General features: G+C 40.4%; 2 protein-coding genes across 2 annotated transcripts; one reads left to right on the top strand and one right to left on the bottom strand.

The window, feature by feature from the left end:
- Positions 1–15,354: 15,354 nt before the first annotated feature.
- Positions 15,355–16,149, top strand: LOC148037396 (uncharacterized). The gene has a single exon (XM_087677102.1). The coding sequence runs from the start codon at positions 15,355–15,357 to the stop codon at positions 16,147–16,149; it is 795 nt and encodes a 264-aa protein (XP_087533228.1).
- A 7,077-nt stretch (positions 16,150–23,226) lies between these two features.
- LOC148037395 (plastid division protein PDV2-like) lies at positions 23,227–53,988 on the bottom strand. The gene is made up of 2 exons (XM_087676304.1): positions 53,588–53,988; positions 23,227–24,817 (listed from the first exon to the last, which is right to left on the bottom strand). Exons 1-2 carry the CDS (start codon positions 53,825–53,827, stop codon positions 24,083–24,085), a joined length of 975 nt encoding a protein of 324 aa, XP_087532430.1. The 5' UTR covers positions 53,828–53,988; the 3' UTR covers positions 23,227–24,082.
- Between the last annotated feature and the right edge of the window lie 18,101 nt (positions 53,989–72,089).

Genomic DNA, 72,089 nt, shown 5'->3' with positions numbered 1-72,089 from the left:
CTCTAATAAAGTGGCAATGCACCTCAATATGCTTTTTCTTCACATGGAAGACCTAATTCTTGGCCAACTGAATAGCACTCATAGAATTTGAATGTAATGTATGGACCACATCAGTAATGCCAAGGTCTACCACTAGATGGTCTAACCAAAGAGTGTCCTTGCAAACCTCAGTGGCTGCAACATACTCTACCTCTATAGTAGATAGGGCCATGCATTTTTGCACCCTGGACATCCAAGAAACAACACCTCCAACAAAGGTGAAGACATAGCCAAAGGTGGACTTCCTACTATCTACATGTCTTGCATAATTAGAGTCAATGTACCCCACAACTCCTGTATCCTAGCCACCATAATAGATGCACATAACTGTTGTGCCCTTCAGGTGCCTCATGATACCCTTGACGGCATCCCAATGCCATCTGCCAAGTGTAGTCATATAGCATGCCATAACTCCCACTGTAAATGCTATGTCAGGGGGAGTGGCTATCATATCATACATCAAAACGCCCACTGTGGATGCATAGGGGGGCTTGGCCATCTAGGCCTTCTACTCATTGGACTATAGACAATCGGCCTAACTAACCTTCACATGAGAAGGTAAAGGACAACCAATAGGCTTAACGTCCCCTAGATGAAGCCGCTCAAGGACCTTCTAGATGTACTCCTTTTGTGATAAGTAAAGGAGCCCCTTAGAGCGATCGTGCATAATGTGCATCCCAAGAATATGTGAGACCCATTCCATGTCCTTCATCTCAAAGCTCTTCTTGAGCTGACCTTTCAAGTCATCGAGCTCATCACGAGCACTCCCAACAACAACATATCATCTATATAGAGTATTAAAATCATAAGGTTGCCATCATGAGCCTTCTTCGTGTATAAAAACGGATCCATATCACTATGTGAATATCCTTATGAATGCATAAAAGTATCAAACTTGTGGTACCACTCCCTAAGTGCCTACTTAAGGCCATAAAGGCTCTTTCTCAATATACACACTAGGTGGTCCCTGCTAGGTTTTCTACAAAGCCCTTAGGCTACTCCATGCAAATCTCATCATGCAATTTTCCATGAAGAAAATATGTCTTAACATCCATTTAATAAAGGTCCAAGTCAAGCTTAGCAACTAAAGCCAGCATCGAGCAAAGGTAGTCATCTTCACAACAAGAGGAAAGACTTCATCAAAGTCCATGCCATGCTCTTACTTGAAACCCTTAGCAATCAATTTGGCCTTGTATGCCAGCTTGAGGTGTCCATGGGTACTTTTCAACTTGTATACCCACTTGCATGGCAAAGCATGCCTTCCACTATGCAAAGGAACTAAATCCCACATATGTTTTTTTTGTAGTGAGTTATACTCTAATTACATGGCCCTCTCCCAAGAGTGACTATCAACTCTATGCATGGCCTCATCATAAGTAAGAGACTCACCAGCATCTGTCACCATAACATAATCCATAGTGGATGCAAAACACTCAGGCTCTCATCTATCTCTAGCAAACCACCTCAAAACAAGCTATGGAGCCTACACATCCTTCGGAGCATCAAGGACCTAGGGTACTAGAGCATCAGTTACTACTCCAGGCTATCGAGCTGGCTATATAGTAACATGAGACTCCTCCTGAAATATCACCCTTTGTACCTCAATGACATGCTCAGGCTACTTATGCATTTTCTCCTCGTGGAAAACAACTTCATGGTTGTTGATAACCTTCCAAGCCTATGGATCCCATAGGTGATATCTTATCGTGCTTGTCCTTGGGAATATGGCAGAAAGCATCACAACCAAAGATACGCAAATGAGCATATGAGGGAGGTTTTCCAAATCATACCTCCTTTGCAACCTGATAGTCAAGAGCAGTACATGGAGACCGATTTATCAAGTATATGATAGTAGTAACTACCTCAGCCCAAAAATGCTATAATAAGCTTGCATGGCTAAGTATACTACAAACTCACTCCTAAATTGTCCTATTCATGCAAATTGCTCAAAGGCTCTAGAGACATACTTACCCCCATTATCTGACCTTAGGCATTTCAGCCTATACCCAGACTGGATCTCAACTAAAGCAAGTGAACGCTGAAATGTAGCCAAGACTTCTGATTTCTGCTTATATAGATTATGCCTAGACCTTATGTGTATAGTCCTCAATGAAGGTAACAAAATACTTCACACCACCTAATGACTTGCATAGCATGGGACCACATAATCCGAATGAACAAGAGCCAAAGGCTTGCCTATGTATGTCATACAAGAACTTTTATGTGTATTATGTGTTTGCCTGCCATATGAACAATGATCACAAGACTCAAAACGCTTATAGTCAAGTGACGAAAGATATTGCAAATGGATAAGCATTTTCATTCCTTTCAAGAACATATGCCCAAGGAAACGATGCCAAAGAGATACATATGGAACTGCATCCATTGCCAAAATATGGTCAACTGACCCAGATACAAGCAAGGGGTAGACAATATTGGATATAACACCATGTGCAATGACAAGATTCCAAAGGGTAATCTTCTATGAGAAATCACCAAAAACAACTACATAACCTGCATCATCCAAAGTACCAGCAGAGATAAGGCTCTTTATGAGAGTTGATACATGACGTATATCATGAAAAGTGAACATGCTACCAAAACCGAACTGTAGGTGGACATCACCAATACCAACTATCTCTAATGCTAGGTCATTACCTGAATGGATAGATCTAGACATATTGCGATAGGAGTGAAACCACTCACTATGAGAGGTCACATGAAAGGAAGCCCTTCAACCTATCAACCAACATTGAGTATATCTTGACTAAGCATTAGTCAGCTGAAATCATCATCAAAATCAGTCTATGGACAATATTAATTCGTTTGCGAGATGAGCAAACAAAGCTCAAAATGTCAGGTGGAAGGCACCCATACATCCAAGATCCAAGTAGCATATATATGGGAGCATCCAATGATAATAGGCACACAAGATCCTTGATTCAACTCTATGTATTTTAGCAAGTAAAACCTCTATAAAACTGAGCAAATGGAGGCTCAAACCAGGCCAAAATCATCTCACATCAATAGTATAGCATCCTCAAACATGATAATATCATATAGGCATGAATAGGCATCATATGACCATCAACAATGATCATGAAGCATGAAGACAAAGGGTTGCTCTATTTCTCACAACCTATGGACTATTATTCATAATCAGTGAAGCTGAAGTATGAGCTCAACCTCAATGCCAAGTGCTAAAGCAATGCCAAGTATCAATGTTGTCTCCAATGTAGAGCCCCAAGCTGCCAATGAAGGAGGCAAAATTGAGCATGACCTGTGTGCTACCTAAATAGATGGTGCAGCCTATGTGGACTGATTCCAGGCTTGTGAGACTCCATGACTAGTGAAGAAGAGTGTAGGGAGGGTAGGGAGCACTAAGAAGGTGCCAATGAAACCTTCAGGTAAACTCAATCAAGCTTGGAGCAAGCCAAGACTTCAAGGTGAAGCATAGGTGATGGTTGCTCTTGTAAATGACCTATTAAGCTAAAAATGAGCTTTGAGATGAGCTCAACCTAGGCCTACTAATCCCCTTAAGCTCCAACAAGCCCTGATGAGTGCCAAAGCAATGGATGACTAATACGAACCTCAAATGTGAGGCAATGGCTACCAATGTTAAAACCCTATTGTAGGTAGCTCGAATGGAAGTTGAAGTAATGTTAAGTTGGGCTTGAGCTCTCGAGAAAGATTGCTTTGATGATAGTTGAAGGGAGTGAGCCTTGAAGTGGAAGCATGGAGCAGAAGCAAGAGCTATGGTGGAAGGAGCAAGAGCAAAAGAAAGAGAGAGAGACACACACACACACAAGATGTGGAAACTCTAATTACAATCACAATGTGTGACAACCCTTCTGGAGCCCCAAGAGGAACACCAAGGAAAAGGGAATTCTCTTGCAAGAAAATCTATCTTGTAACATCAACAAGCTTGTTTATTAGGTTTTATATGATCACAATGAAGAAAAGAACACCAGGTACAACAAATCTTCATGCAGCATCATGTAGATCTCCCACGAATTTGATAGAATCAACCATATTCTTCAACATCTTCACAAAATCCATCAATAGAACAAAGAAAGCAAAGGAATACACCATCTTTGAATGGAAATACATCACATAGTATTCATCTTCAATATCTTCATAGTCTTCTCTCTCAATCTCTCACATATAATCACTCTATTTTAATAGAATTGGCTATCTCTGACTCTCTCTCTTTCTCTCTATCAATAATACATCATATTCTCACTACAATCTCTCATAATCACTCACAATAATCCTTCTTAGGTCGTGGATACCCCTCCCAAGAGGTATGTCTGATATGAAGAGACACCAGACCCACTACAGTGTCTTTTCATAGCTCACTACTGTCACTTCACTCCAGTCTTCACTTGAGTCTTGAACAGCTACTTCTTTCACTTCTTTTAGCTCTTTTGCACTTGTATTCACCTCTTTCCAAGGCTAGAAAACTTTCCAAAGCTACACATACATTCTACAGAACACATACAGAAGCATACAGAATAGTCACAATACAGTACCAGAACAGCTACAGTACAGAGACAGTACAGAGACAGAAGCTCTACAGAAGACCTACAGAAGGTCATCAAAACCTCATAACTCATACCAAAACCATTCCAAACCATCAAAAACTATTCAATAAGCTTTCACAAGATCTCAATCTTCATCAATCATCAATCCATCCCTCCTTACAGAAGACAATCAGAACAAAACAGAACAAAACAGAAGCTATACAGAAGGTATACATAACCAATCATAACATCTCAGAACCTCATATCTCCACTGAAAATCATCATGAACTTCAAAACATAATCAATATCATCCCCAAAACACTCTCAAACCACTTCCAAACCAATCAATCATCTCATAAAATCAACCATTCAGCTCTCAAAAACAACTAAAATCAACCAAAAAACAAGTCATTTCAACACTCAACATATCCCCACACTTAATAAGGAAACGTCCTCGCGACCCAGGAAAAAGGAAATACAAGTTCAATCAAAAGCTCAACTTTGATCTTCAATATATCTTCAAAAACAATCCATCCAACCACGACCCCAACTTATAACTTGTATCTGATATAAAAATACAACGAAAGGAAAACCCTTTATACATTAACACTTCTTATCAAACTAGAAATCACAACAAACTTGTAAAGGATATAAAAGTTTTCTTCTTCTTCTTCTGCATCATCATCTTCAACTCTCCAACCACGACCCCATCACCACAATTCTTCAAAAATGTAGCTCGCACGAAAGCCAATCCAATAGGCAACCACCACGATCTTATTACATCAATTAACCCACAACACAAACACTACACACAACACAACCATTTGAATGACTCCTCCAAAAAGAGATTTTCATTAAAAAGCATCCACCATACATTGGAAAAGGTATCAATGAAGATGATCCCTCTTGAAAGATTGGTGGTTTCGGAAACGATCCATAGATAAGGATTCATCTACAAATGTTTTGGGAGGATTCTGAAAAAACTGAAGACAGCACATCCTCTCCAACAGGACAAGGTATCTGCTAGGCAAACAAAGGGCATGAAAATACAATATATCCAGCTTCTGCTGGGAATCAATGCTCACATTGACATTCATGCACAAATTTGGAATAGGATTTGAATCATTATGAGAATGCCTATGCATATACGCCAGATACCAAGCAAAATGAGCAGTTAATCTCACTGAAGGATCTGCAGACTGTGAATACTGCTGAGCAAAATGAATATAGTTCTGATATGCTTGACTGGCAGCTATCCATCCTCCTGGAATTACTGGCCAGTTTATCTGAGGTCCTGTAAGGGAATCATTCGAGCTCCATCCCCTTCTTCGGGAAATCTGATGATCAAACCCGTCATAGTCACTAACCAATTGAGGTGGTTGAGATATAGAAGTGGTAGGAAAGGGAAGTGGAATAAGGAAAAGTGGATGAAGAGAGGGGTATGCAAAATCATAAAAGGAAGAATGATTTAAAGAAGGAGTGGCTGAAAATTGTAGGGAATCACTAAGGAAGGGTGTTAACTGATAAATAGGAAAGGTAGAAGGTACATGAATGGATGGAGAAGGACATGGTGGAGAAGGGGAAAATACTCTATCCTCGATAAAGGAGCAATATGTAAAGATGGGAATTTGAGGGAAAGATTGAGGTTGGAAAAGAAGGGGTAAGATAGTTGTGGAATTAGTTTGACAAAGGGAAATATATATATCATATCGGTGAGCCATTTGTTGGTAATACAGGAGGGTAGGAACAGAAGGTCCTAAGATAGATCTTCTATGATAGACAACTCCGAAGACTTCGCGTACCCATCCCACGAAACGAGTTCATTAAAAAGGGGAAATAAGTGCAGTGAGGGGGAAATTAATTTAATGAAAGGTTCATTTTAGTAAATTATTTAAAAATGGGTGAATTTTTATTAAGTGATAAACCTTAACAAGAAAACAACGGTTCCTTCTTAAAATTTTAATTACCAATTATTAGGTTAGAGCGGTGCTTTAATCCGAATCCCGGACTTCGATACCCAGACTGGGTCTCTAAATGCAAGTTCATTTTTAAAAATTAAGGTGATGTGGAGCGCTTTTTTGCCAACGCCTGCTCTTGTGACGGCTGGTTTATTTTAATTAAAAATATTAAATTGCCTCTTTAGCGCACTTAGCGCGTGCTAAGTGAACGGCGGGTTAATTTTTATTAAAAAATGGTGTGTTTAGCGTGAATGCGCGTGCCATGGTGGTGTTTAGGGTTCTTCTTTTTTTTTGTTTGTCTGTTTGTTTGTTTTGTTGTGTTTTTTATTTTTGAATTAACCGTGGGTTTTGGGGGTAGCTGAAAAAAAATAAAAAATAAAAGGAAAAATACCTGGTAGTGGGTATATGTGAATGCAAAGAATGCGCTCGCCTCAATCCAAAAAATATCTGGATTTTTTTTTTCCCCTAGATGGTTAGTTGGTGTTTGGATAAAAAATGATTTTGTTTTTTATGTTATTTTATTTTTGAGTTTTGTATTTTTTTTTTGTTTGATGAATTTAGGTGTATAATGAAGTATTTTTTCAGGTTAGAAAATATGCCAAAAATAAGAAAATATGTTAATGGAATTTTTAGGAAGTTTTCGGAAATTAAGTTGGAATTGTTAAGCATTTTGAATGAAGTTTTTTCATTGTATGGGGTATTTTTAAAAGATTTTGGAATTTTAAAATGGTCGAAAATGTTTTTTCTGAAATTTACAAGTTGAGAAAAATATGGCCATGGGTTGCAAAAATAGTAGGAATTTTGCTAGAGTTTTCTGTATGTTTTTCAGAATTTTTAAATGAGTTTGTTTAATTTCAATGTTTTGTTTTGTCTTTTTTTTTTTTGTAAAAGGGTTTGCAGGTTTTTGAATTTAAAAAAATCTGGGAAAATACCCAGAAATAAGCTACATGGCAGCTGCGTGTCCGCAACCAACGAACAAGCTCCCGCACCCGCGCACGATCAATCGCGAACAATCTCAAGCCCCCACACGCGCATACACACCTACGCGTGTGTCTGCGCCTCGAGGGTGTCTGCGGGTGGAACGGGGGTGGATGGAGGGGGTGTGGTGAGCTGCTGCGGGGGAACAGGGGGCTTACAGGGGGTAGGAGGGTTTTGTGTGTGAGCTGCGGGTGTGGGTGAGGGTAGGGTGTGAGTTTGTGACGGGGGGCTTGCAGGGGATAGGGTAGGGTGGCTTTGAGTGTAGGGGGAGGATGGGACTGGGGCTTGCAGGGAGGTAGGTTTGTGCAAAGGTGGGGGGAAAGGGGGCTGAGGTGGGGGTTCAGTGTAGGGGGTAATGGTGGGGGGAAGGGGGGTTTAGATAGGGTAACTGTGATTGGTTGCAGAGGGGAAATGGGTGTTTAGGTGGGGGTGTAGGTGTGTGTTTGTGGGAAATGGGGGGCTTGGGTGGGGGGGTGTGGGATTGTGTGTGTGTGAGGGGGGGAAGGGGGGTTTAGATGGGGGGTGTTAGGTGTGCAGGGGGCACGTGGCATGCAGGAAGGCGTGGAGGTGGTGCAGGAGGTCAACGGCGTCAGCGAGCGGGCCGGGAGGCAGCCCCATCAGCGGGGCAGGGCGGGCTCCACGTGGCAGGCACGGCGGCACGTCAGCACGAGGGGGACGGCGCTGTTGGGCGGGCTCCACAGGGCTGAAGGCGGCACGACGGTGGCACAGGGACGGGGCATAGAGGACGGCGGCGCGAGCGGCTTCACGGCGAGGAGGGGGCACACGTGGCGGGCGGCGGCAAGGGCGCCACAGGAGGCATGTCAGGCATCGTCACGGGCAAAGGCGGCACAAGCGGCCTCACGCTGGAGGCACGGCGGGGAGGAGGAGGGCGGCTGGCAACCCGGCGGCATGAGAGGTAGGGCACGGGCGGCCACGGTGGCCAGCATGCGACATGGAGGAAGAGGGAGGGGAAGGAGGGGAGAAGAACAGGGATGGAGGGTAGGCGGGAGAAGAGGGAAGGGGAGGGGAAGAAGAGGGGAAGAAGAAGGAGGAAATGGAGGAGGAGGGGAGAGAAGGAGATGGAGGGGAGAAAGGAGCAGAGGAGGAGGAGGGGAGGGAGGAAACACGCAGAGGAGGGGAGAGGTAGTTAGGGTGGGGAGGGGTCGGGATAGGGGAGGGATAGGGAAGGGTGTGGGGGGAAAGGGCATCCCGGGGGGGGGTGTTGGGGGGTTGGGGTGGGGGTGGGGGTGTGGAAAAGGGTGGGAGGGGATGGGCAGGGGCCCATGCGGGGGTGTCGAGTGTCCAAAGGGGTGCCCAAGGGAGGCGGTAGGGGGAAGGGACATGGGGTGGGTAGGGGTCCAAGGGAAGGGGTAGGGGTAGGGGTAGGGTTAGGGTGGGTAGGGGTAATGGGCGGGAGGTGCCCAAGGGGAAAGGGTAGGGGTAGGAGGTCATGGGGTGGGTAGGGGTACCTAGAGGCGCCCGGGGTGAATCCATGGATGAGGATGCCCAAGGGGGGGGCGCCCAAGGGGAAAGAATGGGCGGGGGGGCCAAGGGGAAAGAATGGGTGGGGGGCCCAAGGGGAGAAGGCATACCCCCGTCCCGCGCCCGTCCCGTGTTGTGCGCGGGATGGGGTAAAAAAATTTGCCGTGACGGGATTGAAAGAGTGCCCCGATGATGGGACGAGGCATGCAGACGAGAGCGGGGCGCATTAAGACGCGTAAAATAAAAAACGGGCGCGTTCACGCGCAGGACGAGTCGCATGAAAACACATAAAAATAAAGAAAAATTAATATCTCCCAATCCGAGCATCAAAACGAAATGGCGTAAAAACAAAAAGTGGGCAGGACAACAGGGGGAAGACAGGGAAAATGTGCTTTTCTTCTGATATGAAATTCATGTTTTAAATATTTAATAATGACTCGTATTGGTTGTTTAAATTGTTACTTTGATTTAAGTTAAATTATCTAATGCTCTCAACTTATGATCCAAAATAATTAATATATTCGCTTTTCTAACATTAATTGTTACACTTTGATATACTCATCACTAACCTTCCAGATGATCACATTGACCCAAAGAAAGTGTATCATATAGTAGACAACAGTTTAACAACATTAGGACAAGTCGGTCCATTTCATCTTTTAGAAGCCCTTGATGATACTGCATGAGGATCTCCATGCTCTTTGAAGGAGGTTAGACACTTGTGCCAAAGCAACTTCTAAGAGAAATTTTTTTTTTGAAAATCAAGTAACTAGAAAGAAACATATCTACTAATGTTTTTGAATTGTAAATACAAGTTTGGTGAAATTCTTTCTCAAATGTTTTATCAAAGTTGAGAAGGAAATGGCAAACATAGCAAATATCTATGCATGATATATTCAAGAGAGGAAAGTGATTTGGGCAAACAAGCTCATTAATCTAGGCACTAGCATAGGAAGAGCTAATGCAAGGCTATTGCACAAAGAGAAAATCAAGTACTAGAGTGCAATGTGCCTATCACAATGACTAAAGTAACATGAGGCCTTGTAGAATGAAATGGACTTTGTGAAAAAGCTTTTAAAATACCTTACAAATCAAATTGATGTGCTTTGCAAAGAAAGAGACAAGGCACAACAAAATATTGTTGATTTGCTAGAAGAACTCAAGGCTACTCAAGGTGAATTAATTGAAATGTGGTAGAATGATGAGTGTGAGTCCCTTGACCAGTTCCTTTGTGAGCTCATCCAAGTGTTCCCTCAAGAGAATGCATGGAATGAGATAGGCTTTCAAACACTAACAAGGCTAGACCTTCAAATACTAATAGTATAGCCTTGTTATTGTTGGTACAATATGCTTTTTACAACAAATATTTTTATAATCTCTTGGTCGATTGCCTTGTAAACTCATGTAGGATTTATTTGCTTCAAATTTGTCCCAATTTCTTTGTATTTGTGCATCTAAAAGTATCATCTTGAATATGTCTCTAGAGTTTCAATTGTGTACTTTGTGTTCCAATTGTGTATGTGTTAAATTCGTGCTCTATGTTCCAATCATGCATGTGTCAATTTTTTCCTAATCATATACTTTGCATTTCAACTATGAATGAGTTGATTATGTACCTTGTGTTTCAATCTTGTACGAGTTATCTTGTGCTTTGCATTTTGATCATGTATGAGTTAATTACACAAACAAGCTCTATTCATATCAATTGTTTGCAAGTTAATTCCTCTATCATGTACATTTTATATCAATTGCAAATAAGTTTATTTTGCAATTGTGTGCTCTGCATCTCAATCACATGTGAGTTTATTGTGCGACCATATAGTTGTCTCAATCATGAACACATTTATTGTCTAATCTTGTACTTTAGGTCTCACATGTATATAAGTTAATTCTGTAACTATATATTTTGCCCATTTTTTTCCCATCCTACACATGTCTATTTGAAAAATGAATTCATCAAATAGAGTTGTTAAGCTCATGCTCCACATTATCTTTTTCACATTTACGCAAATAGAGCTTATTTAAAGAAATTAAAATGCATGCTTAATCAAAATTGTAACTTCTTACAATCAAAATAAAATTGCAACCAAAGTAATTATCTAACTATTAATTATTTATATGATCTAACAAAAAATTTATCTTGAACATTTTATCTCTAATAATTAAACACTTCAACTCATCTTTTGATTTAAATAGCACATAGTCACACAAACACTTACACTTCAATTTTCAAATATTTTTATATAAATAATTAATGTAATTAAATTTCCAACTTTCATTGAATGGCTTTGCAAAATCACTAAGATCATTAGAGCAATCAGACATAGTAACCTACAATACATGTACAAATCCTTATATACTAAGAAAACCTTGTAGTTCTTTAATTATCTTGGGAGTTTGCCAACTCATCACATCCATAACTTTGCAATGTCTACTATTATTCAATCTTTTGAAAGAATGAAGCCCAAGAACTAAGTTTCTAAGTTGGAGGAGGTGCATTTTTGCCGCTTAGCATAAAGCTTCTACTAGCGTAGCACTTGTGCAAGCATGACTTTCATGCTCTCTAATTCATGACTACCATCAAAAAAACAAACATAACCTCGTCCAATGAAGGCGAAATATATCCTCCATTAAGTCTTTTAAGTGAATTATCAATATAAGGAATAGGATACTTGTCTTGGAAATCATTTGATTCAATTCTTAATAAACAATGTTAAGGGACTCAAGGAACCCTCCTTATTTGCATGGAGATAGGTGCTACCCAATGAGAATTACATGGATGGATGAAGTTTTGCCCAATAATAGGAAAAAGTTTTTATTTTAGCTATATGGACTTCATGATAAACATTTTGTATGGCCTCTTCAAAACTAGCTCAACTCTAGTTATCAACTCGATTTGATGGTGTAGTGCACATATACTAATTGAATCTTGTGAATCCATTTAGTAACACATCAAAAAAGTCTTGGTAGCCAACAGCATATTATTAATGTGATGTTAACTATCTTCTCAAGTACAAAAAGGGACACCTTTTATTCCTATTGCATACGAATTAAAATAGAACAAGCTTTGATTGAGTTGGCCCTTTGTTGTTGCATGACCTTTCTCTAAGCTAGTGCAATATATATTTGGTGTGAATAAAGATGACAACTCCTTGGGCACATTTAGTTGGCATTGTTGCCTAACCTTTCTCTAAACTAGTACAATTTACATTTAGTGTTTATAAAGATGACAACTCCTTGGGCACAATCAGTTGGCATTGTTGGCAACCACCTAATCCATCCATATACCATCATAAATCTTTGTCCATCATAAATTCCTAAAGGTCGAACTTTGAAGTATCCATGAATCATTTCATTGCCCAAATTAGATTCAATATTAGAGCTATGGATTGCCCTCTTAATTCTACAACTACTTTCTTGTTGATTTCTAGTATAATAAAAATTGTATTTAACATTTAGGAGCAATAGAGCGTGCACTATCATAGGCACTTAGAAGTTGAAAGGTTTGCCTTAGTAACTAAGTTTAGATGGATAAATGATTGTTTACTATACCCTTGACTTTCCACTATCATGATAGTATCATGATTTATTTCTCAAACTTATATATTGAATTCACTAATTAATACATTTCTAAGCTCTTGGGCCCCTTGACCTCTTCCATGTCCTTCACCATGCTCTACTTGATGGATGGGGGCTCCAAATTGAACTTAATATGCTAAATGGAAGCATGGTGCTGGTGATGATAATAGTGCTTGCTAATTTTAGGAATCTAGTATACATCTCAATTTGAACAAGATCTATATTCTTTGGATTTTTATGCTTCAAATGGCTTTTTATATGCTTTTCCATACACTTCCCAAGATAGCCATGTAGTTTCTTGTTCTCCTCACGGAGTTTAAAATAATCTTTTGATCTTGCAAACCAATGGGAATAATGTTCTTAATTTATGCCAAGTCAAAAACCAAGTGGATGAATCTTTTGTCCCATATCTATACTTTTGTATTAATTCATCAAATATCCTTTTCAATTCATTTTATTTATTAATATCAACTATTTGGACTTCCTTTTTAGAAACCTTAAAATTTTGATTTAAGTGTCACCTTGAGCTCAAGGTTTAAACTTCTTTAAATGTGTGGTGCCATCCACCCATGTGTCACCAATAAGTAATCTTCATGTGCTCGATTAACCATTGCAATTGTGGTCTACATTTACTACTAGTAGAAAGAACTAACTATAGTACATATTAACAAGAAAATTAGCATGCATTTTTTAATGACATATCTTGTTGCATTGATAGCAATAAAAATGGACTCATGGTTCCTTAGCAGTGGTAGCATATGCACAAGGTACCATAGGATTGGTGGAATGTGCAAAAGTCACATTCAAGAATTGTGATGGAATGTTTTGCTAAAGTACCCTTTTGGTTGTACTCCTATTGTGATTCCCTAGTTTCAACCTATTGATGAGGGGTTTGGCTCAATCAAGAGTGTCTTGCAAAGAGAACATGATAGATTCTAGCACAAGTCCACTAAGTACATCTCAATAGTAATATTTTGAGCAATATTCTTCCAAGACAAGCCTAAGTTGCTTGAGTTCAAAGAACTCATTCATCTTTATAGATACTTAAATGAGGAACAAGTATTCTCTTTTTAGCAATTCCTTCATATAAATCCAAGACTAGTAAACGTCTTGCATCCCCACCAAGGCAAAACCAAGTATTTTGAGTTTAGCATACTTGAAAGCCAAGAAATAGTTATCTCAGTACACTTGGCCTTACGGATTCTAACACAAGTCCATTAAGTACATCTCAACAATGGAACTTAGGCCACATACAACTGCTTATTTGATATTGCGAGATATGCTAGAGAAAATGTCACCAGGTGGTGATACCTTTTACAGTTGCTTTTCTTATTTACTTATATAAATATTTTATTTTTCTTTTCTTTTGTTGTTGTTGATTTTTACCCCCAGAGTTCTCTTGGAATAAGCGAGATCTTTGCATGGCTAGAAGAGGCAGTCATTGGGACAAATTGGACTAATGGTTTATCTAAGCCTTAGGACCAGTTCCATATTGAATGGGCACTGAAGAATAGAATGCCAGTGGTTTGGGACTATGTGCTTAGCCACTAGAGATGGTGCAGGACAATGAGCCTGGCCAAGATAGAAGATGCACATGTGAGAATGCTCATGGAATAAAAGTCACTATAACTGAGCCATATTACATTTTTGATGTGGTCGCAATGATAAAAGTTGCACAGAACAACTTGAGGAATGCAGGGGTCACCATCCCTAAAATTTAGGGAGTTACTATTTTTGGACCCTAGAATTTGTTCTCGTCATTGTCTTCGTTTTTACACGATGATTAATTCTCTGGTCTGTGCTGAGGTCAAATTTTGCACCGATCATGGAGAATTTTAGACCAGAAGGTTTAAATGGGAAAATTGTTACATGTATGCCATGTGGCACAAATTCCCAAAAGAGAGAGAGAGAGAGAGAGAGACATTTTAAAAAAAACATAATAGGCATAAGGGGCAAATGGGAGAATGAAGTTTGGAGGAGCTGAGGGCAAATTGCTGCAAGAAAACGAGCCATAGAGAGTACTTCTACGTCTCTAACTCAAGCACGAAGATAGAGCTTGCTCCCTCTGATCACCTCTCTCTCTATTCTCAAAAGAAATGCTCTACATGATGGATTGATTCCATCGAATATACAATTCTGTGTTTTTTTCTCTGCACATGCTGAATAAGAACGGTGAACTCTGCACAAGCTAAATTGTAAGAACAGCGAACTCTGTTCACGCTGAATAAGAACAGTGAACTCTGCACACGCTGAATTGCAAGAACAGTGAACTCTGTTCGTGCTGAATAAGAACAGTGAACTCTATACACGCTAAATCGCAAGAACAGTGAACTCTGCTCATGCTGAATAAGAACAGTGAACTCTGCACACGCTGAATTGCAAGAACAATGAACTCTGCACATGTTGAATCATAAGAACAATGAACTTTGCTCATGCTAAATAAGAACAGTGAACTCTGCACATGATGAATCGTAAGAACAGTGAACTCTGCTCATGATGAATAAGAACAGTGAACTCTGCACATGCTGAACAGTAAGAACAGTGTGCTGGACAGTAAGAACAGTGAATTCTGCACATGTTGGACAGTAAGGGATCAGGTCTTTGTTTATGTGTGTGTATGTAAAGTCCAGGAGTTAATTGAAGGAACTGCCGCTTTATGTGAGTCATAGACCGATTGCATGGTTCCATCCCCGAGATTTGAATTCTTTTCTGTAAGAATTTAAGCTCGGATAGTTTTGGGTGAAAAGGCCATACACAGTTTTTACAGAGATTACAGGACTAGAGAGATTGCAAACATGGATAAAGGCAAAGGAAAACTCCCCCATGAAGAAGAGAGTTCTTCTTCTACTCATAGACACCAAAGAGAGAGTATTGGTGCACAGGTGTCAGCACCTTCTAGAACCGAGATTGAACCACATGATGAGGAGCAAGAACAGGACTTGTTTATGGCACAACTCCTCAGTATGGTTGGCTCTTTCCAACAGCTGGTAAAGAATCCTCGGATGCAAAAAATTTTGAAGTCACATAATGAGGATTCTCAGGCTGAGTCATCGCATCATACCATGGAGCACTCAAAAAGGCAAACCTCTAATGTGCGTGAGCATGTGGAAAAGACACCAAACATGGAGACAGGTCCAGTGCAACAAGAAGCACAAGCACAGGATCAGGGAGTGAATGGTCAAGGCAGTTATGCACAAGTAGCATATCACACTATTCCTCCTCAATTTGCTATTTATCCTGGTTACTTTGGTGGTGGGCCAGTTTTTCAAGCAATGGCTGGATTACCCACGGGTTATCAGGGATACTTGCCTAGAGGGCCACCAAGAATAATGCCTATTGAGGCAGTGAACCCACTTTATGCTAATATTGGTCTACAGCCCGGTTATCAGACTCTGCAGAGTCCTTATTTTATGCTTGGAGTACAAAATGCAGCCACTGGTTTTTCTCTGCCTAGTGGGCATATGGCAGCTAAGACAGGTGAAATGAATGCTGATAATGCACCTAAGGGACTCCCCTTTTTACAGCCACCTGTCTATGACAACCTGACACCAAAAAGTGCAAGGCCTAAAGACTATAAAGAGGGTGGTTAGGCAATAAAGTTTGAAACCTTCAGTGGTATGCAAGATAAGCTAAAAGCTTTGACATTTATGTAGCAATTTGATGCAACTTACACAAGAGAGAATTTTACTTAGACTTCTAAGGTGCAAAAGGCTACAAATTTTTTGAAAGGTAATGCTTTGCAGTGGTGGAACATATTGTTGATGCAAGGATATGCACCTGCCACTTGGGTTCATTTCAAACAGTTGTTTGCAGCCTCATGGTTAACTAACACGTTTGAAGTAGATGTCATGATTGCATGGCATAAAACGCAAAAAATTGTACGGATTTAGAAGAGTACAATAAGAAATTTTGGGAAGCACTTTTTCCTGTGAGTTCTTACAAGACAGTGCCCCTGTCAAAACAAATTGAAAAGTACTGTTGTGGTTTGCCCAAAGCCATCAGGGATTATTATACCAAGACTAGGGTTACAAATATGGTACAGTTAATTGAAAATGTTAGTGTGGAAAATGCATTGTTGAAAGGAAAAGCTGACAGCTTTAAAGGCACTGAAAAGAAGGATTCTCAATTTAAGCAAGATCCTGGCAAGAAGAAGAAGCAATTTCCAGAAAGGACCAGTTTTACAAAGAAGACTTTTTAGAAGAAAATATTTCAGCAGCAACCTCAGACTTCTTTTAAACAGGGTAAAGGACAAAAGAGGCCACTTTTTGGCAAATCATTTGAAGAAGCTACACCAAGTAAAAAGAAGCCCAACATTGGCTTAGTGCCTGATATGGTGGGAGATCAATCAGTTGATAATGCACAGAACCGTGCAGAGCTTGGGGAAAGATCAGAGATTCCACAGTGCTTATTTTCTTTGATCTTGGAGCTCGAGCAAACTTTATCTCACCAGCATTGGCAACTAAATTGGGTATACGTCCTGAGAAAATGGGACCAGTTGGACAGGCTGATTTGGCATGCCCATGACATACTGAACCTGTCACCCACATTCTTGGAAAAATTCGTATGCATATTCAGAGCTACGTGGACACAGAGGAGTTCCATATTATGCCTCTAGAGGGCTGTGATGTTCTGTTGGGTATCCCATGGTGCCACAGGAAGCATGCTATCTTGGATACTTACAATAGAACGATTACTCTTGTACATAAGAGCAAGACTCATGTGTTAGATGTGAAGCTTAAAGGAGAGTCTATCCCAGTTATTTCTGCTTCTGCAATTACTTCTGTAATGAAAAATTATATTTCTGCATACTTGGTTTTTGCAAAGCAAGTTAATGAAGTTGACAGTAATGTGTCTGTACTAGATGAAAGTAGAAGGGCTTTCTTGGATAAATTCAGTGACTGTTTCTCAGATTCGTTACCAAGAGAGTTACCCTCTGAGAGGCCTAAAGATCATACCATAGATCTTATTCCAGGGACTAGTCCACCCATATTGGCCACTGTACAGGGTCAATGCAGCGCAGTAGAAAGAGATTATGACACAGGTTAATGAGCTTTTAGAGAAGGGACTAATTCAGCCTAGTAGTTCTCCGTTTTGTTCACTTGTGTTGCTAGTTCAGAAAAAGGACGGCTCTTGGCGAATGTGTATTGACTACAGAGCCTTGAATAAGAACACGATCAAGAATAGGTTTCCGATTCCAAGAATATATGACATTCTTGATCGATTACAGGGAGCAGGAATGTTTAGCAGGATAGATTTAAAAAGTGGATACCATCAGTTTAGAATCAGGCCAGAGGATATCCATAAGACTGCTTTTAGAACGACATTTGGTCTCTATGAATTTTTAGTCATGCCATTTGGATTGACCAATGCTCCTGCTACGTTTAACAGGATGATGTATAGAATTTTCCGCCCTTATCGAAGTTTCTTTGGCACATTCTTTGATGATATGATTATCTTTTCAAAGAATGAAGAGGAGCATAGAAAACACCTAGTTGCAATCTTTAATGAGCTTAAGCATAACAAATTGCTCATTAATGGTAAGAAGAGTGAATTCTTTTTGAAAGAGATTCACTTCCTTGGGCACATAGTTTCTAAAGATGGTGTGAAGATGGATCTTGCAAAGATAGAAGCAATTGTCTCTTGGCCAGACTTGAAAACTGTTCATGATGCCCATAGTTTTCTTGGCCTATGCTCTTACTACAAAAGATTTGTAAGACACTTTGCAGAGATTGCTTCTCCTTTACACACGCTTGAAAAGAAGGATGTCAAGTGGCAATGGACTGACAAAGAGAAATCAATATTTAGATGTTTGAAGGGAAAAATGACTATAGATCCAGTACTTATTTTGCCAGATCTGTCTAAGCCATTTGTAGTACAGTGTGATGCATGTGGAAACAGCATTGGTACTGTATTAATGCAGAATGGCCGAGTTGTGGCATACGAGAGTAGAGTACTTTCTGTCGTTGAAAGGACTTACCAAATTTATGAGAAAGAATTATTGGCTGTGATCCATGCACTCTCTAGTTGGAAGCACTATTTGCTTGGTGTTGATTTTGTAGTGCAAACGGATCATCAAACACTTAGATACTTTCTCACACAGGCTAAATTATCAAAGAAACACATGCACTGGGCAAATTTCCTATCTATGTTTCATTTTCAAATAGTGCATGTGGAAGGCAAGAAGAATGTAGTTGCAGATGCTTTATCTCACAAACCACAGGTGTCAGTTGTTTCAATTCCTTATCACCATGAATTGGATGATATGAAAGAGCAGTATGTTGATGACGAAGATTTCTCTAAAATCTATGAACAGCTGATCAATGGCCTACATCATGATCATTATGTGTTCAAAGAAGGCTTTATCATGATGCATGGAAGACTATGCGTTACAAAACAACTAAGGCCAAAAGTTTTATTAGAAAGTCATGCTCCACCGTATGCAAGACATCGTGGTATTAATGCTACAGTCAAAGCGGTAGAGACTTTCTTCTATTGACCAGCCTTGAGATCTAATATTGATGCATATGTCAGATCTTGCCTTGTATATCAAAATGTCAAATTTGATAGACAAAAGGCACCAGGGTTATTGCAACCATTGCCTATTCCAAAAAGGCCATGGGAAAGTATTGCCATGGATTTCACTTTTGATCTTCCAAGAACTTCTTCAAGGAATGATGGAATCTGGACTATCATTTGCAGATTCAACAAACAGGCACATATCATTCCTATAAGGAAAAAGATTAAGTCTAAACACACGGTAAAGATATTTATGCAAAATATCTTCAAGTACCATGGAATGCCATGGTCAATTGTCAGTGATAGAGACCCAAGAATGACTAGCTTGTTTTGGAAAGCATTGTTTGGAAACATGGGCACTATGCTGAAATTTTCATCTTCTTTCCATCCACAAACTGATGGACAGTTTGAAGAAGCAAATTCGACTATTTTAGATTCACTGAAGTGTTATGTTTCAAATCATAAGACTTCTTAGAAACACTACTTGCTATTGGTTGAGTATGCATACAATAATACAGTGCATTCATCTACTGGCAAAGCGCCTTTTGAGATTGTGGAAGGTGGAAAGAAATTGCCTCCCATTTTGCAGACAAAAGATAACATCTTTGAAGCAAATCGTTATGTAAAAGATTGGGAAGAATCATATAAAAAGGTCAAGTATGCCCTAGAAAAGTCACAAGCTAAACAGAAAAGAGCTGATAATAGTCATCGTCAGGAGCTCTTGTTCAAAAAGGATGATTGGGTCTTATTGCGTTTTGAAAAGGCACGTTTGAGAAAACAGAAGGGCAAGGAACGTTTATTTCCAAAGTTAAGTATACGTTATTATGGCCCTTTTTCAAGTCTCAGAGAACATCAATGACGTAGCATATAGGCTAAAATTGCCAAAGAATTGGAAAATTTATAATGCATTCCATGTGAGCCTATTGAGGCCTTTTATTGGTGAACTGCCAGAAGATTTGGTTCAAGAGAAACAGCCTGAAGTAGAGGAATTAAATGAGATTCTAATTCCTAAGCAGATCCTGGCACATAAGGATAGGAAAGTGAAAGGTAGAGTTATAAGAAGATTTTTGGTGAAGTTCAAGAACTATTCATCAATGGATGCCAAATGGATGAAAGAGGCTACATTGGCAGATTCGCCTCAGTTATTGCAACTTTACCGAGAAGCTTTCTTATTGGAATCTACATTGACTTAGAATGCTTTTTGAAGCAATATACATTCTCTATTGTACATTTAAACATTGTATCTCATTGAATAATGCATAATGTATGGCTTACATTTAGCATTAATATGTGTATCATTGAATGAAATCTCACTACTTTGAAGTTGTATTTGTTTCACATCAGTTGAATAAATATGCATGTTGTAACACTAATAGTTCGCGCATACGTGTTATCGCCTTGTGTTGCATCCAGAAACATGTATATTAGAAAGGCTCCTAATAATCATAGTTTGATACAAGATGTACTTCTCCATCCATGTGAGAGACTTGAACTTGCGATGACACAAATGGTAGTGGAGAAACTCCTACCATTGCCCCCTCTCATCTATTAGCAAGTGATATATGCGATGGCACTAATAACATGGAGAATCTTATTATCGCCCTGTGCCATTTGTTAGCATGTGTGACATGCAATTGAGATTGCTTGCTTCTTTCAAGAGGGGAAGTATGTCACCAAATGGTGATACTTTTTATAGTTGCTTTTGTTATTTACTTATATAAATATTTTATTTTTATTTTCTTTTATTATTGCTACTTTTTACCCCCAGAGTTCTCTTGGAATAAGCGAGATCTTTGCATGGCCAGAAGAGGCAGTCATTGGGACAAATTGTACTAATGGTTTGTCTGAGCCTTAGGACCAGTTCCATATTGAATGGGCACTGAAGAATAAAATGCCGGTGGTTTGGGACTGTGTGCTTAGCCACTGGAGATGGTGCAGGACAATGAGCCTGGCCAAGACAGAAGATGCACATGTAAGAATTCTCACGGAATAAAAGTCACTATAACTGAGCCACATTACACTTTTGATCTGGTCGCAATGATAAAAGTTGCACAGAACAACTTGACGAATACATGGATCACCATCCCTAAAATTTAGGGAGTTACTATTTTTGGACCCCAGAATCTGTTCACGTCATAGTCTTCGTTTTTACACCATGATTAATTCTTTGGTCTGTGCCAAGGTCAAATTTTACACCAATCATGGAGAATTTTAGACCGGAAGGTTTAAACGAGAAAATTGTTACATGTATGCCATGTGACACAAATTCCCTATATATATATATATATATATATATATATATATATATATATATATATATATATATATATATATATATATATATATATATAGCATTTTTTAAAAAACCTAATAAGCATAAGGGACATATAGGAGAATGAAGTTTAGAGGAGCTGAGGACAGATTGCTGCAAGAAAACCAATCATGAAGAGTACTTTTACATCTCTAACTCAAGCACGGAGATAGAGCTTGCTTCCTCTGATCACCTCTCTCTATTCTCAAAAGAAATGCTCTGCATAATGAATTGATTCCATTGAAGGTACAATTCTATGTTTTTTTTCTTTGCACATGTTGAATCGTAAGAATATTGAACTCTGTTCATGCTTGTAAAAACAATGAACTCTGCACATGCTGAATTATAAGAATAGAGAACTTTGCTCATGTTGAATAAGAACAGTGATCTCTGCATACGCTGAATCGTAAGAACAGTGAACTCTACACACGTTGAATCGCAAAAACAATAAACTCTGCTCATGCTGAATAAGAACAATGAACTCTGCACAAGCTGAATCACAAAAACAATGAACTCTGCTCATACTGAATAAGAACTGTGAACTCTGCAAATGCTGAATCGTAAGAACAATCAACTCTGCTCATGCCGAGTAAGAACTGTGAACTCTACGTATACTGAACAGCTCTGAACATGTTGTACTGTCCCTATGGAGCTGGGATTTACTTAGAAGAGATGAAAACCATTTGTTCACAAGTTATGTATTTTAAAACATTACTATTTTTGTAATTTTATATCTTTTAATTGATTAAAAAATACCGAGAGGAGCACTGATCTTCGAGGCCAATCTGGTGTTGAGCAAGGAAGAGAGGTCTCTGTTTGTGTGTGTGTATGTAAAGTCCAAGAGTTAATTGAAGCAACTACCACTTTATATGAGTCATAGACCGATTGTAGAAAACAAAGTTCTAATACACAAGCTTAGTCTAGAAAAGCAATGCACAAGTGCATGTTTCAAGGTGCTTTTTCCTCCCAAAAAGCGAGGAAAAGTCAAATCTTCCCTTCATTTATGCTTTGATTAAGCTAAGATGAAAGCTTCTAAACATTCACACAATCCAACAAATTAATTAATGCATATTGTGTAGGATTCCATTTTAACTTTATAAATAGGATTTTCTATAGCATTACTCCTCATTCAATACCGTGACTGTTACTCGATCTTTCCTGTGAATAGCATTTTTATAATTCAGGTGGATCCTTCATGTAGCGCCTAGCAAGGCATCATCGCACATGATCGTGTACCAAAACCAAAACTCCATTCGTGCATGAATCTCGAGTCACATCCATGCTAGCATTAGATCGCAAACTGAATTTTAGACAACTCTTCGCTTACGTTTCAAAAGCAAATGCACACTCTTGGGAATATCTTAATAGCACAAGTATAGTCTCTCAACTCTGCCTGAGCATCTTAATATTTTAGTTAGGAGAAGGTTTGGGCAAAGGAGAAAGGGCTTGCTCTAGATTCTGATGTGTGCAGCAACATCTGCACAGCCAAGTACAGATCCCAACTTGTGTCCAAAGCTTTCTGTGGAGGGCCTGGTGTCTCAGCTTGTGTCCAAGGTTGCCGCAAACAAATTTTAAAGCATACAAAAACATAGAAAATTGTAGGCACGGAGAGAGAGAGAGTTAGAACATCCTGAGACTCACCTGAATTGATAATACACATGAATTTTTCCTTCCAAGATCACATGCTGTCATCTCTTCGCTGTTGCACAGTTTCACAAGATTGCTTGATTGATGTTAACAGGAGAGACACAGAGAGAGAGAGAGACAGAGAGACAGAAAGTAATTTCAAAACATTGCAGGGGCATCTTCTAATTATTGCCATGGCAATGCTAACAAAAGTCTTTCAAACAAATTGCAGCAATGAGATCCACTAAAATCATTTTCTATCTGTTGGACCTAGTAATGTGTTCCCCAGACCCTTGCTGTTAGATACTATTTGACAATAGTTTGGTATACGTGATCTTGAAAGCCTTGGGCAATGCTGCTAGGTCTCCAAGCAATTTTATTTCTTCAGCATTTATCCACTAGCTCGCATAAGAATAAAGAACAAATCTTTGATGTACACAGAACTGCATGTAGTTGAGGTGAAATTAAGGTTCCTACGCTCCGAAGAATGCAAGAAATAAGGAAAACATCAGAGACACAGGAAGACCACTCACTGAAAGCAGCATCCCTCTGTATGGCTTGAGCACAGCACAGCTAGCATTAGTTGCAGGTTGATGCTTACAATCACTCACCTAGGCTCAATCTCATTCCTGTGAAATTTGCTGAGGCATTAGACTTGTACCAGCAGATGCATTCTACACAGATCTGAAAGTGTAGAACAACTCTGCTATGCAGAGACAAAGGAGCAATAGTACTACAGGTTTGTAGTTCAATTGCATGACTAGGCTCCAAAAGAGCGAGGAAAAATTCTGAGTTAGTACCTAATTAATTCTTCCAAGTTCCAAATTTACAGCAATGGCTCAAGATCCATGCAAAAAGATGACCAGAACTCACAATCAATCAAAACGCAACCTATGTCATCCATGTACTTGATCATGCAGCTTGAAATAGCACATTTGATGCTTCACAGACCTTGGAGAAATTGCAAAATCCACAAGAGCTTTTAGGGAACGTAGTCGAACTTTCTATTTTACACCTCAAGCCTGCACTTCCTGAACTGCAAAAGAATCCCAACATGTTTTTCTCATGCATCAGCCATACCCATAGGATGCATCTGGTTGTCGGATGACCTCTTTGAAGGGAGCCTCAATGCGCTCCTTCACAAAACATTTCTGTACACCATCATGTACAAGTAGGACTTTACCAGGAGGACAAACTTCATCCTGTACGATATGGTGGTTTGAACTTGAGGAAGAAGACCACTCTCCTCCAGTTTTTGGGCCATCTTCAGTTGACTGAAGCTTAACAGTTAACTTCTTCCTCAGATGTGGTTGTAGTTGAGAAAATGATGTGAGGATGGCAATAACACTCACAACCAGCACAGCAGTTTTGGCTGTGAAACCAACAGCTTGGCCCGCTCGAGCTATAATACTAGATACCATACCACCAATCCCTGAAGCTGGTCCTCCAACATTTTCACTGTCCAATTCCGAGACTGCCTCCAGCTGCTTCTGTTTATCACTATCTTCTTCCTCCCTTTGTGTTAGTGGAGGGCTGTCATCAAATGCAGACAAAAATCGGTTTCGAAAGCTGGCTTGGTTCTCTCTCTCCCTAAGAGAAGACATTTCAGGTACTGGGGACTGATATGGAGGAAGCATGAGGTCATCTTTCCTCTGCACAGGTTCCCTGACAAAAGCATAAGCCTCTTGTATAATGTCCCATTCTGAACCATTATACTCTCTCAACTTCCTGATAAGTGTTTTGCGGCATTCTTCAAGCTCTATAAGAAGTTCATCCCTCTCATCTTTCTGTCGTTTCTGTAGATCCTGGAGGAGCACAAAAACTAATGACGGTTAAGAAAAGGAAAATGAACTGCTAGAATACAGACAATTTTTCAAGTTTTGAGAATGCTACTACATGTTGAGAAGGCAAACCAAGGCTTTTAAATGAAAGTGATACATACAATGACAACTGAAACACTCCTAGAATCCCACTATCAATACCCTTAACCACACACAGACATGAAAGCAAGATGGCGAGGACATGATAAATATTTGTACATGGCCTTGAAGCTCTGGTAATGAAAACATACCAAAGCCAACAATCCTTAATATGCAACATTACACTTAACCCAAGACTTGAGAACACTTGCATCTGGTGCAAACATGTTATAATACAAACAGATTCGCAAGCCTCAGAGTGGCAGCTACATTAACAGCCACCCTAAAGTGTGAGCTACACAAGCGAAAACTTGTTCATAAAATGTAGGCTGAGTGATACTTTTAGATAACATTAGGAAAAGACAGTGGAGTTTCCTTCCTCTCGGATAATGAACCAGTGACCACACATCATCATCCATGACATCCAGTGAGATTGTCCATAAGAGCCCTCAGGTTCTGAGCCCTGACTATAGTGACCATGGTATCTCAAATGTACAACATGAGGAACACCCATCCAGGTCCCTCAGAATGGGGAATGCCATTCCCATAACTTGTATTAAGAAGACACTACATGTACAAATTATAACTTTAAATTATACCGTCAACAGTTTTTGAGTCTTTGACTGCTGTTGATGCTTTGAAATGATGAAAAGGCTGAAAGTTTAAAATGTGTTAATCTTGTCATCAGTGCCAAAATGAGTTTTTAATATTGTTTCAAGGTTGTACTTTAAAATCCTTCCATATGACACCCATGATGAGGAGACTGTAAAATCATTGTCGCTGAGGAGGCTGCCTTGGCTAGGTAAATAAGAGACTGCTCAATCTCTTTGGATAAGTACAAAGAATGGTATAAAAACCTTTGCAAATTGTATAATCAAGTCTAATCCATGGAAGCTTTAATCCATTTGAAGGATATGTATGCTAGATTGGACAACCTTCAACATTACCAGCTGGAGGAGCAACTTGTCAACTTGAAGTTAGAAGGTCCTAATCTCACAGAGCACATACGACCTATTGATTCTATGGGTCAGCTAGAGAAGGCCGGTAAGGCCTTCCAAAATGATCCCTATCTTATACAAATTATGCAAAAGTTGCCAGATTCATTACATGCATTCTACAATCAATGTTCTATTGGGTCAAAATGTTCAGCTGCACACAGACACACACTCTCACAGTGAACAGCAAACAGCAAACAACAACAAGTGGAGATTGTTACCACACCCAAAGTTGGTGTTTACATGGGGAAAAAAACCTTCTCCAACTAGAAGGTAAAAAGTAGTTGTGGATAAGGGAGCATCTCAATATCAAACACCTGGTATATATGTTTCATTTCTGATTCTTCTACGGTGGGTTTTGTATTTCAGTTCATGATTAACATCGCAGGTATTTTACTAATCCTAACTAGGCTGAAGGTTTGTTTTCCAGATCTTACTTGGGTGAGTACTGCCTTCATCACATGGAATTGGAGATAGTACCTTCTTTTTGGAGATCGGGTCTTCTGCATCTTTTCCCTTATCTAGGCATTCATATTTCTTTCCTTTCAACTAAGGTATTTTTATCCCTTAATGTTGTTTCCTACACTAGTAGTTTGTTTATTTTTCATGTCAGGTGGACTGCTACCTTGGTGGTTGTGCCTTTGCATTTTTGACTAGCATAGGAACCATCTTCCAAGGTCAAGTTTCAAGTATACCGACGTCAGCACTAGAGTCATCTCCCAAGATCAAGTGCATCCATACCTTGGTGGCTAACCCTTTCCCAACTCTTCCAATTGGAGAGTATCAAATCTCTCTCTTCTATCCTAAAGATCCATTTTCATGGCGGACTGCTATTTTAGTAAGTCTCGACTAGCATTAGAGCCATCTCCCAAGGTTGAGATTCGGGCTTGCCTACACCACTTGGTCAGCGCAGCAGCCCTCTCCCAAGATCTAGTATGGGCATGTTCCATGTAACCAAATGGTTGATTCTCCTTTTGGCTATTCCAACTAAGTGTCAAGTCTACCTTTATCATCAAATTACATTTTCGTTCTCAGCACCATAGAAAGACCAACATCAAGTTCGTCTTCCTCCTCCACCATCAATATCCATGGTTGAGAGTGTTCCTACCCTTCACTTGGTATCTACACGCTTCAGCATTTATCTTCAACATGGGCCTCCCTTCCCTATTATACCTACCCTTTGCACTCCATGATCATCATCATCATCTTTGTAAAAGGGCACTTGGGCAATCCCCACAAAGGACATTGTCCAAGCAACACATTGTTGCATGCACATACTCATCATGTGGCATTTATCTACGCATCCCATTATGTAGGGCACTGCTAAGCAGATCTTGAACTATATCCATCAGCGGTTCTATTACCTCCACACTTTCATACTTCTTCACCCCTTTACTTTTGTGATGTTGAATCAAATCATCCTTTCATTTCTCCCCATCCCATGGGCACAATTACTCAGAAAGGAAAAAAAGGTTCAAAGTAGTTCCACCACCTTTGCAAGTTGTCACAAGGACATTAAATTTTTGAGATGCTTTAATCTTGCTAGTAACATTTGATTAAGTTAATAATCAAATGTGCAAGGTTGTTAAGCACACGTGTTGCACATGGCAATTACTTCACGGTAACAAGCTAAGGATCTCAAGAATGCAATCGGCATAATTGCACTCGTACGAAAAAACAAGCCCTTCCTAGACATTGTGTCTAGTGTGTCTCCTCATGTTCTTCCAACACATGTCAGCCTACATGGCACTTTAGGGGGGTGGGAAGCCTTGGATACTTCAGCCCATCCCCTTTTCCAACTATGCACTCCTCCCCCAACCCCCCCTTGGATTCCATCCAGCTGGCAACCTTGTTTGATTGTTGACCCCTCTTTGACTGTTTAACCCTTCTCTCATCTACAAAAGGTGCTCCTCTTCTCCATGCTTCCACACCAACTCAACAAGCATTTGCCATTCTCATCTCCCTCTCTTGGATCTTGAATTGATTTGAGATTTGTGAAGCTCTAGCCTCTCACTCTCTCCCCTTTCCCGCACCCGCTCAAGGCTCAAGCCTCTCCCATTCCCTCTCTCTCACTCTTGCTCTTTCAACTTTACCCCAACCCTCTCCCTAGGGAGCCATCATTTGATGATGATGGTAATCTCATCAATGAGGATGAGTATGAGAGTGTCTCATCATCCGATGCGAAGGAGTCATCTTCAAACTCTCTTGATGAGCACTCAGATGGTTTTGATGATGATGATGATGATAGTGATGCCTTATCATAGATTCATAGCTAACTTTTGCCTTTGATATCCACTGCCATAATTGTTAGGTATGAAAGATACAATATGGTACGGTATGATAATATACTGACGAAATGGTACCTTATGATTTATAAGGTATTGGATGATATTAATATGAAAAAAAAAACATGATTTTAAAAAAATAAGTCATTAAATGATAAAATACATGTTTATAGTGAAAATAGTTATTTCATTACAAAATAAGATGAATACATGAGGATGGTCATTGCAATCGCATGGGTTGCGTACAACATGTAATACAATTAGAGTCTAGTACATACATGGTCCATGGCTGATGTATTGTAGTTGCATGTGGATACAATGATAGTAGTTAACTCAGAATATTAATTAAATGGATGGATAATGCTGAAAAATGGGTTTAGAAGGTTGCCACTTGGCAAAAATGCCCATGCAAACTGGAAAAACGTTTTTGCAGGCTGGGTCTCAACAATTCAATTAGTTTACAACCTGGGAGAGAGAGAGAGAGAGAGAGAGAGAGAGAGAGAGAGAGGGGAGCTACTGGTTTATTTTTTAATCACAGAACACCGATTTGCTGCAGAAGACAGCCATCTAGGGGCCTCAACAAGTAAGGGACAGCACAAAGGCACCTTCCAAGGGTTGGCAACAACATTGTTGATCAAGTGATAACATTTTGGAGATGCCTAGTAGTAGGCAACTACAATAAATGCAAGCTAGCACACGCTCTCTCATCTTGGCTTTCTCTCACCTTCTCCAATAATTTCTCAAGAGATCTCAAGCACTTAGAGTAGATGCAGATCTCAACCATATTTGGTAGATAGCATGAGGATTTCTATTGTTAACGCTAAGCGTTTGATAGCCACCTCGAGACCTGTGCAAAAAAATAAGAGAAGGCATCGTATACTAAATTCAGCACCTAAAACTTGTGTAGTTGTCATGGAATTCAAGTGCCAGCCCATTCATTGTAAATTGGGACAATATTTGACCAATTTGTGATTCCAATTGTGCAAGCCTTCGGTGAAAGTCAAGGGGCAAATGGCTCAAATTGCTTGCTAATTGTTATTATAGCAAGGGGCTTTTGGAACAGCAAAGGAGATTGTGGAATCTCAACTTGTACTCATTCCATTAGCAATCAAAGTTAAAGAAATACTGAAAGGGATGTCAGTTTTGGGGCGAACAGGGTGTCCAATATCCAAGATTATTAAGGTAAATTGTACATCTCAAGTTATGTTTATTTGCTAATTGATATGATTAAGTGCTTCATCAAGGAATTACCGCTCTCTTAAATAAAAAAGATTGGTTTCAAGAAGATCTTGCCATTGTACAAGATACAAGGCTGTCAAGGTAAAATAAAATTGATAACCAACAACAAGAAGAGGAATTTGATTATCAATTCAAGAATCGGGTGAGGACAGCGACAAATGTCTTTGCGGAATTGGCAAAGGATCCTCAGTTTGTTCAATGTTTAAATGCTCCTAAGAAAGACAACAAGGGCAAGAAGAAGAAGTCATCTTCTACACCTTCAAGATAGAAAGGTGCACTGAAGGTAGTGTCAAAGCCTTCACTTAAAGCTCCTAAAGAACCTAATGAAGCAATTGGTTCCTACAAGGCAAGATATGCAAATGCAAGGCCATCATGAAAGTGCCAATCCAATGGAATTTGATAGCCAGGCATGTATGCAATGATGGGGTAGCCAAGAAACTTTGGTGGTAGCACAATTTTAATGCATCTACACCGGAATACTAATGGGGTTCAAGGAATGAGTGTTGGTCATGCAAATGCTTTGTTTGGGCTTGTCATTATCTAAATACAACAAATGCACTCTTTTGCAACAGCTGATGTATGACAACTTGACTCCAAAGGGGAAGCAAAAGACTATTATAAGGATGGAAAAGCAATGAAGTTTAACTCTTTCAGTGGTACATAAAATAAGCTGAAAACTTTGACTTTCATTCAGCAGTTTGATGCAGCTTATTCAAGGGGAAACTTCACCCAATCCTCTAAGATTCGAAAGGTAACCACTTTCTTAAAGGGAAATGCATTACAAAGGTGGTCCACACTCTTGCTGCAAGGTAGAGCATTGTCAACATGGATAAAATTCAAGCAAATGTTTGCATCAAATTGGTTGACAAGTACCTTTGAGGTAGACATCATGACAACTTGGAACAACCTAGATGCCAAGGAATGTAATAATTTCGATCAATATAATAAGAAGTTTTGAAATGCATTGCTGCACGTCAATTCTTATCGTTCGGTACCCCTTCATGAGCAAGTAGAAAAGTATGTATGTGGACTACCAAAAGAGATTAGAGATTTCTACATAAAATCCACCGTATCTAGCATGTCTCAACTCATAGAGACTGCTGATGCTTTGGTGCATGGAATGGATTCAAGCTTCCAAGAGAGTGGGGAGAAGCCAAATAAAAAGTCATTTAAGACAGAGAAAAGGAGCAACTCTAAAATTCAGCCTCATTTTCAGCCTGAAAAGAGGCCAAAACAACAAACAGGATTATTGCAAAGAATTGTTCCAATAGGCAGCAAGTTGAAAAATCAAAAAATCAAGGAGCCCAAAACATCAGTGAGATTGGTACCCAATGTTGTTAGTGATCAACCTAATGATGATGCTACTGAGATGTGCAGAGAATGGGACAAAATCAAGAATCAACATGCATTGATATTCTTTGACAATGGTGCAAGAGCCAACTTCATCTTTGTAGACATGGTAGCTCGTCTAGGCATCAAAAAGGATGAAATGGACCCATGGGGGAAGTTGTAATGGCATGTAAAGGCCATACATAGCCTCTTACACCACTCATTGAAAATTCAAGAATATGTGGACAGCGAAGAGTTTTTCATTACTCCACTTGAGAGTTGTGATGTGCTACTTGGTATGCCATGGTATCATCATATGCCTATAATGATTTATCCACGTGCAAAAGAAATCACTATTCAACATAAGAGAAAAACTTTCACACATCATGTAAGGTTAAAAGGAAAATCTATCCCTATTGTATCTACAACTACCATTTCTAATGAAAAATCATCTTTCAACATACTTGGTTTTACCAAGGATAAGGATGATAGTAAGAATATTGAAAATATGTCTAGATTGGAGAAGAATAGCATGTCATTTCTAGAAATGTATGTTGATTACTTTTCTCAATCACTTCCAAGGTATCTATCACGTGAAGGCCTGAAGATCATGGCATAGATCTTATCCCTAGAAATAGCCCACCTAATAAGCCGCCTTATAGAGTTGGTGCAACCCACCAAGAGGAGATAATCAGTAAAGTGAATAAGCTATTAGAAAAATATTCGATTCATCCCGCCTCATCTCCTTTTTGTTATTCACTGCTTTTGCTGTAAAAAAGAAATGGTTCATGGTATTATGTACATTGATTATTGTGCTTTGAATAAAATCACAATAAAGAATTGATTTTTGATCCCTCATATTTATTATGTTAAGGGTAGATTGTAGGGAGCAACCATTTTTAACCGTATAGATTTGAAAAGTGGATATCATCAAATACACATTAGACCAAAGGGTGTGCGTAAGATAGCTTTCAAGTCATCTTTTGGATTGTATGAGTTTCTTGTCATGTCTTTTGGACTTATAAATGCTCCTACCACTTTTCATTGAATGATGGATCACATCTTCAAGCCACATAGAGCATTTATGGATACTTTCTTTGATAACATGAGTGTCTACTCAAAGAATAACACAGAGCATAAAAGGCGCTTGGACATTGTGTTCAGTGAATTACATTAGCATAGACTAGTCATTAATGACAAGAAAAGTGAATTCTTTTTGCATAAAATCCACTTTTTGAAGCATATTGTATCAATTGACAATATTCATATGGACCTTACAAAGGTCTTAGACAATACACTCATGGCCTATCTTTGAAGAACATACATGAGATCTGCAGCTTCTTGGGTTTATGTTCTTACTATAGAAAGTATGCCATTTAGATGGACAACAATGCAAATTTCAGCATTTGAGAAGTTAAAGGAAAAAATGACTTCAAATCCTATGCTTGAGTTGCCCAATCTAAAAAAGTCATTTGTGGTTCAATGTGATGCATGTGAAAACAACATTGAGACTACTTTAATGCAAGATGGCCAAGTTGTGGCTTATGAGAGCCATCTTCTCCACGTAGTAGAGAGAAATTTGTAGATCTATGAAAAAGAGCTCTTGGTTGTAATTCATACACTTCTACGTGGAAACATTACTTGTTAGGGACTAATTTTACAATGCAAACAAACCTTCAAACTTTGAGGTACTTTTTGACACAGACAAAGTTGTCAAAGAAGCATACGAGATGAGCAAATTTATTCTCTATGTTTTATTTTCAAATTGTACATACTAATGATAAAAAGAATATTGTGACTGATGCATTGTCACGTAAGGCACAAATTTTAACCGTCGACATGGTTTATCACACTAAGTTGGATGCCATGAAGAAATAGTATGTTGTTGATTCGGATTTAGTAATTGGCCAGCTTTGAGACATGATATAAAGCAATTTATTAGGACATGCATCATATGTCAGAAGGTAAAGCATGATAGGTAAAAGATGTTGGGTTTGTTGTAGCCCTTATCTATTCCACAAAGACCTTGGTAGAGCATTGGAATGTATTTCATTTTTTAGCAACCTAGGACACCTACATGGAATGATGAAATATAAACTATGATTTGCAAGTTTAGCAAATAGGCCCACTTCATTCCGATGAGGAAGAAAATAAAGATTGATCATATGGCACGATTGTTTTTGTAGCACATCTAGTATCATGGTATGCTGAAGTCGATCATTAGTGATCAAGATCCTCAAATGACCAATTTATTTTGAAAGGGATTGTATAAGAATACAGACACCACATTGAAATCCTCATCATCCTTCCATCCATAAACTAATGGTCAGTCCGAAGAGACTAATTCCACAATGTTTAATCTTTTGAGGTGTTATGTATCAAACCATAAGACACAATGGGAGTAATATTTGCCATTGGTTGAATTCGCATAGAACAACATGATGCATAGTTCCACTGGCAAAGCTCCATTTGAGGCGATTGAGAGTAGCAAGAAGGTACCACCTATCTTACATACTAAGGATAAGATCTTTGAGGCTAATCGTTATGTAGTAAAACTTGGATACAACCTATGCAAAGATAAAATATGCACTTTAGAGATCATAGAAAAAGCAAATGAAAGTAGTTGATCGCCATAGACTTACTTTGCAGTTTGCAATGCACGATTATGTGTTGCATTGTTTTGAAAAGGCAAGGCTAAAAAAAATGAAAGGAAGAGAGAGATTGTATCTGAACTTAAGTATGAGATACTATAAGCCCTTCAAGTGTTGAAAAAGATCAGCGATGTGGCATATTGGTTGAAATTATCTCCGCATTGGCCAATACACAATGCCTTTCGTATCAATTTGTTGAGGCATTTTCGTGGTGATATGCCAGAGGATATATCAACTGAAATTCAACTTGAGATTGAGGAGCTAGATGAGATCTTGGTACTTAAGCAGATTTTGGCACATAAGGAAAGAAGGATCAGAGGTTAAGAAAGGTCAAAGGTAAAGTTTCTAAGAGCTATTTGGTGAAGTTTCAAAACTATTCACTAGTGGATGCAAAGTGGATAGAATAAAATGACTTGGCAAATCATCCTCAATTGTAGCAGCTTAACCTAGATGTCTTTCAATTAGAGCCAACTTCAATTCGAGCTCAATCAAGTTTAACAAAGTAGAGATCCAAAGCAATGCCTAATATTCAAGGGAAAGGTAGCACTTCCACTGCTCCAGTTACAAACAACTCTTGTATGTAGTGAATCTCAAATGTATTCAACATGCATCCAAGGTACTGTGCTGACAATATGTTTGCCATGAGGTCACTATTTGGTGTGCTAGCCACTATGAGATGTATGCACATAGGTATGGGCTTCACCCCAACACTGTAACTATACATTTACATCAATTTGGCATGAGTTTTTGATTAAGTTTGGCAGCTCAATTCTTGATCAATTTGAGATCAGTTTATGGTCACTTTTGGGATCAGTTTTTGCATCAGTTATTACTGATCAAATTTTGCACTTAGTTTGTGATCAGTCTAAGATCACATTTGCAGCTGTTTGCGACCAGTTTTCAAATCAGCAAAAGATCAATTTATGCTCAGTTTTCAATGGTTTACAGTTGGTTCTATGGACAGCGGAGTGTTAATGAATACCATTGACAATTTTAGCCATGGTTTATGCTGAGTTTACGTTTTACTATGGTCGTGAAGTCAAAATGTTGAGAAGCACGAGTTATCAATGCATCCGATGGGTTTCTAGCAACAATTGTGGAATGTTTTTCAATTTTATATCATACTTATGCTGGCTAGAAATTTTCAGCCAGTTTTGGGCATATGGCATGGTTAGACAACAGTGGCCAATGTTGTGACTGTGATGCTTTATGGAAATTCCAATATGATGTGCTCTTGCTTTAGTACAATGCAATGCAATCGAGGATAATTGCTAGGATTTCAAGGAAAAGATCTGTCACAAGGACGTGAATTTTTTAGATGCTTTATAAAATGTGCAAGGTTGTTAAGCACATATTGTACATAACAATTATTTCATGGTAACTAGCCAAGGACCCCGAGGATGAAATGGATGTCAAAGGCAAAAGTTGTGACAAGTTATGCAAACTAGACTTTGGTGATCGATTTGTGCCAATTTTGACCCTGGGACAATTATTTGGCCAATAATTGTCAATGGTGACACTAGGGACTAGCATTAATTAATTAATTAATTAATATCAATATAAGGGTCAACGAAGATTGGGGACCATGCTAAGTTGCAAATGGCCTAGCCAATTGAACTATAGATGGCCACATTTAATTTTGGGCAAGGTCAAAAGGACTAAATTTTTAAAATTAAATAATTCTTGAAATATAAAAGTTAATTTAATGGTTGGATAATGTTGAAAATGGGTTTAGAAGGCTGCCACTTGGCACAAATGCCCATGCAACTGAGAAAAAACGTTTTTTGGCATGTTAGAGGCTCTTTCCATTCATTCAACTTGTGTGTGTGTGTGTGTGTGTGTGTGTGTGTGTGTGTGTGTGAGAGAGAGAGAGAGAGAGGAGAGACTGCTAATCAAAATTTGCTATTGTGGAGACATTTAGTAGATTGCCAACTGCAGTAGACCCTAGTGATGTATGTGATAGCATTTATGATGCCAATAGATGCAATCAACACCATTTAATGCAAGAAACAGCAACTAGACACTCCCTACTAGCAAGCGGCGGCGATATGAGCTGATCAGAGCAGGCAGTAGCCAATTTCAGCCATTTTCTACGTGGAAAATCAAGAATTTCTCTCTTTTCTGCATTCTCTCACCTTCTCCAACACATTCTTAAGTTATCTCAATATTTCTCATCCATTTGGAGAATATCATAGCCAAATTTGGTGGACAATAATAGAAATTATGTTGTAACCCTAAATTACAGCAATAATTAAGGTTTAGCAACCACCTCAAGACCCGTGCCATCATTCAAGGGCATCGTACACTAAAATAAGCACCTGAAATTTGAGAAATTGTCAAGGATTTCAAACGCTAGCTCATTCATTGTGAAATTGGGGCAGGATTTGGTCAATTGAGGTTCCATTAAAGCAAGTCCTACATGAAAATCAAGGGGCAACTTGCCCAATTTGTTTGCTAATTATTGGTACAACAAGGGGCTTTTGGATCAGCCAAGGAGATTGTGAAATCTTAGCCCGTATTCAATCCATTAGCAATTGAAGTAAAAAAAATACCGAAAGGGGCACCAGTTTTGGGGCCAACAGGGTGTCCACTGACCAAGATTATTAAGGTAAAATGAGCAATTCAGTTTATGCTTGTTTATTAATTGTTGTAATTAAGTGCTAAATCAAGTATTACCACACTATCCGAGAAGAAAGGCTGGTTTCACAAGTCCTAGTAGGCCATTGGGCAGCCGACACGCACATTTTGTCCAATGCCTTGGCCTCTCTCTGATGAACCTTTGAGCTCTCACTTACCATCGCCTCTATAGTCTTGGTAGATCCTTCGATAGCCCACATGCACCCTTGGTTGAATGCCCTAGCTACTTTGGGGTGGGACATCTCGCGGTATTATGGGTTAAGCTACACTCATAATCCCTTTCTAGTTCCAATTTTGAACATAAGAGAGGATATGAAGCTAAAAAGATACACTAAACATTAGATGTTCGTTAGCTTATTAAAACAGTCCCAAAACTCAAAGATTACCAGAGTCTTTGTTTCCTCTAAGCAACTACCCAAACTTTGGGAGGATCCATATCTTTGAGCTCCCACTTACCATCGCCTCTGTAGTCTTGGTAGGTCCTTCGATAGCCCACATGCACCCTTGGTCGAATGCCCTAGCTACTTTGAGGTGGGACATCTCGGGGTATTATGGGTTGAGCTACACTCGTAGTCCCTTTCTAGTTCCAATTTTGAGCCTAAGAGAGGATATGAAGCCAAAAAGATACACTAAACAGGCTGCCCAACCACTTCTCTCCATCCCTTGTTTTGCAAGCTACCCCAATTCTTTCCAATCTCCATCCATGCCCATTCAATCTACTCCCATGGTCAACTCCAACTATCGCCCTTTGGCTTGGTGCCTCCTGTAGGTCGCATTTTGTCCTAGCTTTTTGTCACATTTTTGCATTTTCAGTACTTTTCTTCATCAACCTCTTCTCCAATTGGTGGTTAGTGTTATAAGTTTTCCTAACGGATAATGTACAACAATATAATTCTTGATACAAGACAATACCTCAATACAAGACTGGATTAAAGACAAAACAAGACAGGACAAGACAAGAATTGGAAATGCATGGCTTGAACTAAAACTAGAGAGGACTTACCTTGCAAGAGCCTCTTAAGCGGTATTGACAAGACTAAAGGACCTGTAGCCCAATACCCCTATTTATACTAGAGTTGAGGAGGTTAAGGGAAAGCTTCTAGATGATGACATCATTGATGATATAAGCATTACTAATATATGCAATCACATAAGCACTACTTATGTATGCGCTAACGTAAACATCTTCAAAAACCATCCAAAGAATTATCTAGAACCATCTTAGAATATTTTAGAACTTTCTTGAATCTTTTAGAAGTTTCTAGAACATGCTGGGTTCTTGGTACCCATAACATTACCTCCTCCTTCAATGACAAGTTTCACAAGGAGAGGTGGTGTTTCTTGGTAAGGCAATGGATGTCAATGAGACTCCTTTACTTTAGCAAGTGCTCGATAAAGATATGAAGCCGGTGCCATGTTCACTCATTAGCATCATAGCCTTCCAATGAACACGGTATTCAAGCCTTCCACAGACTAAAGGGCTTGTAGCCTAAGGCCCTATTTATACTAAAGTTGAGAAGGTTAAGCGGAAGCTTCTAGATGATGACATAAGCATCACTCACATAAGTGATATTGATGTAAGTGCTGATGCAAGTGCTCTTTTAGAACCTTTCAAATTCATGTCCAAAAAAAAAATTAGAGTACTCACGATCCATCTCCGTGGACGACACACTTCGACACCTCCTTCATCCCACTCCCACAAGAGCCACCAACTATTCGACAATTCTGCCTTTGAGTATCTTGTACACTCTTTTCTTCATTTATAGCATTCATAGCAACCAAAAGCGCCAGAAACATTTAAAAATGAAAATGTCAAAAAAATATTTCAAATGTTTCTTTCAAGAGGTTGTAAAATAAGAAACATGAGTTTCTTTATAAAGGGATGTTTTATTGTTTTAAACTAGGAAAAGAGGTTTTAATCCTCTGTGTAACTTTCTCTTAAACAAAGAAAGGCTAATTAAGCACAAAGTGATAACACATGAGACTCAATTGAGGATAACATCTTACGCATCCATTATTGAATCATGCCAAAGTTATTGTCTTTAGACAAACTATACTATGATTCATACCTATCACAAAGAAAATTGAAATAGTGGAGAGAAGGTAGCAGCTTAGGGGAGAAGGCCACAACTGCAACCGTTCTATGACTCACATAAAGCGGTAGTTCCTTTAATTAACACCTGGACTTTACATACATACACATAAACAGAGACCTCTCTCGCCCACTCAACACCAGATTGGCCCCGAAGACCACCGCCCCTCTCAGTATTTCTTTATCAATTAAAAATTAGAAAATTACAAAAATGGTAATGTTCCAAAATACATAACCTATGAACAGTTGGTTTTCATCTCTTCTAAGTAAATCCCAGCTGCATAGGAACAATACAACATGTCCAAATAACATCCCTTACTGTCCGGTATGTGTAGAATTTACTGTTCTTACTGTCCAGCACACTGTTCTTATTGTTCAGCATGTGCAGAGTTCACTGTTCTTACGATTCAGCATGTGCAGAGTTCATTGTTCTTATTCAGCATGAGCATAGTTCACTGTTCTTATTCAGCATGAACAGAGTTCACTATTCTTTCGATTCAGCATGTGCAGAGTTCACTGTTCTTATTCAGCATGAACAGAGTTCACTGTTCTTATTCAACATGTGCAGAGAAAAACACAGAATTGTACCTTGGATGGAATCAATCCATCATGCAAAGCATTTCTTCTGAGAATAGAGGGAGAGGTGATCAGAGGGAGCAAGCTCTACCTCTGTGCTTGAGTCAGAGACATAAAAGTACTCTCCATGGCTGGTTTTCTTGCAACAATCTGCCCTCAGCTTCTCCAAACTTCATTCTCCCATCTGCCCCTTATGCCTATTACGTTTTTTTTTAAATGCTCTCTCTCTATCTCTCTTTTGGGAATTTGTACCACATGGCACACATTTAACAATTTTCTCGTTTAAACCTTCCAGTCTAAAATTCTCCACGATCGGTGCAAAATTTGACCTCGGCACAGACCAAAGAATTAATCCTCGTGTAAAAACGAAGACAATGACGCGAACAGATTCTGGGATCCAAAAATAGTAACTCCCTAAATTTTAGGGATGGTGACCCTTGCATTCCTCAAGTTGTTCTGTGCAACTTTTATCATTGTGACCACATCAAAAGTGTAACATGGCTCAGTTACAGTGACTTTTATTCCGTGAGCATTCTCACATGTGCATCTTCTATCTTGGCCAGGCTCATTGTCCTGCACCATCTCCAGTGGCTAAGCACACAGTCCCAAACCACTGGCATTCTATTCTTCAGTGCCCATTCAATATGGAACTGGTCCTAAGGCTCAAACAAACCATTAGTCCGATTTGTCCCAATGGCTACCTCTTCTAGCCATGCAAAGATCCCGCTTATTCCAAGAGAATTCCAGGGGTAAAAAGCAACAGCAACAAAAGAAAAGAAAAATAAAATATTTATATAAGTAAATAAGAAAAGCAACTGTAAAAAAGTATCACCACTTGGTGACAACAACTTAGAGGCTTGGAAGGCTGAGTAGTATCTACTATCCACACACAATAGAGCAATTGGAGTGGTGGAAGGAGCATGTAAGAAAAAAATGACATGGATTAAGGTCTCGTAGCATCATGCGACATTTTTCTAAGGTCGGGCTTCAATTTTTTTCATCAAAGAAACGTCACATTTTGTACTTGTAGAAACATTTCTTACTTGTACAAATGTTTCAAAACTTTCAAACCCAAAGAAACGCATTTCCTTGCTATTATGACAATATTCATTCATTTACTTCAGAGTTCTCTTTCTTATCTATTTGTGTTTTAGCATTTGTGTTTCAATTCTCTATGTTTTCGTAGTGATTGTACACTCAATGCTTTCTTTTGCAAACCCTAGCATGTCTCCATAGCCTTCAACTCACCCTGATCAGCAATCACCCAGCTTAGACACTCTCTTCTTGACCCTTGCCAACCCAAATTGGCTCCCCACTGGCTGTCCAAGCCTTGCATGGCATGATCCTTCTTCTTCAGCCAAGTGCCACCCCCAACCATGCATAATTTAGCCTCTAGAAATGAATTTCCAACAATAATTAACTAAGGAAAATCAACCATTACTTGGCCCTGCCCACAAATTGGCCACTACCCATACACAATTCAAAATGCTAAGCCCTATAGACTTGAAAGTGTCCAAACTTTCATTAACCTTAGTCCTAGGCATTAAATATTTAATTTCCCTAGCCCCCATGACACCACAAGTCCTTTCAAGGGCACATTTAATGCCTAGAGCCAAGATTTATCACCAAGCACCCACTAGCACTTGCCCATCACTTCTACCGATGGCCCCGCTACCCAAGCTAGGGTTTGACTGGTCACTATGCCCAAATTTAACTTGCACTTTGCACTTGCATCTCACATGTGCACAACTTAATACCAAAGCAATGTTAGAATTTGTCAATTCAAGGCAGTGCCCATGTAATTCGTGTAGTGTGGACACTTTAAAACATCACTTGTGTATGTGTGTGTGTGTGTGTGTGTGTGTACGTACCTAGTGTCTAAACATTAAAAGTAGTGACACTAGGCACTAAAATTAGTTAGCTTAACTCTAGTCGCTTGGTGGAGGGCTGGTTAGGTCAACCCTTGACCTAACTTAGGTTATACTTTCACTCTTTGCAATACATGTTCAGCAAGTACACTCTCCTCTCTTGCTTCAACTCACAATCACCGTCGTGTTTCTCTCTCCTCCATAGCTAGTTCATTTTCTCACATTTGGTATCACAGCAACTCTCGTGCGCAACACAGGTTCCGTTCAGCCATCACCAACCAATGCCACTCTGCTTGAGGTTCTGCCGCCATCAACCCTTGTCCGTGCAGGGAAGAGATCGACTGCCAAAAGCCTAGCTACTGTCCAACAACGCTTAGTCCACCATCGTCCAACTCATTGGCCATCAATGCCACCAACATTGCTGCCAAAACCACCAGCTATGCAACTACAGTCCACCTACCTTGTCAGCCAACCGCCAAGTGCGCCACACCTAGGCACTACCCTGTGCCCTAGTCCTAAGACAACTACCAAGGACCTCCACCTGCAATGCCCTATCTGCCGAAGGCACTGCCACCCATTGCTAGTGTCACCCTGTGGCGCCACCCATCTAAGTACCACTCACTCCAACTTGGAAGCATACCAACTAACTACACCGGCACCTACTGACTATGCAACGCCGACAGTACTCTAGTCCTATGCCCTACTATGCCGCCTCTTGAATACTGAGCTACGTCGCCTACTTCGCTTCTCGCACCTCCAATCTACCTAGCACACTACCACCAATGACAACACCTCTACCTAGCCTACCTATGCTACTACCTACCTGTGAGCTCCCGTCTCCTCGCCAACGTGCCACCAACTCCCCCCTCCCCCCATAGCCTCTCTAACATTGATATTTTCACCACCTAAACCACCAGCTCAGCCAAGTGAGCCATCTCCGAGTCTCGAACACTATGCATACTTCCTGAGGTATCCAAAATTTGAAGCTTTTCATCAATTCAGCCTCCAATACATGGATCGACACGCAACCACCTAACATTGCACAACTTCATCTAGATTTGCACAAGAAATTTGGGACTTTTGTTCTCAAGGCTTCTACATGCATCACAAGGTGGATTCCAATTGATATTCATTGTTGGCATGCATGCCAAGATGCATTTCTGTAGAAATTCGAGCTATAAGGTATAAATTTCTTCAATTTCTTTGAAATTATATGAACAAATTTGGGGCTTTTGCTTGGCACACATTCCAAGGCAAAAAATTGGCAATACAACAAAAATTTAATAATTTTCAATAAATTTTGATAAGACTCCACATTAAATTGTCGGGGGGTGTACTTTTGTGGCACACATTTCGAGACACGTGGAAGGGCATAATGGTCAAAGCAACATCCTCGGTTTCCTCACTCAAGAGGACAAACTTGATGGCACGACCTACCCATTGTGGAGTTTTATGGTCCATTTGTTAGCAGTCATGTTTGTCATGCCTTGTCATCTCCTGCCTGTGAGCCTCAATCTGAGTCAGACGAGGACATTAGGAGCTCTGACATGTCTGTCATGTGTTATGATGGGGGAGGCTAGTCACTCTTGACTGGCTGTCTTAGGTTGTGTATTTCTTTTTGGCCTCTTTTAGTGGCTGCCCGGCCACCTTTTTGGTCACTGTTGTGGGGCGCCCATTTTAGGGCACTTTTAGGGTTTGCGCCCATTTTAGGGTTAGGGTTAGGGTTTGTCCGTTGCCTATATATTGGCAGCCCCCCTCCCCACTTGGTCAGTTGTCTTCTTGCAGATTCCGACACTCCTTCTCCCCCGTGGTGGTGCTGCCATCATCATCAGCTTGATCTGGTGCCCTCACTGACGCTGTGGGCTGCGTGCAGGGACTGATCAGTCCATTTCAGTGTATTCAGCATTCATTTCAGTCAGTGCAGATTTCTCTTCCTTATTTTCTGCTTTCTCTCTCTCTCTCCCTCCGTGTTCGTATTTCCTCTTCCGTTGCGCACTCTCACATGGTATCATCGCCAAACTGAGAGTACACGGAGCTGAGTTTTACGCGGGAGAACACCCACAACTCTGCGTTTGCTGGTCAAGATGTCTCCAACAGCTGAGGCGTCATCCTCTGCATCATCTCCTTGATCAGGGCGGCCTGTTTTGGTGTCAACAAATTTGCGTTTGCTACTGGCGCCTTCTCCAGTGGCTGCCACGTCATCACCACCCTCTTCCTGCCTGCATTTTCAGCCTGGGCGGCCCTCCTCCAGCTGGGCGACATCCTTCCAGCCTGCGCCTTGCTGTTCTGGTTGTTGTTCCATCGTCCGGCGGCTCTTTTCCTGCTGGCGACTTCTTCCCAGGCTGCGTTTTCAGGCAGGCGGCTGTTTTTCTGTGGTGATTGCATCATCAGCATTTGCGTTTGACATCATCCTTGCGTTCTGTGCAAGGCGGCCAGCTCAGGAGCTTCTGGTTTTTGTGTTTCGGCACCGGCAACCTTCCCTTGTTGTGTTTTGGTGTTTGCAGATTGGAAGATGTCTTCTCATCAGTTTACAGGTTTTGATGACTCAGATGATGAGCTTTTGTCTCGACATTCATCTGAACGGAGGCGTGATTTCTATCGCGAGGATCGTCATATGGAGTCTCTTCCTCGTTCCCGTCCCCCTTCTATTCATGTATCTCGGCGATCCCCTTCCAGTGGGCCGAAGATGCAGCCTTTGGTACCCCCTATACAGGTACCCGTACTTCCTCAGCTGCCCAAAGAGGACCGGTTGGATGGCTCCAACTTTTCTCTATGGTCTTGCAAGGTGGAGTGTATCTTGGACTCCTTCGATCTTTGGGAGCTTGTTTCTGTTCCTATTCCCCGGCCTCAGGTGGATCCCGCAGATGGGACATCTATGGATCGTGCAGCCTTATGGGATCGGCTCAATTCTAGAGCCCGATCTTTCCTCTTTCTGAGTTTGCAGGATTCTGTCCTTGTTCATGTTCACAGGTTGAAGACTGCAGCAGACGTGTGGAGAAAGCTCGCGTCTCTCTATCAACAGAAGACGTTTGCCCACCGGATATCTCTTGAAAAGAAGTTGCGGATGCTCGCTATTGATGATAGTCCTTCCATGAAGGACCACATTAACAAATTACAGGATATGAGGGATGAGCTTGTATCCCTCGGTCGGACGATATCTTCTGAAGACATGGCTATGATTCTTTTGACTCAGCTGCCATCGCCTCGGTTTGATGTCTTCTACACCAGCCTACTTACATCGAGGACCCATGAGAAGCTTCTATGGGAGGAGTTATCCCCGCTTGTCTTGGAGCATGACGAGCGACTCAGAGAGGTCAGTGCTAGTGGATCCGACTCCACTAGAGCCTTTGTTGCAGGTTCGGGAGGACAGGAGAAGAAGAAGAAGTCAAAGGCTAAGAAGAAGGACAGTTCTTCAGGCTCTGACTCAGATTCAGAGAGACCGAAGTGCCCACACTGTGGGAAAGGGACACATCCCGAGGAGAAATGCTGGAAGAAGTACCCTCACCTTCGTCCGGGAGCGAAGGATGGATCTATATCGGAGCCTTCTTCTACCTCTACACCAGCTGTTACCCATGAGTCAGTGTTCCTTCATATCCATGCTTTGGAGGAGGATCCTTCTTCTGTGGCTGTAGTGTCTTCTGCGCAACCTTGGTTAGTGGACACTGGTGCTTCGAGTCATATGACTCCCCGAGGTGATTTGTTACAAGATCTCCGTCCATCAGAGGGTTCAGTCACTGTTGGTGACATTTTATCGGTGCCTATTAGTGGTGTTGGCACATTGCCTTTGTTTACAGACCGACCTACGAGCTTCCTTTCACAGGCCCTACATGTTCCGGACTTGGGCCTTCCCCTCCTCTCAGTTTATGGCCTTACGAGGCTTGGCACACCAATGATCTTCACCGAGCATGCCGTTATTATTGAGGATTCTCTTACAGGAGCCGTCTTATCTACAGGTTGGCAGGAGCGCGGGCTTTACAGGCTCCATTCCCCTTCTTTGATGCAGGGTCCTCCAAGGCAGTCTATTGCTACACCCGTTCCCGCTTGTGCACCTTCTATTCCACAGGTTCCTTCCCATCCCCCACCTTCTCCTCCGGTGGTTCCCTCATACCCCCCATCCCTTTTAGAGGGGGACGATCTCGGTGATGCGGCTGTGGATTTCCTGGCCCCTAGTGTTTTAGAGGGGGCTTTCCAGGATCGTGAGGAGCTCCTTCAGCGGCAATCTACATCGACGGACTTCATCGACATTGGCATTCCTCTTGCCACCTCAGGATCTATTTCCTCTTCGGCCTTCAGCCACATCCAGGATTTGAGAGGGGATGTTAGCAGTCATGTTTGTCATGCCTTGTCATCTCCTGCCTGTGAGCCTCAGTCTGAGTCAGACGAGGACATTAGGAGCTCTGACATGTCTATCATGTGTTATGATGGGGGAGGCTAGTCACTTTTGACTGGCTGTCTTAGGTTGTGTATTTCTTTTTTGCCTCTTTTAGTGGGCAGCCACTGGCTGTCCGGCCACCTTTTTGGTCACTGTTGTGGGGCGCCCATTTTAGGGCACTTTTAGGGTTTGCGCTCATTTTAGGGTTTGCGCCCATTTTAGGGTTAGGGTTAGGGTTTGTCCGTTGCCTATATATTGGCAGCCCCCCTCCCCACTTGGTCAGTTGTCTTCTTGCAGATTCCGACACTCCTCCCCCGTGGTGGTGCTACCATCATCATCAGCTTGATCTGGTGCCCTCACTGACGCTGTGGGCTGCATGCAGGGACTGATCAGTCCATTTCAGTGTATTCAGCATTCATTTCAGTCAGTGCAGATTTCTCTTCCTTATTTTCTGCTTTCTCTCTCTCTCTCCCTCCGTGTTCGTATTTCCTCTTCCGTTGCGCACTCTCACACCATTACCTTCTTGTAGCAAAGAATTTGTGGGACTATGTCACAGGTGACTTCCAACAATCAAGAGGTCTTACACCCCAAACACCTCAACATAACACTCGAGGACAGGTTACTACTGTTGTTGCTGCTTCTCCTCCTCCTCCTCCTTCCCCTCCTACTGAGGATCAAAGGAAGTGGAACTCCAAGGATACATAGGTACTTTATTTGATTGCCTTATCAATGAAAAGGGCAATAATTTTGCATATTCGGCCTTGTAGGACCTCAAAATCTACTTGGGATGTACTTGAGCACATATTTGCAACATGCAATGAGGCCAAGATATCCTATCTCCACATAAAGCAGGCCAATGTGAACATGAATGAGTGTGATAGCATGACAAATCACCTTACTCACACACAGGATTTGCGTGAGCATCTGCTCAATGTTGATAAGGTCTTTCAAGATGCTGAATTGGTAAACATGCCATTGAAATCTCTTCTTGAATCTTATCCTGGTTTTCTTACCTCTTTGATGTTGTCTTTGAGGAGGGGCAGCAGCCCCTTACATTTGTGAAGTTGGAAGACCTCTTGCTGCAAGAGAAACAAACTCGGAAGAATGTTGCATTGCCTTCAAGTGATGTAGCTATGCTTTCCAAGCACAAAGGCAAAGGAAAAGTCAAGTAAAATGTAAAAATCAGCAAATGGCTAATGCTGGATAACCATCAAATAAGGCTACCCAAGACACTAAAGAGTCCAAGAAAAAGGGGAAATATCATTATTGCAAGAAGCCCGGCACTATATTGATGAATGCAGGAAGAGATTGGCCAAACAGGACTCTAGTTTGGCTATCCAGGAGACATCAATCAACAAATCTACTGATGATGATGCTTCAGCCAACTTTGTGAAGGAGGACTATGTCAGAAGTGGTGCAGTAATGAAAGTACAGACAAGTGCTGAAATAAACTGTTGAACACATGACAGAAGAGAGAGAAAACAAAAGAACGCTGCAAAGGAAGAGAATTCAGAGACATACTCAAGAAATGGAATCCATATACCAAACACGAGACAATCACATACAACTGTGAGTCATTGGCTGCATGGACACTGGCATCGACTCCTCTCTCCAACAGGAAGTCCACCTAAAGAATGATAATGATTGATGAGGGGGAGGAGCCCCAAAATAGATAGGCATGAAATAGGCCTAAAATGACAGCTAGTCGGCCAAAATTAAATGCTGGCCGATTGGCATTAAATGCCACACATAAATCACTAAAATAATACCTAAGTAAAAAACAATGTGCCCAACCCTCACAAGCATGCACAAACTCACACATAAATTGACAATCCTACTAACACCCTCTCTCAGTTCATGGGAAATCTGATACAATACAATGATACAATGATAATGACTCATCACCATCCATTCAGCATAGAGCCACCAAAATCGAACCATGGATACCCAAGCAATGGGTGATCAAGCCACCATAAAGGTGCCTCGGAGAGAACCTGATGTCGATGTCAATTGTACCGGCTCCTAAAAATAGAGAAGAACCATAGCATGTCTCTAAGTCCCATCATCAATACCTCGCAATAGCATACAAGACCATCCTATCAAAAATGTCTTTGAACATATGTGACCATGGACTTCACCTTCAACCAACGCCTTTAGCCAAACCACCAAAGTGTCTCCTCATGTGAGCACAAGACTAGAAGCCAAGCCTGCTCTATCAAATAACTAGCTCATCATTAATCTGGATGCCAATCCCAACTCAAGAAACTTGTCAAACTTTGGTCGATGTGTCAGGGACGTCCCTCTCTGGAACTTGTACACCTATGTACCTATATATATAAGGCTCGACTGCCCCATCAAACCACCCTCTCGCAATCCCCCTCTGGCACTAGAGTGTCATGAGGGATGACTGTATCGTCTGGACTAGAAAGTAGTAGAGAAAGGGACCACCAAGCCCTATCCTCGAACTGAAGAAGTAGATCCCTTCTGCACCTTGGGTTTGTCCTTGGTCGAAAGATTGAAGTCAAAGTCTGAGGAAGAGGATGACTCCGCAAGGGAGTCCGCATCCCACTACTTCTTTCTTCTTCTTCTTCTTCTGTGTGAGGTTGCTAACTCCTTGTAATCCTTGCATAAGTGTCCCTTCTTACCACAATGATAACACTAGGCCTTTATCTTTTTTCTTCATGTCACCCTCTTTGAAGCTGTAAAGGCCTCATTGGAACCTCCATAATGAGATGGAAACCTCTCCTATAAACACAAAGATGCCTTATACTCAAGCAACATCGAGGACATATGTGTAAAGCTAACAAGTGTAGATGAAGTCTACATCCTCAAAGCATTGACCACTCTATTAAACTCCGAGGGAAGCTTATAGAGTACAATTCCCACGAGATGTGCCTTTGGAAGGCTAAACTGCATATGGCGAAGCTAGTCCTATACATGTGTGGCATGAAGCAAAAAATAATTGAATAGTATCCTTAGACTCGCACTTCATCTACTGAAGCTGGCCATTAAGGGTCACTGCACACATGGTATAAGGTGCATCATACAACATCCAAAGCTTTGATCGTATTTCAAGAGATGTCCTACAAGAGGTAACCGCCAATGGAACTTAAGAAATACATCGAAAAAGAGTAGAATAAGCACGCCCATCATCTAAATCCCATGTAAGCACGACTTTCTTATGGTAGTTCTCATCAAAATCTTCACAAAGAGGAAAAGGATATTGAGGCCGAAGAATAGCTCCACAAACAATGTACCAAATCCGCTTCTACACAAACCAAGCTTTCATCACAACACTCCATGTAAGATAGTCAAGTCCATGTAACTTATCATCAGTAAAAGTGCATGCAAGAGCCATCTCAAAAGGATAAGAAAAGAAGATAAAAGAAAGAAGGTACACACAGAGAGAAGACAGCCAACCAAGCAGAACAAACTATACAAAAATAGAGTTCATATGCAATATTCACAAGCTAATCAAAAAAAACAAAAAGGATTGTAGAAAATTAAAAACAACCAGCAGATAGAGTCAAATGTCAACAGATGCTATTGCCCAACCTCAAAGAGCAATGTATGCTGAAAATATAGTAATAAAATATGCAAAAACTGAAAATGCAAGTTGTACAAACATTAAATGCTGACACAAGCTGTTGTACAAGTATTAAATGGGAAAACACAAGCAACAAGTTGACTAGCAACAAGGAGCAATTGCTAGATCAGCAAGGGTGTAGACAGCTTGTAATCAGCAAAGAAACATGCAACAGGAGCCTAAATCCTACAATTTGATATCATCTTAGAAGTGATGTAGCAATGGAAGCATAGACAAGTGCTGAAATAAATCGCTAAACACGATACAAAAGAACACTACAAAGGAAGAGAACTCAAAGATGTACTCGAGAAATGGAATCCATATATCAAACACGAGATAGTCACATACAACAATGAGTCACAAACAGCAACTGGTCGGCAAGTATTAAATGCTGGCCAACTAGCATAACATGCCACAAATGCCACACACAAATCACTAAAATAATGCCTAAATAAAAAACAATGTGTCCCACCTTGACAAGCATGCACAAACTCACACATGAGCTAACAATCTTGCTAACAAACTATGCATTTCTCACATGCAGTTTTGATTCTTTGATAACTGATTCAGCATTTAATATTGCTGAAACACAATAGACATAGATTCACCAATTCATAGTTTGTTTCTTTGACCATGAGCATTTGGTTTCACTTTTTGAAACCACTCATTACATGGGCTTCTAGTCAATGTGACTTTCCAAGTGTAAAAGTCTTAGTCATCTAAGCTTTCTGGTCAATATGACCACCTAACTAAACTTTTAATTTCTCTTGGGCATCTCGTCAATGACGACCCAAGTATGATTATAGGATGTTCTGGCCATTGGCCACCCTTAAATAGAAATATGAACATTTAATCATATTTTGAAATACTCAAACAATATAGGTCGCCTTTCAAAGTATATAAGCTTCAAAAGCAAGCCCAATCAAAGATCCAATTCAGCCATTTCTTGTGTTTTAAAAACACCTGGATGTATCTAAGGCTGGAAATGCATTTCTTGGCAATATGGTTGCATACAAGTCCCTTTAGCTGGAGATGGACAATCCTCTACAAATATGTTGTAATTACTCAAATTTTCAGCAAATCTCCTTATTGTTTGGCTGAGATTTGATCACATACTTCTTGATACAACTCATAAACCCTAGTTACAATACTAATTATGTCTCGATTCAGTAAAATAGTGTTGAACACCTTCAAATTGCTAGATAAGAGAGGATAGCAAAGTAGAGAAAGGATTGCAATATAATACCAAGAAAGTACTAACAACAATTGCCAATTGTTTCAAAGAGAAAAAATCAGGTCACCTATTGATTTTTAAGATTCTATTGCCATCTACAATGCTAATAACTCATTTATAAGGTTTTCTCATGTTTACAACCCCAAAATCAGTGCCAAATCAGGTTGCCTTGTTGTCTTGATGCTTCAACAACTATCTCCCTACTCACAACTCAATCCTCCACCCTCAAATCTACCCCAAATAGCCCAGAATGGGAGAGAAACTGCTCAATATGAAAGACACACTTGCATGCAACCCAAAACTAATTCAAACTTGACATTTTGCAAATTTTCATTTTTATCAAGGCCTCCACATGCAAATTCAAGTCGCATGGCCCTTTGGCACTCCTCTCATTAAAATAATATTAAATGTTGCCCAATCTCAATTTTAAATCCTAACCTCTTTAAACTTGAAAGCATTCAAACCTTCAACAAAACTTTGTCAGGACATAAATTATTTAAATCTCTAGCCCCCAAGACACCAAAAGTCATTTCCAAGGGGAAATTCAATGTCCCTGACTACAACCTAACACCACACACTCACAGGCATCTGCCCACAACAACTTTTGCCAATGTCCCCATTACCCAAGCTAGGTTTATTTGTCACCATGACACGCATTCAACTTAATCTCACATGTAATCCACATATGTGCACAACTTTAAGTATCCAACCGCAAGTATCCAAAGAGCATCAAGTTAAATATTCACATCCTCGAGACAATGGTCATGCAATATGAGCATGAAACAAAACCCTTGCAACAAAAACATGAGCTTTCTCCTCCTTTTATGGATCTCATACAACCTTAAGAGCACACTACCACCTCAAAGAAACCGTAGATGCATAGCCAAAGATACTTGACTAAAACAACTAAACTTCGAGAGAAACTCAAAAAACACAAAACACAAAAATTTGAGTGAAGGAACTTCTCAATGAACTGAATGAGATATTATATGTCCAAAGAGCAAAAGAAGCAACACACCACCAGAGCTTGAATGTCAAAGGATGCCGCAGCAGCCAAACAGGAAGAAAACATAGTTGTAGCAACACCAAAGAAGTGAATAACAGCAAATGTAACCTCTGCAGAAGAAAATGCAGCTATCTTGATGATGCAGGAAGCAACCATCAGCAAGAACTCATGAATACACAAGCAGCAAATTGTTCGGATGATGTAATATCTGCAGGGTGGTTACAACAACAGCAAAATGCAGCAGATCTGATGCCAGAACTGCCAGATAGATGGGTAAAAACAGGCCACTTGCAGTTGGAGAAGGTCGTTGCAGATGGAAGGTAGTAAAGTAGGCCATGACAGCTAATAAACAGCAGGTGGAGTCGTCATCAGCAGGTGGCCAGAAAGGGTGATGGGTAGAAACTGAAGAATGAGGGTGGGAGGGAGTTCGAAGTGTCTAGAAAGGTCCCTCTTTATAGACACATGAGCTAACAAATTGTCTAGGGTAGCGCCCAAACACTTTGAGTACATTAAATGTGGACACCCAAACACTTTTCAAGCATTTAACATTTGAGTTTTGGGGATGTTTAATGAGTTGAAAAAAGAGAATTAAAGTTAATTGACCTTTTGTTGCTTAAAAGCCTCTCAGCCCAAAAGTTGAGCCAAAAGGGACCACAATGGATGGCTCACCCAATAGGTCCCACCCCCAAAGCAACGGAGGCATTGAACAAAGGGTGCATGTTGGCTGCCCATGGCTTACCAAGACAAGAGAGCCCAAGAACCTAGCAAGACAACAAAGGCGGTGATTATCTTCCCTCAAGAAACTAAGTATTTTACTTTTTATGGACTTTGCTTTTGTTCCATTTCTTTAGAACTTTTTATCCCCAAATTTCCTTGGCACTTGGCTTGTCAACTAAAAGGTATTGAGATGGGGAGGGTGGTGTCAATTTGATGGTGACAATCTGAGATCAATGGATGCTGCTTGGGATCTCTGCTCAAAGGTGCAAAAGGGTAAAGCATGCTACACGCGCCATGGTGTTTCACTTGAGAAGGGAACTCATAAATATAATTATCCCACTTCCAAGTGCACAAATCATTAACACAATGCATATACAAAGGGAGTATGCAAATCACCCATGATCGTGCAACAAGGTTCACTCAAGTAGTCACCAACAAGTGGACAAAGGTAAAACAGCAACAACTAAAGAGGATTGCAAAATGTGCAAAGTGGCTCAACATATCCCTATTTGTACACATATGAGCAAGCTGATTGTCTAGGGTGCTACTCAAGCACTCTAAAGTGGCACCTAAACACTAGATACATTAAATATTGGTGCCCAGACATTTAATATTTGAGTTTTGGGGATGTTTAATAAGCTTAAAAAGGGGGGATTAAAGTTAATTAACCCCTTGTTGCTTAACAGTATCCTCACTCGTAAGTCGTGCAAGAGGTATGCATAAACTTTGCTAGTCCCATTTATGCCATAGTATGGGCACAATTTACATGTCCACACATGGAATCCCCCGCCACTCCCAAATCGCTCAAGTTCTCAACATTTACATCATTCCAACAAGACCGTTCATTCAACCTTTTACTTCCACCATGATGACCACCTAATGAGAGGCATTAGACCATGCTTATGATGATGACACCATTAGGATGATAGGTGGTTGTGTAGCAAAGGGGAGAGAGAGAGAGAGAGAGAGAGAGAGAGAGAGACGGAGAACTACAAAAAAAATCACAAGATTTGGCTGAGAGAGAGAGAGAGAAGGCTCCAAAGAGTTGTACCAAGCCTTGGTTGAGAGAGAGAGAGAGATGAAGCAACTGAAGTTTGACATGGACTGCAAACACCATGACTTGTGCAAGCAAGTGATGACGGCCATGCAAGCAGGTGAATTGAGGGGAAACATGCATGGCAAGTAGATACTAAACATAAATCGTCAAAGTCCAACAATGTCAATCATCTTGTCCAATCTTATCCCATCCATCACTACAACCATTACCATCTCAAAATACAGAGCCCCCCACCACCTTGTGAGTGACAGAATAGGACCTCCCTTAAAAGTGCGATGCTCGGAATGGATCCCATCACGAGGATTTTGTTCCAACATTCCAAGGGCTCGTCCCACCTATAACTTGTGATTGTGGATATAAATGCTCACAAACTCAAAAAGTCCACAAATAATCCATCGTAGTTGCAAATAGCACAGCTGATAGACAAGTTAATATGCATAGAGGAAAGCTCTACTTCAAACATTGTTGCTTCAAAAAGAGGCCAAAAGAGCCAAACTCTCAATATCTAGAGCTCTAAACCCAGTGTAACGCTAGAGCTTGATCACACTAGGACCCTCCTCGATGACCCTACCAAGGAGAAGGACCAACCGAGTGTTCTAGAAGCCAAGGAACTTGCATGAGCACACCATGTGAACATAGGTGTCTAACCAAGTGATGCGCCCAGCAAGGCTTGAACCTACAGCCTCATGATTATTAGCCAAAGTGCTAACGGCCAGACTCTTGACGTTTGGGACATTGTCTTGACTCTTTCTCTCTCTCCACTAATCATCCAAGATAGGCAGGTAAACAGGTCGTGGCCCTCTTGCTATTCCATGCTTGTCCCATGCAAATCAACATTTCACCTATACCTTTCTATTTTTTATGTACTGACTGATGAAATTGGTGCCGGCAACCATATTGAGATCAGACACACAAGACTCGTTGTGCTGTTCTATGTGGCAAAAAGTCAATCATCACAGCTAAAGGGCTTTTTGATTGGCGGGAAACTGGCAAAAGATAGCTATTTCGTTACCTGCAGGGCTTCGAGGTTGGCTTCGAGAGCTTGCAAGGAATCTCGTATGGCCCTCATCTTTTGAGCAGCACCAGGAAAAATGCGGCGTCCCTTGTCTTCTTCGCCTTCGGTATCGTCATCATCCTCGCGATGGTAGGAGGCTCCTTTCTCTTCATCATGCTGTCGCGCTATGGCGTCGTTTATTTTGATGTGCAGGTCCGAAGCTCTGGCGAGAACAATGGCAATCTCGCGAGGCTCCATGTTCCTCTTCCGAATGGCGAGCAAGTTATGGTCGCTGTCCTCCCCCAACCCCGCGGCCGGAGGGGAGAATGTCACAAGGGCTAAGGGAGTGTGCGTGTGTCAGTCATCGGTGGGTGGATATTTGAACTTGGGGTGAAATTTTGACATAGCCCTCTCACCAAGCTATGAAAAACTTATCGTCCCTCTCGCTTCAAACGTGAAGAGAAAGTAGTAAAATAAATATGTACGTACATGGTGAACAATGACATTGCATTGTAAACAAAGAGGAAATAGCTATTAACAAAATAAATATGTACGTACATGGTAAACAATGACATTGCATTGTAAATCAAAGAGAAAATAACTATTAACAAAATAAGCCTTCCAATTATATAACACACTCAACTTTCTATCCCTACTTTCACTTTCTTCCTAATTTGTCAAAGAGTTTTCACATTTATTTATGTAACCTCGTATAAGCTTAAATTATTTTTTTATTTAATTAATTTAGAATAATTTATTATAATTAAATTATGATTATTTTATATTTAAAACAAATATAAATATTTATTACTATTATTTCTCAATTATTTATTTTTTTAAATTTTAATTTAATTTATTAAAAATTTTTCTTATTACTAAATTCTTAATCTATTAAGATCTATTCTTAATTTTTTAGTACCTTGAATATCATCAATATGTCATGGATTTTATTCTAAATTTTTGCAAATTTTAATGAATTTTTATAGAAAAAATTTTGCTATGTAAAAAATTTTTGTCTTTGTGTGTATGTGTGTGTGCATGTACAAGGGCACACTATCGCATGCAAGAGCATTGCCCTTTTTTCCACCCCTTTGAGAGAGTGCTCAAAGAAATAAAAAGAAAAAGGAAACACACAAAATTGAACCAACATCAGAATCGATCAACATTCACACTATCGCATGCAAGAGCAATGCCCTTTTTTCCAACCCTTTGAGAGAATGCTCAAAGAAATAAAAAGAAAAAGGAAACACACAAAATTGAACCAACATCGGAATCGATCAACATTCACATCAACTTTTTCTATCTTAATCTCCTTTGTAGCAAGTACAACAACCTTATGTTGTTTCAAAAGTCTATTTACATCATGTTTTCCATGAGATCCATCTTATGTTCCACGAAAGAATAACCCACGTCATCTTATGCATCAAAACCAAGGACTTATTTGCCATCATAAAACTCGTCCAAAGCTAAATAATGTCTTTCTCAAGAAGCCACTTGCAAGCATGCTTCTTAAAAGAAATTTCTTACTTTACTCGAGCATTTTTGAGTGGAGGTTCATTCTTCTTTCAACAAAACTTTCTTGGCTTAGTTGTTGGACTTAAACATAATTCCCCTCGAATTGAAGATTTCTAGAAAGCTCGTGCACATTTTCCCATCTTTAGAATACGCTTCAACTAACTCCTTATTCATTTCAATACCTTGCTTTTGCTTCCACTAACATTAGCCTCAAACTATATTCTAGATTAGGTTACTTAGAAGTATAATCTTTTGAGTACAAGCACTCTCGTTTGTCATCAACCATCAAAATCATTTTCAAATAGTTGTGAACAAAGTGGTCGATGCCCTTAACAGATGTTGCAAGAAACCATGAAAAGGTACCTTCTATGACCAACTTAATGCCATCCATATCAAAACTATCCAAACATTCACGAGGATCTTGGCTCTTGTCCCAAGGTATGCAAGCCTTCTTTCCCAACCTAACAATACCTTGGGACATGATGCATATATAATACATTTCCCAACACTTCAACCAAGGAAGTAACCTCACTATTCAACCAATCTAATAAAAATGAAAAGATGATCCAAACTAGACACTTGTATTGCAAAAGCTTAGTAGGAGAGTAGTTTACTGCCTAAGAGATGGCATAAACAAACTTAAACTCAAAGGAGCCAATCACTCTCTGCACTTTAGATGTTTTAACAAACTATTGTCTAAGCTCATATTCCCTAGAAACTCAACCCACTAAATATGAGAAAAGGGCTACCAAACCATATTTTGTATATCTCTTTAAACTGTTGGGGAGAAGGTAGTGGGTGCTATGAAGATCCTCCTTTCTATGGCCAACAATTAAAGATCTTCTCACATTGCATTTTTTATTCACTCCATATTGCACCTGGCCCATTCAAACAAGGTGATATTTTGTATGGTGTTTCGCGACACTTCTGCCTTGCATGTGGCAAGGATGGAGGCAAAAACTAAGCAAGATTTCCCCCTTTGTCAAGCTTTTTATCTTTCAATGAGGATTCATTTAACTGCTCAATAATGAGCCTTTTTATGCTACCAACTCTTGTTGTGGGTGCTACAAAGGACTAGTTGATACAGCATGTTTGCCTTTTTGCACACATCACCCTTGGTTGTCCACAAGATAGCAATAGCTACATGAACGAATTGCATGACCATACTCACAAAAATGTTCAAAGAATGGCTAGAAAAATATTTAGATGTGATTTACCAACTTGATGGTGTGTCGTTGTTGTAGGACATCAAGGGTCCAAATTGATGAGTGAAAAGATTTATTCCAATAAAGTAGTTGCTCATGGTACATCATACCAATGCCCATGAGTTGGAACCAAGCTTGCTCAACTAGTCCTCATACAATAACAATAATGATTGAATGAGAGCTTCACAGTGCAACAATACTCTCAACCAAGTCCTTGTGATTTGATATCATGCCATATAGTAAAAGCATCTACCATCTAAACTAGTGGAATTGTTGAATATTGGGGGTAAAGGCGCATGTGCCTAGCTGCTTGTGTATTATTTGTACTAATAGTATCCACACTGTGTATTAGTTACCCACACACCTATACATTGTAGGTGGCAATGCTCATCATAGTCACTTCATTCTTTGTTCTTTCAGTGACATTTTGAACAAAGGGAAGGTGTTGAGTGTTGTGGCTAACAATGCTAGAACCCCTGAGCATTGGTTGGCAATATTCCTCGCCACTTTCAAGGGCGCGGCGTTTCAGTGGTATGAGAGACAAGCAGCAGGAACTTTTGGCACATGGGACGAGACCTGAAGTTGGCCTTCCTCACTAAATTCAGGCGTGAAGGTTTTGAAGAGCGGATGCGAGAGGAATTTATGAATCTAAGTCAGTCCTCTGGAGAAAGAGTAGAAGCTTATGTCTCACGAATGGAATCCATCGTGAAGAGATGGACTAACCATAATCTAGATGATGGCATTCAAAAGGGAGTGTTTCTCAGAGGATTACAACCAGAAGTCCGTAAGTTTGTGGAGCTGCAAAGACCAGCCACACTGCAAGCTGCAACAGAAGGTGCAAGACTATACGATGAAGTGGAAGCTAGATTGGCGATGAATACAGGAAGAGGAGTCCTACCTCCTCTGATGCCAGGAATGATGTACCCACCAAATGTAGTCCCAGGGACAATTCCCTACCCCTACCAACGGATGCCCCCAGTATCACAGTACAGTGCACCAAATCCACAGTGGCCACAATCAATGCCTCAAATGATGGTTCAACCACAACAACAATGGTCCCAACCAATTTTCCCAATGCCAAATCAGCAGCAACAGTGGAACCCTACCAACTGGAGCCAACAGCCAACAGTTCAAGCAGGAGCTCTGAATTAGAATCAGAACAGAGACCCTTCTGCACCAGCCCAACTTGTTTATGCAGTGATTACAGAGACTCCTCAAAACCCTACTGCCAGTACCTCAGGAGGAGAAAGCTTGAAGAATTACTTATCCAACTCCGTTGCAAATATCAAAAAGGAGTTGATGGATGTGATTATAGAGCAGTTGCAGATGCTGAAAGTGAATACCGCCAGCATATCCAACGTTGTAGGAGCATGAATAGATGTGATGCGGTCAAATACTTGGTGTGGTAAGTGTCATCAAGCAGGCCATTTAGCCACTGAATGTACACGAAAATCAACCATCCTTGGAGCTTTCTGTTCCTACTGTTTGCGGAAAAACCATACAGAGAATATTTACTCTCTAAAGGAGATGCATGATAGGAGAAGGAAGGAAGAAGACGCAAGATTCAACTTGCTGGAATCCAAAATGACAACACAAGATATTGGACCCAAGCCTAGAGAGTTTGGTCCTAATTTCGGTCCAAGGAGGTTTCCCTCTCAAAGTTACAAAGGAAGATAGTCTGGTAGTGGTCAGAGATCAGAAGTGGAGTGTTACAGATGCGGAGAAAAGGGACACATTTCACCAAATTGTCCAAATCCCAGAAGCTAAGTAGATTACAAGCCCTTATGCAGTCGATGCAAAGGAGAAGGCCACACTGCAAAAGACTGTCCAAGCCCAGCCCCTGTGAAAAACAGTGCTACTGATAGTCCGGCCAAGGCCCAAGAGCCTACCTCCAATTTAGTGAAATTGGAAGTTGCTGTCATCACACGTGCAAAGATGAAGGAATCACCTATCCAGAAAGAAAATAATCCTCCTGCCAAAACAATGAAGTTCAATCTTCCACCAGAAGAACAGAACAGAATAGAGCTTGACAGTTCCATACAGAGCACCACAGTGCCACAGAGAGTCACAGAGACAGTTCCAGAGACAGGACCAGAGGTCCAGGAGATAGAAGAGGAGGAGGTGCCACAAGTGGCAGAAGAAGTCCCCATGATGCCCCTGTTGGAATAAAGAAGGAGAATGAAAATGGGTGTTGCCCCATTCCCTAACCGTTTAGAGAAGCCAGTGGATCCTATTAAGGAATACGATCTGGTCAGAGATCTAGATACCTTTAAACCAAACCTCACATTCCGACAATTATTGATGTTGTCTCCCAGTTGCCGAAAAAGGTTCAAAAGTATACTGACAAGAAGACGTGGCTTAAGGATTGCTCCTTCAACAGCAACAAAGTCCAACAAAGCTTCAGAGCCTGTAAAAGAAGTGGATGTGGCTAACGCCTTCCTAGATCCTGGTACCCCAGAGACTGGCGTGTGGATTGAAGGCTGCTTCATTGCAAATACACTGATTGATGGTGGCTCATCAGTGAACATTATGATGGACGTGACAATGAAGGATCTAGGCCTACAAGGTGTGCAACCAACCCAATGGCTTATCAGATTGGCAGATTAGAGCAGAATCAAGCCTTTGGGCATTCTCCCATATGTGAAGACTACAGTGGCTGGAAAAGATTATTGGCTAACCTATCTGGTGGTGAAGCCAAACTCTTATGGTACATCCTACTTCCTATTACTGGGCAGACCATGGATTTTTGAAGCCAGAGCAAGGACGGATTGGTTCATAGGAACCTTGACCTTGGATAGAGGACCCAACAAAGTGGTGCTGAAGCTATATGGTGCTCAAAAAGGGCATGGATCCACCTCCTTGGAATTATCTTCTGACTCCCCTAATGAGGCTACAGATGGAACATCAGGAGACGAAGATGCTGTCAAACAGATCCTTCCCAAGAAAACAGTGGCACGTTCCTTAACAGTGGATACTGTAAGCCGACTCCCAAAAGATGCAAAGCCATTATCAATGGGTGAATACTTCCTGCCTGAACCATGAACGATTTCCGAAATCACTTCTGACAGTGAGATAGAAGCATAGATGTACTGCTCTCCCTATTACATGGCCATAGCAGGGCCAGAGACAGAGACAGAAGATGAAACAGAGAACATGTTCTTCTCTTACTGAGCTCCTACAGAGACAGAGACAGAGACAGAGCCAGAGACAGAGACAGAGACAGAGGCAGAAGAGGAAGGAGATGATATTGAAGAAGAAGGTTATGAAAGCGAGACAGAAGAATCTATCCCACCTAAAGAGGATATATATGAAGAAGAAGTTCCAGAAGCATTAGAAGCAGACGAGCTCATGCTGTGGGACAGAATGGTGATGGTACCATTTGGTCTGGTAAATGGATCTTCTCATATGCAAAATCTTTATAAGAAATGGTTAAAGAAGACCAAGCTGTCTCTCAGTAGTGGCTCTTGCCATCCTAACCCATCCTTTGCCAAAGAAAGATGATGATGATGCACCATGCCAACAAGCACCAGTCTCACAAACCCAACAGGCATCAGAGGTTCCCTGTTATGTGACATTCCTGGACGTATCATCAGAAGATGAGTCTTCAAGCCAAGAGGTTATTAATCTTGAAACCAAACCCAAAACGGCTCTAATCCCATTTCAACATCTCAAGGAGCAACCTAAGTCTCCACCAAGAGAAGACGTTGGGTCTAGTGGGACATTAGAAGAGGACACCACTCCCTTAAAGGAGTCGGATCTGTACCCAGAAGCAGTCCGCGGGACCTTCATCTGTGAAGTAGAAGGTGAAAGGCAGTTAACTTTTGTGGATGTAGATGGTACTGAGCGCCATTTGAAGGTGGGTAGCAGCCTTCCAGAAGAGGAGTTGTCAACTTTGTACAACTTGTTGAAAGAGAATTTGGACGTGTTTGCTTGGTCCTACAAAGACCTAAAGGGGATTGATCCCACAATATGTCAGCATCATATTGACTTGGAGCTTGATGCCAAGCCAGTACGGCAACGACAGAGGCGAATGAACCCGAATTATTCCACATTGTGAAAGCAGAGCTGCTGAAGCTTCTGGAAGCCGAGTTCATCTATCCAGTGGCAAATAGTGAATGGGTTTCACCCATCGTGGTTGTACCTAAGAAGAATGGCAAGCTTCGTATATGTGTTGACTTCCGAAAGCTCAATTCCAAGACGAAGAAGGATCATTTTCCTATCCCTTTCACAGACCAATTGTTGGACACAGTGGCAGGACATGAGCTTTATTCCCTTCTGGATGGATTCAGTGGATATAATCAAGTCCAAATCGCAGAAGAGGACCAGTCCAAAACAACCTTCACTACAGAATGGGGGACCTACGCTTACCGAGTGGTGCGGTTTGGGCTCTGCAATGCCCCTGTTACTTTCCAGCGAGTCATGATGGCCGCATTTCAAAATCATCTGCACGACTTTATTGAGGTATATTTGGATGACTTCTGTGTCTATAGTTTGATCCGTGAACACTGGGGACACCTGGAATAATGCTTTGACCGATGCCGGGAGTATGGGATTTCCCTTTACCCCGACAAATGCATTTTTGGGGTCTCTCCGGAGTTTTGTTGGGCCACATTGTCTCTGCACAAGGGATATCAACAGACACTGCAAAGATCGAAAAGATCGCAGCTCTGACAGCACCCACCAACCTCAAACAGTTGAGGGGATTCCTAGGCCATGTGGGTTACTACAAAAGGTTCATAGCCCATTTTGCAACAAAGGCAACCTCCTTGCACAAGCTTCTAAGGAAAGATGCTGAATTTACTTGGACATAAGAATGTGACAAAGCCTTCAACACTCTGAAGCAGTGTCTAATTGAGGCACCCATTATGCAACCTCCTGATTGGACGAAGGAGTTCCATGTACACACTGATGCATCAATTGAAGGCTTAGGCGCAGTCCTCTGCTAGAAGGACTCCTCGAAGCTGGATCAACCCATCTATTATGCAAGTAAAAAAGTCACTGATAGGGAACAGAACTATACAGTGACAGAGCTGGAGTTCTTGGCAATGGTATTTGCCCTAGAAAAGTTTCGCCACTACCTCCTGTCTACCCACTTTAAATTTTATGTGGATCATGAGGCCCTATCCTTCCTAATGCACAAAGCAGATGTGAAAGGACGAATGATGAGATGGCTCCTTCTATTTCAGGAGTTCAACTTTGAGGTAATTACCAAACCTGGTCGTTCCCATGTTCTGGTTGATCATCTGTCGCGTATCCCACAAACTGCAGACGAGGAGCAGGATGATCCAGACCTCCTTGATGCTTCCCTATTCTTAGTAGAAACTATAACCCCCTGGTATACAGACATTGCCAATCTGCTAGCAACCCAACAGTACCCTCCTGGCATTTCTAGTTGGGAAAGGAAGAAGCTTATGTTAGAATCAGCTCCCTACACCCTGCTAGGCAGCGCACTGTACAAGAAAGGCAAAGATGAAGTGCTCAGAAGATGTGTTGCAGGAGATGAGATTGGGATTGTTCTGAAGGCTTGCCATGACGAGCCATGTGGAGGCCACTTTGCAGGAGAAGCTACAGCCAGGAAAGCTCTGCTAGCAGGATACTGGTGGCCTACCGTCCATAAGGATGCCTATGATTATTGTAAAAGATGTGATGCTTGTCAAAGAATGGGGAAATCCACGAAGACAAGTGCCATGCCACTACAACCTATCCTTCCTTTGAAGCCGTTCGAGAAGTGGGGCATCTACTTCGTAGGCCCGATTGATCCTCCTACTCGAAGGAAATAGAACCGATACATCCTCATATGTACGGATTATGTCACAAAGTGGTGTGAAGCTAAAGCCCTAAAGCGGGACGATGGTAATAGTGTGGCCCTGTTCATATACGAGAATATCATCACCCGTTTTGGCAGTCCCTTAGAGCTGGTAAGTGACAGAGGCACTCATTTCATTAATAAAGTCATGGAAGAGTTGACAGAGCTGTATAAGATCCGACATCGCAAGTCCATTCCTTATTATCCCAGAGCCAATGGCCAAGTCGAAGTCACGAATCGCATCCTCTGCTCGATTTTGACAAGGACAATTGCTGCACATCGTCGTGATTGGGACAATCGACTTACAGAGGCCCTCTGGGCGTACAGAACCTCCCATAAAGCAGCAATAGGGCAGACACCCTTTCAGTTGGTGTATGGTATAGAAGCTGTTTTCCCTATTGAACTAGAATTACCCTCTTTGAGAGTGGCTATTAAAGAGCGTTTGGGTGACGATGATTCTCTGCAACGCCGTCTCCTGCGCACCTGGAATGTTTGGACGAAACTTGTAGGATGGCTCTAGAGTACATGGAAGCCACGCAAGCTCGACGCAAGCCTTACCATGACAGCTTCATCAAGCACAAGGAGTTCAAAGAAGGTGATTTGGTCCTAGCCTATGATTCACGATTTAGCAAGTTTCCTAGCAAGCTCCAACAGCGGTGGATGGGCCCATATAAGGTACTTGCCGTCAACCCTAATGGCTCTGTTCAAGTGCAGACCGTTGATGTCTCTGATGATCCCTTCTTGATCAATGGATATCGCCTGAAGAAGTACTTCCCTCCTTGGGGATCTTGACAATCATAGTCACCTGATCCTTTCCCTCATTGGCGTGGCACTATCACTCTTACGATGCTACTTTTGATAGCCATTCTTCAGCCACTCCTGATGAGGCGGACGCAACCCTCTGTCCCCTCAACCCCACCTTCCAGCCTTGATCTCTTATCCTCTATTTTCCACCAATGGCAATGGCGAGGTTGGTTTTGACAAATGGTATTTCTACCATTCCCTTGCTTAATTCGAAAAAAAAAAAGAAATACATATCGGTCATGGGAGAAAAGGACTTAGGTCCCTGTCATGCCGACCTATTCTTCGAGAAAAGGTGGAAACACCCTCGGGAATAGGGGAAAACAATTTAAAAAAAAAGAGAGAAAGAAAAAAAAACAAAGAAAAGAAAAAAGAAAAAAACGAAAAAAAAAGCTGTTATGGGAGAAAAGGAAGCAATTCCCTGTCATAGCAGGTCTCGTTCCAAGAAAAGGTGGCACACACCCTTGGGCGAGAAGCTGGCTGTGGAAAAGGTGGCAACACCCAACAGTCCAGAAAGTGGATTCATCAATTGATATCTCCAGGTTCTAGTTCCGAAACTGCCTCCCTTGGTACGTTGTGTCCTGGGCCTCTCTACAGAGCATCTAACTGTCCTCTAGCAGACGCCATGTCCTATCCAACACAATGTTCGATTTGATGGCTACTTCCCTGGGTATGCCTCTTCAACGAATGATGACACGATCTTCATCAACCACCCCTCGAGTGATGTGAGCTTTCATCCTAATTGGATGGGGACGTGAGTATGGGTTGCCCTCTTGTATCTATCAACAGAGCGTGAGACAGAGGGTGGGCTGAGTGTAACTGGAGTTTCTTCAATTAATTACCGAGAGGTGAGATTGAGGGACGTTATGACCTTTGGAGTCAGGTATGTTCCCGTTTTCCTACGCACCCACGGGATGCGTCTCTACCGTCATCACAGGACACGTCACCCTGTTCTGTACACTGCACTGTAAGGCTCCCTTGCCTTCCTCCTTGCACTTATGCCAGACGGGTTGGACGCACTGATGCACCATCAACTGTGCACCTTGGCATACTCCCTCTGCACCATTCCCCTGTCGATTTCTAAACCGGGTATGAGATATGGGTTTCAATCATTATTCCTCGAGTGATATTAGTCATGGGGCGAGTGATAGCTCTTTCATTCCCTTTGAGTGACTATGAGTTGAGTGCAACATCCCTCATCATCGACAAATGTCCTGCGATTCCTTCAATCAGCTACCTCCCTGGGTGCTACCGCATGGTCCCTGCCATGAAGGACGTGTGCTGTGAAGATGCCTTGGTACCTCCTGCAGCCGACAACAACACAGAACGGGCCATCGACAATCAACCTTGATTCTCAACAATACGGGCCAAGTTTTTCTAACCCTATACCTTTTGTTTCTCAGTGACGTTCATGTTTTAAGTGTGGGGATGTTAGTAGATGATCTGTTGCGTGGTCCTAGGTCCCTGTTGCTTGGTTCACCCTATCCATTAAGGTCTTAAGTGTGGGGACGCGTCCCTGCGCGTCTACATTGCATATCCTTTTGCATATGCCTCAACCTACTAATGCCTCTATGCCATGCCTTGTTTTTACCTTGATGGGGTCCCTTCCCACCCACCCGTTCATTTTTCCCTCACCCTTGGGGCTGCTCCTCCTCCCTTTTTATTTTTCCCTTATTTTGCTGTGTTTTTATGTGAACGCACACTACGTTCCGCAGACTTCCAATCTGACCTTATAGCCTTTGAACTGACCATTTTTCCCTTTGAACTGACCATTTTTCCTTTTTACCTACCCTTGTTCCGGTGCACAGTTTTCGAGTTATTAATTTTTGAAGCATTTTGTGCACATTAGCCGGTTTTCCATGTGAACGCACTTTGCTTGCTTCGGAACCGTGATCTGACATCATAGTCCTGCCACCCACTTTTTTCCTGACATTTTTCCTTTTTACTCCGTGTCATTTTGATGCACGGTTTGTCCAATATTAACTTTGCGGTTTTTTAAGACTTTTTCGTGCATCTTTTTGACATTTTTCCATGTGAACCTGTCCTATTTGCATCGGAATTCCAATTTGATTTGACAAACGTGTCCATCGCGTCTTTCCCCACCTTTTTTCTTTTTCCTCCACCCACTTTTGACTTCTGGATTGTTTATTATTAATTTTTAAATGTGTTTTTGGGCGTATTTTTGGTGTTTTTTGCATGTGAACCCCTTCTACCTCAACTGAAACTGTGTTTTAACATGATGACCATGTATCCCCCCTTCCTGCGGATATTTTTCCTTTTTATTGCCTGTCATTCCGGCCAGCGGTTCGTCCAATATTAATTTCCGATCCCATTTTCGGGTCTATTTTTTGGGTTTTTCCCACGTGAACACATCTTATCTCAGTCAAAATTATGTTTTGATGTGATAGGATTGTCAGGCACGTCTTTCTGCACATTTTTTCTTTTTCTTGCACCTCGTTCCGATGCACGGATCTTTCGATATTAATTTTTAATTGCGTTTTTTGATCCATTTTTTACTTTTTTTACACGTGAACGCCCTGTCTTTCCCCCGGAACCCCCGTTGCACATTATAAAATATAGATAAAAACGAATTATTTTTGAATAAAAATAAAATTGATTTATAATAATAATTATTGATCTTTAATGATTATATTTCGACAAAATTTCAATGGTCAAATTTACTATTGTAGGCCAATTGTTTATCAGTGAGACAATATGTGTGGGTGTCCACATCATCAATGATATGGTGTGATGGACACTAAATTATATACCTTATATATATATGTTAGGTATACGGCCTTTATTCCTAATCCCAAGGATACTTTTAGCCTAAGTCAATGTACGACACAATTATGCTACACCATGGCTGTTATGACATAAGCACGTGTTGGTGTACATCGTAAGCATGCTACACCACACTTACACCAAGTCAATGCTTACTAAGGGTTTAAATATAGATTTTTATGCCATTCTAAACCCGGTGCAAGATGTAAGCAAACTAAATCAATGTATTCTAGACTAATATGTGTTTTTTTATTTAAATAGTGGGTACAAATTAACTAGCACCAAGATGTTATTAATATTCAATGCACATTTTTTTCCTTATGCTAAACATGGTGCAAGATGCAAGAAAACTAGTAGAAACAAGGTGTTACTAATATCCAATAATATTCTTATTTCTATAAGAATATTAAGAAATAAATATGAAAAATTATTTTCTACCTAATAAGTAGCATAGCTAATGATGTAGGTAATAAATGCCTTTAGCAAGTGGATAGGTGTAAGTTAAGTTCTTTTATATGAATAAATTCTAAATTGTAAGATTCTACATATATGAGAGAAAGCATATCTTTTGTATGAAATAGTTCTTTCATACACATTGATTATTGTGGATGAAAGTTTAATGAACATGCATTAATTAAGATATTATACACTTTATATGACCAGTTGAGTTTGATTCTTCACCCACAGAGAATCTAAGATTTATTGAATGCATAGGAAATTCGTCCCAAGGGGACAAAGATTCAAACTTGGCCAATCATGCCAAAAAGAAAGAAAAATATTACCCAAGGATTTGTCAAAACTAAAACTTTTTAGGGTGTCTAACCATTTTACATCTTTTGCTAAGTGAAAAATCAAAATTTGTTGGGGAACAAAATATGTGTAATCATGTTGTTGTGGCTACAAAGTTTCTTGATATCAGAGCCAAAATTGAATCTCTTCTTGACGAAGATTCAAATTTAACTCTATGCAAAAAAAAAGCCTATAATGAAAAGCATCAAGATACTTATTTTGATGTACCCTTAATTGTGGTTCTCTTCTATTTGGGCCCTCACTCAATGGGAAAGATCACCTATGCATATTGTTGTGAAATGCATGGATCTAAATCAAAAATTGTAATTAATAAAAGGGTGGAGGCAGTTAAAAGCTCGTTAAAAGTGGGGAAGAAGAGTTCTCATGTTTGGACGAGGCTCGGATGAGGTGTGCGTGGAGGGGGTTAAAAGCTTGTTAAAAGCAGGGAAGAAGAGTTCCCATGTTTGTGTGAAGTGTGGGGGTTCAACAAGGCAAACCCAAAACCAATATCTGTGTTTGAATTGGTTGGGGTCAAAAGTGTGGGTTAAAAGGGAGCCCCAAATATTCTAGTTGCGGATAGGCCTACTTTTGGAAATTTGACCACCTTTCATATGCCCATTTTTTCCTTTAATAGTGGCACAACCTAGATTACAAAAAAGGCCTTGGTCATAATTGAAATAATGGAAAATTTGGAGAAAAATAATTAAGCAAGTTATATTGGCATTGATTGTGACTTTAGAGCAAAAAAATAAATTATTGTGGAAGGAAAAACTTGTGCTACCTTCTTGACCCATCTTTCTCGCATTTCCCTTCCAACCATCAATCCAAAGTCACCTTGACCCAATCTAGCTTATATGTGTCTATGGGCTCTTAAGAATATCCCTTGCCAACTTTGTAACTTTGCCTAGTACCAATCTTGATCCCCAATCAATGAGTTTGCAAAATAGGTTTTGAACCTCTATTCCCCCTTGTAAAAACAAGCATATTCCATTGTTAGATGGGAAGTGTGCTATCCATGGTCATACTTGTGTTGAGAACTACAAATATCCTTTTACTCGGGAGGGTTGAGGGTTATAGTTAGAGGCTTTGTGGTGACATTTCTATGATCTTCATGAAAAACACATTACATGGAGGATGCTATTCACTTTTTTTTGAGGTAATGACATAATGTGTTGAAATGAGTGTGAACACGATTGATGAGGAAGCAGGAGTGAGAAAAGGATGATTTAGTTGCACTCTCTCATTCTAGTCTTCAACAAAGCCAAGGAAATAATAGAGACAACTATGAAAGTAAATTTGTAGATGCCTTCACAAGGGTGTTGGATGGTACTTAGTGCACTAATAACTCAAAATCAAGGATGTTTGGATCCTCTCTTACACATATTGATCTTATCAGAATTTTGAGGTAAGGCTTTCCTTCATCCTCTCCATTAACAAGTAGAACACAAACTAATGGAAAAATCGAAAGAGGTAGGACATCTAGAAAGGTCACTAATGAGAATCGATCCAAGGGAAAGTGATGTACCACTGATGCTCTCATACCTCTACCAAGCCATGTGTTTATCTACATTATGTATAGGTGTGGAATGACCACTCTTGGGATATATGAGCCATTCTCATATGGACCATGCATGACTTTTTGGGATTCGGGGAGTGCTCAGGTAGGTAGTCTTCCATTCTCTTTGGTCATATCTATCATAGCTCATTCAAGTTTGTGTTCACTAAATAGAGGTGTTGGGACAGGTTTGGTTACCTCAGGTTATCATGCATGTCCATTATGTGGGCCACAGTTAGACTCCTGAAGGTCACAAACCATGAAGAAGATGGTATATCAAGGACATGTCTCTTTCTTGCTGGAGGGTCACGAACTGAGGGAAGGTTTTCTTGGATGACCTCCAGTATGAATGAACACCCAAAGTTGGTACGAGTTGAAAATGGTCCTCAAGGATGGGAAGGGTAATGCAAGTTGGGCAGGCCCCAATGGCGTATGATGGAGATTGTCTTTTTGAAAATTTTCCTAAAGAATAATAACAAAATGGAGGCTATGGAATTTGAATACATATAACACTTGTGGACAAAACCTATAACCTAAAACATTGCTTTTGAAGGTACACCCAAGGCACAATGTGTAAAATCACTATTGTTTCTTTTAAGTGTTGCAATCCTTCTTCCCCAAGACTATGATAACATTGTATTAATAATGATGCTCTATTCAAAGGTATACTTGAAAATAGATGTAAAACTAGAATGCTTTGCACCTTAAATAGTTAAGGAAGTTGTGGTGCCATTTTTACAAGAAAGTGCGACTTTGTGTGGGAGTATGTCAGTGTTGTGTGGATTACTTGATACAACAAGATTGCAGGTTGAGTAAGCTAATGATATGCATAGGGAATCATGAACAAAAAGTGTAGCTAGGCACATTGAGAGGAATAATTTGAAGTAAGTCTCACATCTTTAGTCAATGAAGTGGATTAGAATGTTGGACCAATAAAAGTTCAAATGGATGTGATAAATATGCTAATTGAGAAAATATTCATGAACACATCACATTGATAGGGAGGCACATGTTGGTGATGTAGAGTTGTATAATATCCTTGATCTATTGGAACTAGTGGTGAAGACATGCAAATAGGTGGCCATAATTTTATGGCCCTACACAATCATGCTTGTTTTGAGGGATTATTTGTATAAGAAATAAAAGGTATGTATTCCTAGCGTCTTGCAAGGAATTGTTAAGCAAAACAAGATGATGTACTCAATGCTAGTGACTTGAATAGTATACTAGAGTTCAAAAGAAAGTGCTTATATGAGTTCTTTCATAAATAGTTTCTTTTTAGGATAAAGGTTTGAGGAAGACCAATGCTTTATTTTTACAATGTTCATGAAACATCCATCTCCAAGGTGGATAGAATCAAAGGAATTGAGAAGATGTTGGAAATATGATGTGTGACATTTGATCAACTCAACACAAAACCATTAGGGAAAACTTTGATTCACATTTGGCCTTTTAGTTTTAGAGCGATAAATAATCTCAACCAATAAAGGCATAGTATCATTATAGTAAAAATATGGGTTTTCATGTTTTATCTCATATTTAAAATATACCCAAAATACACTATTTTTAGGTATTTTTGGGATACAAATTCATTCATGCCATAACAAAAGAGACACCTAGACAATTTAAGATGCTACATAGTGCAACATCTTTTGTCAACCCCACCCATCGTAGTAGTCCATGTTGATTTCTTGAAATTCTCAAATATTATACTACAATGCTTTCCCTCCATTGTAGTCTCTTTATGTTTTTCTTGAAAATCTCAACTAATTCAATGAAGTTCCTTTCCTCTCTCTAGTTTTCACACGATTTACTATACTCCTATTTTTCATTCAACATCTCTTTTTGGTTTGTTTTCTATTTGAGTAGAAGCTACATGTCCATGCACTCAACAATAAGGCATGGATAGAGCTCCTATTATTTTAGGAGTTCAATCTTCTTTGGCTAACCAGTTCTCACTTCATCACTCTCCTCTTATCTTCAAACCACTAAGGTCACAATTAAACAAGCAAGCAAAACGAATAGTTTTGAGGTTGTAGTGGACACATCCCTTACTCCCTTCATTGTAGTCATCCCAAGTTGAAGCTTGAGATCGTCACATGATCCTTGTATAGCCTCCTCCACTCTAAGAGCTAGATCCGCACTTGGCTCACTTCAAGCTCCAACCCTGATGACCAAGAAGAAGAAGATAGAGATGGAGGAATAAAGAATGCCTCAACCTTGTCCCTCACACTCTCAACCTCAATCTCTCTGTCTCTATCTCTCTCTCGCTCCCCCTCTCTCTCTACCTCTCTTAATAGAAGTAAGTAAGAAGCAAATGTGAGCAAGAGAGTAAGAAGCTTTGACACATGTTAATAGGAAATGTGGAAGGCTCTAATCAAAGACAAAGGAAGGAAAGTCAAAGACAATCAAATTGCAAGCATTGGAATTACTTTTGGAAGGATATTATTTTTGGAGTTGTGGTGTATTATTTTTTGCTATTGTATTACTTGTGGTACTTCATGGACACATCATATTCATGGTTATATTATTTTATGGGAGCCGAGATTACTCATGTGCACATTAAATGGGATATCATTAACCAAGGGATTGGCTTAGTCAATCTAGAAACATTAGACCCAAAGCTAGGCATAAAGGCATATCAAAGGAAACCCAATGACAATTGTATCTAGTGCAATAGAAAAGATAAGAACGCTATGCCAAGAATTTGAGGGGATAAAGATGAATGTCAAGAATATGAAGAGATAATATTGAGAGACCTAAGAGGAATTGCCAAGCCTTGAGATTTGAAGAGAAGGAGAATACACACAAGTCCAAAACTTGCCTTAGCAAGAAGAATCAAAGAGTTTTTCATCTAGATATTGACAGCCTAATGCTCTACTAACACGCATAACAATGGGCAAGATTGATAAGTCTACAAGTCCTAAAACCTGATGAGCTAACAACAAAGAGAGAACATTCCCATCCAATTATTTGCTTACAAGATGCCAAAGCCAACAACACATGAGCCATTGCCACCGCTATTTAGTAGACCAAACGGAGATAGATAAATCCATAAAGGTTGACGTAAGATGCATTGAGTGTGGCATCACTCACATATATCATGATTGTCCAACATGGAATCTGTGTAGTAGCACACTAACTTGGTCTACTTAGCTTAACATCTGAAAGGTCAAAGCCACAAACATTGACTCAGATGATGAAGAGCTAGTACCTACAAAGTATCTTAGGGTCAAACTAGTTGCCAAGTGAGAGTTTATCATTGATGCTCTCATTGATGAAGGTTTGGATTGAAACTTGACTTATGAAGTATGGATTGAGATTGGACAACCTAAACTCATTCCTATAAATGCAACTATCAATCCTTATGCAAGATCATTGTACGCCCTCCTAAGTAGATGCAAAATTCTCCTAGTTCTAGAGATTGATATTGTCCTTGTCATTTTCTATATGCTTCAAAATCGAGAGGATACAGGGAAGGAAGTCCATCTTGGAAGACCTTTCAAGTGTGCAATCCAATGTGAAATTGGACAACGTGCTACACTAGATATAGTTGAGGTTACTAAGCATCAAGTTAACCATTTCCTTTAGTAAGGACAACCTTACCTTTTCTCTAAGGAAGGGCAAGACACCTGTGTCTAAGTCAAACCAAAACTTAAACCTAAGTGAGGATGGCTACAGAGTTTTGAAATAACTAGTTAAGGCATACGAGGATAAGATGGAATTGCTCAATTTGAATCCTCCGAGATCAAGAGAGAATATCAAGGTTGCTAGGAATAATACACCTGTATTAAGAAAAAGGGTTGCATCCATGTTAACATAATGCAAGATGCAATCTTACCAAAAGAAAAAAGTAATCAAGAGCCTATATGAAATTAAAAGAAAGGAAGCTGAATAGGAAGTGCAACCAAATATGAAAAAAATCATTAAAAAAATTCAAAGTTTATTCAAAGTTTAAGGAGCAATGATTCCATGAAGACTAGAAAACCAAGATGGAAGTTGCTAAAGCCCAAAGAAGGTTGGAAATAATAAAGGCATGAGAAATTGAATTGTAAATATAAAGGA

The sequence above is a fragment of the Lygodium microphyllum genome, chromosome 4 (genome assembly GCF_053477565.2).
Source record: "Lygodium microphyllum isolate KBCC chromosome 4, Lygodium_microphyllum_v1.1.10, whole genome shotgun sequence".
In the NCBI taxonomy this organism is placed as follows: Eukaryota; Viridiplantae; Streptophyta; class Polypodiopsida; order Schizaeales; family Lygodiaceae; genus Lygodium; species Lygodium microphyllum.
Note: the sequence above shows the minus strand (reverse complement) of the source record. Positions and strands in the feature narration are given on the sequence as shown.

Bases quoted from the DNA above. Each gene is read 5' to 3' on its own strand.
- LOC148037396 (XM_087677102.1), top strand. From the start codon at position 15,355: ATGGATAAAGGCAAAGGAAAACTCCCCCATGAAGAAGAGAGTTCTTCT.
- LOC148037395 (XM_087676304.1), bottom strand. From the start codon at position 53,827: ATGGAGCCTCGCGAGATTGCCATTGTTCTCGCCAGAGCTTCGGACCTG. The intron at 24,818-53,587 runs GTAACGAAATAG...GTGCTCCTCCAG, and splicing joins CCAACCTCGAAGCCCTGCAG to GATCTACAGAAACGACAGAA.